A 72,089-nucleotide genomic window follows, 5' to 3' on the forward strand; every position below is an offset into this window, starting at 1 on the left:
AAGAAATTGAAAATGGATTTTGAATCAGGAAACCTGATTTGAATACTTGGAGCAGTAATGAAATCGAAGTTGCTGTGACATTCTGAGATACCGATGGCTTGGACACACTGTACTTTATTTTCTGCTGGAAAGTTGCTACCATGATTTTTCAGGGGTTGAGTTCTTAAGGCATAAACCCACAGATACAGGCAGAAACAAGAACTGTGTATGATTTAGAGCAGAATCTAGAAACATGTCTCAGAAAAGGGAGTTCAAATGCAGCAGAGAGGAACATTCAGCACATGTTGTCTAAGGCATGAACTCAGTGGGAGCTGAGGATGGGGGATTTAAGTTGCAGGTATGTTTCCACCATTCCCAAGCTGATAAATGTGCATTCCCTGTGCCCTAAATGTGCAAGTGCTGTGGTGTGTATCACAGCTGCCTGCCTTCGTGGAGTCTGCATTCAGAGCATGCCCCGCACAGGTGCTCATAAGGGACTACAGAACCCTAGGTACCTCTTCTCCCCTGGGCTTGACTCCTTGACATCACTGCACTCACACTGGCACAACCAGTTGCTGGAACAATGGACGTATTCCACATGACTCCATTGGAAGAGGACTCTAATTGGGTATGGTTCTCTGGACATCATCGTGTGCCTTTTCCCAATACTCATTTTGCTTTGTCTTCTTTCCCAGATACATAAATTCTGTCTGGGAGTATTGCCACACATGTAATCCTAATGAATGCTACCATCTACGCTCAGACCCCCAAAATGGTTTTGGGGAACCCCCAGTACATGCACGGTTAGCATCATTTCATTCACACTCCAGATCCCAGAGACCCCAGCAATGAGCAGTCCTCGTTCTGCTGCTCACGAAATCGTCAGACACCCTGACCCCTCAACCTGCCTCCGGGGCACCCGAATCTGCTCTGCTCAGGGAAGCCAGGGAGTTTATTGTGTGGGAAGGGAAGCAGAGTGCTCAGGCTCCGAATACTGGGCTTGTGGAAAGGGCCATAAGAAATGGACGAGGCAAAGTGAGAGTGACTGCGGATTGGCTTCCCGGAGCCCAGCTCTCCTCCTCGTGTGGCTCCGGATCCCTGCTGGCCCAGCCCTGGGGGAGTCCCTGGAGGGTCCTGAAGAGCCTCGGTGTGTCATGGATGGTGGCTTTCCCTTGCACCAAGAACAGCCACGTTGCCAAGTGGTAGACCCACATACCTTTGTCTCACCTCTGTTTAGTTTTCCCTGGAACTATAATTCTTGTCAAATCAGGAGTGCTCCAGGCAGATTTCTATCGCCCTACTCCTAAATGCCACCTTCTGTGGCCACACATAACATGCCTACTCAGGACCCTCCTGGCTGTGGTTACAAGGGAATGGGGGATGGGGGTAGGTAAGGGGAGAGGAAAGTGAAAGTGACTAGGGAACTGTTGGGAGAGCATTTGTAGACTAAACAATTCCACACTTTGTGTCCTCGTGAGGTTACTCAGCCACTTGAGGGTTTGAGTCTGACCCTAAGGCTTATGATAAGGCTTGCATCTTAGAGTATTACGCAGTCCACAAGCAAATTTAGTTCCATCCATTGAATCTTTTAAAGATAGTAGTTGATATGAACATCAAAATAAACCAATGTTGTTGGTACCATATTAAGTGAGAGGAAGACAATTTTCTTGGAATCACCTTTGTTTTTACTTAGATTTGGTGTTTATTGTCCTCATTGCTTACATATATACAGGAAGTCGTGCTGATTCCCCTTAGGCACTGCACAGTGAGCCCCGGCTCTGGTGCCTCACTGAATATGAATACGTGTTTCATTTGTAGGGCAGCCGCTGGGTGTCTTGCATGTGAATCTTTAGGGATGCCTCTTGAAATTGCCCAGTGCATGCCTCTTAATGAGACGCTGTGTGCTTCCTCTTCCAGGAGTACCAGTCTTGTAACACCAATGCCTGTCCCGAGCTGAAAAAGACCACACCCTGGACACCCTGTACGCCTGTCAACATCTCTGACAATGGTGGCCACTATGAGCAGCGTTTCCGGTACACATGCAAAGCCCGCCTGCCTGACCCTAATTTGCTGGAAATGGGAAGGCAGAGAATTGAGATGCGGTACTGCTCGAGCGACGGGACCAGCAGCTGCTCCACGGACGGTGAGTGGTGACTCCGTGGAGACTGAGCCATGTCTCAGGGAGGTACTTTCTGAAAACCTCAACAGACACCTAGAACTCAGTCCTGGATACACCGTGTTCTTTAGCTGTACAGATATTACTATGGTGGCATTAATTTATATGTTAGGTACGGCAAGAGACTGCATCTAACATAAACGTTTTCTAATATTTAAAAGTACAACTTTTTTTTAAAATTTAGTATGTGGAAGACAGAGAGAGAGAGATATCTTCCATCTGCTGGTTAACTCTGATCATGGCAACAACAGGGGCTGAGCCAGGTCAAAGCCAACCCTCCGGATCGCCCATGTGGTGGCAGGTGCCAACTTAGTGACCATCTTCATTGCTGTTCCACGCACATTAGCTCTGCCTGTCCCAGAAGGGGAGCAGCCAGGGTGCACACCAGTATAGCTCGGGACACTGCCATCTCAGGTGGTAATTTAACCCACTGCACTGTAGCACCAGCCCCGGCAACTGAAAGTTTCAAAACAGGCCATCTTATTTCTCATGACATCAAAGTGTGAAAGAGAAAATACATGATGTTGTTTCTCCATCACTAACTGCACTCCCTTTTGAGTTTGTCTTATATTCCTTCTAGTCTCAGATATGTGTAGAATGCTTTAGAAGTTAATCACATAAACTAGGGAAACTTGAATACCCATGTTTAGAAGAGATTTTATGTTTTCTCCAAAATCATGACATCCTCTATCTTGATGACTTTACGGCCTAATGCCCAACTCACATTTGGGCCTTGATGCCAAGAATACAAACTTGGACTTGTATGCCTCTGACCACACTGCATTGACCATTCTGCACTGATACCACAAAGTGCAAGTGGATCACAGAAAAGCACAATTATTAAGAGGCTGTGACGGAGAATGTCCCAGTGCATGGGCCGGTTGTCCTAAGGATACGCAGAGCTGGGGACGCCCCTCGTCCCTGGCTGCCTGTCTGCAGGCCCTGGGAGGCAGCTGACGGTGGCTCGGGGGTTAGATCCCTGCTGCCTGTGTGGGACACCTGGATTGTATTCTCTGAGCATGGTTTCCTCCTTGGCCAAACCCCAGTCCAGCCCCAGCCACTTCAAGCACTGGGAGTGTGCACAGCGGATGGGAACTAGCTGTAAACCTAAGATGTACTAAATGGGTAAGGACTTTAACCACATTCGCAAATCAAATGTTATTTACACTCTTATTGTGTGGTCATTCCAGCAAAAGAGGCTGTGGTTAGAAGAGCAACTGTCACTCAGCAGCAGGTTTTTGGCTTTTGGGCTGTAGAAAGGGCTCCGATCAGTGTGAGAGATGAGGGCATGGGGCAGCTGATGCCCTGAGCAAAACATAGCTGGCAGTCACACTGGCAGCTCCTAACACAAGCCCCCTCTGGCCGCTTCCCCCGCAGGGCTCTCGGGCGATTTCCTGCGAGCTTGGCGGTACTCTGCCCAAAAGGTCAACGGGGCGTGGTCAGCCTGGACGTCCTGGTCCCAGCGCAGCCGCGACTGCAGCAGGGGTATCCGGAACCGGAAGCGCGTCTGCAACAACCCTGAGCCCAAGTACGGGGGGCTGCCTTGCCTCGGTCCCGCCCTGGAGTACCAGGAGTGCAACATCTTGCCCTGTCCAGGTGAGAGGACTGTGCCATCTGGACCAGACCTGGGCCATCAGAGACCACCCCGGGCCTCCTGCTTCACCAAGGGCCCCTCAGCTCGCTGTGCCCGTGGGGCCTGTGTCCCTCAGAAATGCCCCAGGTGATGTCTTCATCCCTCAGGTTAACCCAATGTGCTCACGGAGCTCGCGCTCCCTCTCCAGCTGGCCAGATGCCTGCTCCCAATCTCCCGAACCAGCACTGCGACTCCAGTTGGGACAGGCGGGCAGGTGTTCATCTGTGTGCGGAGACCCGAGAGGCCAGGCCTCCCCTGGCACCGGGAGTTCCTTATGCTGTGATGCCTAAGTGCAGTCTAGTCATTTCCTCTTTTGTAAACAGAGGAATTACTCCCGGCGAGAAGCATGGGCTGAGGCAGCCTCCAGGAGGCGCCAGCACACATGCGCTTGTTTGGAGCCCGGTGCGACATCCCTGAATTAGGCAGCCCCTTCCAGGAAGCCCAGTGGACCAGCCCTCCCTCCCTGGGTCGCCTGTACAGCGAGGCTCTCCCTGGAGCCCACCGAGCCAGTTCCCTAGTTGCCCTGCACCTTCTGTGAAGAGGGTCTAGCTGGCAGGTGAGTCTCTTCCCACGGAGCCTGCCCAAGTGCTCCCTGTCTAGCTCTGCCTCCTGCGTCTACCTGGTGGGTATGCCTCCCAGTACTTTGCTTTCCCTCTCCCCAAGTTCCCAGTCAAGCAGAGAGTACCTCACATGAGCCCAGGGACTCATGGGGTGACCTCGCTCGCAGCAGGGTCCCACGTGGGCCGGGCACTCACCGGGAAGCCCTACTTGAATGGGTTCTGATGTGGCAGAGCACTGGTCTGTTACTCCACCTTCCTTTCATTGTTTCTCTGCCAGCATTTCTTGTTGCGTCACTGTGCACGGTTCACAGGGGTTAGGCCTCCTGCATGACTACTGAGTGACACACGCTGCAGCACAGTGTCACACCAACCCCTGGAGCCACGCCAGCCACACCAAGCAGCCTGTCGCCAGGCTGTGCCTTAAGTGACAGACAAAAGTTGGTTAAGCAGACAAAACATGGCAGGAAATAAGATACATTCCACACATCAGGCACAGCATTTGAAAGCACGGAATCTTAGGCATCTTTTCCAGCAGGTACGAATGCCTTTCTAATTTCCTTGGGCAAGATGGTTGCAGGAGGTGCTCAACAAGCATTTGCTGGGTGGTGCTGGAGTGATGGGTGGGTGGGTGGGTGGGTGGATAAGCATGTATGTAAGACTAAAACCACGCCATTTTCTGCTCCATGACCAGGACTCCTGACAGTGCCCCATTCTTACAGTTGCCCTCCTCCTGCACTTAGGGTCTGTCTGCCTGAATTCCTCCACCCTTGGGAGACGACTCCTGATTGCCCAGCTTTCCCAGTCACGCTGAGGCTGTGGCTGGGAAAGGTGACAGAACTGTTCTTTCCCACAGCCCTAGGAAGGATTCCTTCCCTGGGGGCTGAGGGGTGGGCGGGAGCCCGTGGGCGACATGAGTGGATTCTGACCTTGCCCTAAGCTGCAGCAAGGGCCGGTGCTGGGAACTCAGGATGCCTTGCCTCTCATCCCCCCTGGCTCCACTCCATCCCTGGTGGCTTCTGCAAGAAAGTGCAGATTCCTCCCAGATGCTTGGATGCTGCCTTGATTGGTGAGTGTGCAGGTCCCACACACACCCCTCTCAAGAGTGAGACTGTTGGTTGTTTTGATTTGAGCAGATTGGTATTCTGTGTGCATAACCTTAATGTCTGGAAATAGCCATGTTCTCATTTTCTTGATAAAAGCCAAGATTCCTTAGAGTTGGGGAGTTATTCAGAGTGGGCACACCCAGGGTGCAGTGGTGCAAGCGCTGGGCCTCTCTCTACAACTCCCGGGAAGGTCCCCGATGGATGACAGAGTGCAGCTTGGCGGCGGGGGGCACGCAGGACACAGGACACAAAAGGGCATCAGGAGCCAGCCGGCCCAGGGCTGCTGCTCCCACATGGAGGACTGCCCAGTGCTTGTGGAGTTACACTTCTTCAACCATGTCGTGCTGGTAGGTAGATGATTATAAATGGGCATTATGGGTTTTTTCCCAGGTTTCACTATGATTACTTAAGTCTGACAATAAGTCTAAACAGCGCAGATGTAAAAACAAAGGTGAATTGCATGGTTGGCTGAGGTGAGGCTCCAGTGTCAGGGCCGGGCTGAAATCATCACCTTGGTCCCTGATTCTCACTGGGGGCGGCACCTACTTTTCCTATGATCTTGTGGGTTGGACCCCAAGGTGAGAACCCTCCTGCAAGGGGGTTCTCTCACACATGGCCCTTTATTCAGACAAAAGCTGTCTGTCCTTGCTATCACAAGACACGCGATTCTGCATCGGGGAAGCTTGGTAAGATAGGAATTGGTGTGTCGGTTGGAACATGGATAGGCATGTGTACTCTGCAGTGTCGGGCACTGGGCTGTGCACGTCAGCCTGCGGTAGTGAGAACCCCAGAGGTTGCAGAATGAGTGTGCACTGTAGGCCCCGGTCTCCCAAGGGTTAACTCCACAGCTTAGCTTGTTTCTAAGAGGTAACAGTGGGAAATCTTGGCCTAATGCATTTAGCCCCTGGCTTGACTGCAAGTTCGCTCTTCCTTACTTGCCTTTTGTTAAGATGCCCTCAGGGGGGCTAAGGTGTTGCTTAAACACTGGGATAATACTGGGAGGGGCTAAGCAGACTATAAGATGCAGGTGGACCCCAAATAAAGTTGGCATTCTGTGTACAAGAGTGACCCACTGCGTGTTGTCTTGTGTTGTCTTATGTGTTGTCTGTCTGTAACCCTAGCCCCTCCGCTCGGCTCGGGGTACGCGGCGACGCGGGCGTTGCCAACAGTGCACGAGCTCCTGCAGTCGTCTGGGTGGTTTGTTGTTCTGGTTGTTGCTATGAAAAGAACACTTCATGTGAGTTAGCCCCCTTCACAAGTGTTCCAGTGCTTGGCGCTGTGGGTAGTGTTGCTAGTACATACTTCTCCTCTCAACCAGGTTAATGGGAATGTGACACCAGTAGAACAGCCTGTGCCAGTTCTACCCACACTCCTGGTGACCACCACGTTTCTCTGTGAATTTGATGACTTTAGATAGATAGCTCAGGCAAGTAGAAGTATGTGGATATTTGTCTGTGACTAGCTGGTTTCTTGTAGAGCTCTTTTCTGGGTTTATCTGTGGTGTTCCATAAGTTAATCTCCTCCTATAAGGTTGAATAATGTTCTGTTCCATGTACCTGCTAGATTTTTAAAATCCATTCACTTGTTGATGAACACAGGCATTTCTGTATGTTGGCTGTGTTCAGCAGCATAGTATGCAGTAATCCGGAGCATCCCGAGGCCGGTTCTTCTAGATACAGACCCAGCTGTGAGATCACAGGATAGCATAATAATTCTATTTTTAAATTTTAGTTTTGAAGAACTTCCCTAGCTGCTATTCTTTCATCCCTCCTCCACTCTTCTCTCTCTGGAAGCTGCACTGCTTTTGCATCCTCACCAGGGGTGCACACGGGGTCCAGTTTCCCGTACCCTTGCCAGCTCTCGCCCTTTGTCTGATGACAGCCGTGCCGTGGAGAGAGGGGACACTGTTTTGTCTTTCCCTGGGGACTGCTGATACTGAGAATCTTTGTTTTTAATTTGTTTATTTTTACTGGAAAGTCAGGTAGGCAGAGAAAAGAGACAGAGGAAGATCTTCTGTTACTGATTCACTCCCCAAGTGGCCACAATGGCTGGAGCTGAGCCAATCCGAAGCCAGCACCCAGGAACCTCCTCCAGGTCTCCCATGTGGGTGCAGGATCCCAAGGCTTTGGGCCGTCCCAGCAGGGAGCTGGATGGGAAGAGATGCTGATGGAATTAGAACCAGCACCCATATGGGATCCCGGCGCATGCAAGGCAAGGACACTAGCCACTAGGCTACCGCACTGGGCCCAGATACTGAGCATCTTTTCACATGCCTTCTTTGCACTCTCCTGTTGACTATCCATCTGAAAGTTCATTATGCCACTCACACAGAAGCCAGGGATGTGCAAAGCCTGGCGCTGATCCTGAGTGAGGCTCCAGCACCATCCACAGGCCATGCTGGATGCCCTGAGTCCCAGACTGCCTAGTTTACATGTGACACCTGCTATTCTAAGACACTGGAAGTTAACTTTGACCCAGTGCATGTACAAGGACCCCCCCATCACCAAATACCAAGTTTCCACTCAGATTACAACCGAAAGCAAACATTCCACTCACCTAGTATAGCTATGAGAGAATTTTTGAGAATTTTACCATTCCAGGCAAACACGGGCCAGTTCTGTTTTTAATTGCTGTTACTACAGCCATTTTCAGATATTTGATTGATCCTGATACTTTCTGCTGTAGCTTAGTAACTATTAGGGAAAATGTTGTTAATTTCTTTAAGTTTATATAAAATTGCAAAGTATAAGTCACAACATTTCTATTTAGGGTATAAGCTCCATTTTTAAACTGGATTAAAATACTATTATTTGCTTTTACTATTTGCAAAGTCAAATATTATCATAAAGATAATGATTTTGCTTCTAAAAATATTTATCTGTGCCTGTGTCTTTAAAAAAAAATAGTCCATAAAGATGTGTCCTCATGGGTGTTTCCAGTACCATTTAACTTACTCTGACCAAAGCAACTTTGTGTCCTGAATGATTTGGGCATTCCCTATGATACTTGCCTTTGTTTCTTTGGGGCAAAGAAAAAAATAAAATCTACATATAAGGTGAGTTGCTCATCAGCTTCCTTTAGTTGGCCATGGTTGTGGTTGCATTTGTCCCCTGATTAGGACTGAGTGCCTTCCTTCATGATGGCCTCTAGTTTTGCTCTTGAACTCAAAAGACAGGGGGGCTGGCCAGCCAGAAGAGGACCCTGGCTGGCATTAGGAAAATGCTGTAAACTCCTGCCAATATGAGGCTCTGTCTGGGCAGTGTCAGTGAGCGCAGTCCAAAGCCTTGTAGTGCCCAGCTCCCAAGGAGCCAGCTGCCTCCACCAGCTGGAGCCTGGGCTGTCGATGCCAGGAGCCCAGCCTGGAGGAGAAAGCAGGAGAATGTGAGCAAATGCAGTGGGTGCTGGGTCAGGAGTACTCACGGAAACACAGTGGTCCAGGAAACTGCCCAGTGTCCACGGCGCAAAGCTGTAGCCTTAATCTCAGCCCAAGCCTGACTGATGTCATCAGAGTCCTCATGTTAGTGGCTTGAGCACTGGGTGGCCTTTGTGTGTGCTTTGTCAGTACCTCAGTTTACCGAGCACTTTTCTCAGAGTTACCTGCTGTTTCTGGGATGTCCGAGTTTCTCTGAGTCCCAGGGAGGAGACCGTAATCCAGCGGGTGACTGCTGCTTGGCTTTGCACCTGCGTGGCTGACTAGACTGTGCAGGAGCACAGTTGAGGTCTTCACTCCGATACCTACACAGTAGGTCTCACAGTCCTCCTCTCGGACTGGGATTTTGTGCCATCCATGGACCTTGCACTCCGGAGAATTTTTTTTTTTATCTGAAAGAATGGAAGCAGATTTCTGAAAGTGCAGTGAAGCAGCTGCAAAATTGGATCTCTCACCAACGGGGAAACCTCAGTGTCATCCCCAAGGCCAGTGGCCCTGCGGAGATGGCACTGATGTGTCCATAGTGCGGACTCCACCTGCAGCCGCACCAGAGTGGTTATGTATGGCTCTCAGGAGTGCTGTCACTTTGTGTCTCTCCCCAGTGGATGGCATGTGGTCTTGCTGGTCTTCCTGGTCAAAGTGCTCAGCCACGTGTGGCGGTGGCCACTACATGAGGACCCGATCGTGCACAAACCCAGCCCCTGCCTACAGAGGGGACATCTGCCTGGGGCTGCACACAGAAGAGGCTCTCTGCAACACACAGCCCTGCCCAGGTGAGCTGCACCTTGCTGATGCTTGGCTTTGCAACAGAATTGCACCAGATTTGATCATGGGAAACTGCTGACGTCATCTCACAGCAAGTACTCAAGGTGGGGAAGAAGTCAGCCCACAGTTCCACAGCAGGCTAGTTTTCATTGTGTCTAGAATGCATGGCCTTTATCACATCACCACATTGCGTTGGAATATCCTATCTAATTAGGAAATATCCTAATTTGGCCTTGACTTTGCCAATTATCACTGATGACTCATAGGCAGCCCCACTTGCTGTGTTGAGGGGGCAGAGAAGTAACAAGGATTTGAAGCCTCCTGCCTGAGTCTGGGGAGCTGTGTAAGGGCAAGCACCCACAGCTCTCCCAGAGTCAACCAAATGTCCTCTGCCACTCCCCAGGCTGTGTTCCAAGAATGGTGTCTAAATGATGAAAATGGAAAGCCAGGCACACTTTTAGGATTCCTCCTTCAAATTCAGTGAGCTATGATCCCAAGAGAGTGCAAATTAAAAAAAGAAACAAACAACAACCCAGGGTTATAGCAGGGGAGCGTAAAATCCCACCAGCAAGCAAAGAGGCATGGCAAAGCACACAGTGGATGATTATTAGCCAAACATCTTTAAAACATACAAACCCATGGCTTATGAACATGAGCCCAGGTTTCATTGAAAGTCAGGGGAGCATGGAATATTTTTGCAGAGTACATGTCACTTCATGGGAGCCAGCTGGGGTGTAGACATGAAGCTCCGAGCTCTAGACTCAGGCCATGGAAGCATGACAGGAGACATCCCATCACAGAAGCAAGCGGATTTCATGCATGGAGGGACCTGGAACGAAAACAAACTTCCCTTTGCTACTAAACCCACACATACTTGTTTGTTTAAAGTTTCTTCTGATCCTTCTAGAAGGTTCTGTGTATATTGAAAAGGACCTTGAATCCAGTTTCTCAGAATAATTCCCCAAACTGGTACTTTAGATATTCCTATGGAAAAAGTACTCCCTTTACCCAGATGGAGGCAAAAGTTTAATATCCAGATTTCACCTGTCCCTACACAAGAGATGCTTCCTTTTAAAAGCGGGCAAAAAAAGCAAACTGCATAGCAACTTAGCTTTGCTCTACTGGTTAATACTTCATGAACATAATTGAGTCTTATTCCCCTCACTTTACACCTGTGTGTCTGGGTTAATTTCATAAAACCCCAGTAACCATGCATCTGAGGGTGAGGAGTCTGCGTTGTGTGCCCAACGATGCCTGCCTTGGCCTTCTCCTCAGGAGCAGCACACCTAGGGTAACTGTGCCTCCAGAGTCTGTAGAATTGTGACAATGGAATGTAGCTGTCAGCTCTCAGTGAGCAATGGGGCTTTCACATGAACACGCACTTGGTACGAGCTGTGGGACACTGTCAGGCGAGTGTCTGAGGACCACTCTGCCCCAGGGCACATTGCTCTGCAGGAACTGTGGTCTGCATGGATACCTGTCCTCCTTGACTGTTGGTATAGACACAGCTGCTCCACCACTCTGGAGAAGCACACTGGGGGTCTACATACACTTACAGCATTGAAATAATGTGGTTGTTAGAAAACGCACATTATATTGACCAAAGACATACCAATGCTTTTATTACTCCAGTGTGTGCAGTTCACTGGGCTGATTGGGTCATGTAGCCACATCTATGTACGTACAGAACCACTAAGCACGTACCATGAGGTGTCAAGCAGTGTCTAACTTGGCAGTGTGCCCAGATGGACTGGGCTCCTTGGTGATCCTGCCCCATCTCCCCCATCTGATCACTGCAGAGAGCTGGTCCGAGTGGTCAGACTGGACTGTGTGTGATCTATCCGGCATCCAGATCCGTGCCCGCCAGTGCATCCTCCTCTTCCCCGTGGGCAGCCAGTGTTCCGGAAATGCTACTGAGAGCCGGCCATGCGTGTTTGACTCGAATTTCATCCCAGGTAAGGCAGAGATGGGAAGCAGTGTGAACACATCCCCTCCAGCCTTCAGAGGGCACGCTGTGCAGAGGTCTGAGTTTTCCTCCTTTGAGGCTTCTTAGGTGGAGCAGAGATGGGTTTGTCAGCTCATCCGGGTTCATGGTGATGAGGGTGCAGATGTGTAGTTTCACGAGCTGCAACATTGTTAAGCACACTTTCTTCAGTTACTGGTTGATCCAAATACGGTGAGAAGAGTTAGCTTAGAAATGGCAATATCTTATTTGGCTGTTTTAATATTAGGTTACATGCTTTGGCAATGTTATTTGTGTGCTGTGTGTGCAAGGTCATGCATGTACATGCAATGACAAAAGCTCATTCTGTGTAGGCAGTTTTGATAGACTTAATATATGAAAAGCAAGTGTTCCTCTCACCCAGGAAGAGGTCAGTTGGCCCTTTGGCCTCAGGCTTTCCCGTGTGATGAGGGACAGCTGGGTCCTTGTGTGCAGTGCCCTGCAAAATAGCACTGTGCAAGTGGACAGCCCGCGTGGCCTGTGCCCTGTGTGCCTTAAGACTGTCAAGTGGGAGCTAAGACCAAGTGAGCTTGAAGAAATAATTGTGTTCAGTACTGTGAGCTATGTTTTCTTTTTCTCTGTTAATATTTTAGAGATTAACACCAAAACATTGGTGTTAGCCTAAAAGGGCCTTGTGGTCATGCGGAGTATAAAGCAGTAAGCAGTATTTGTAGCTGTTTATTGAATGAGCGCTCAAAGCAGGACAGAATCCTGACTCCAGACTCCTTGGATGGCATTCCAAACTAGGGGGGCAAACCACTTAGATACAGGCTGTCACTGGCTTCTCCCATGGGGCTGCAGGTGCATGTGGTGAGCGGAGGGCTCCTGTATGGAGTCTTTATTTGGTGATTCCCTTTGAGCTGCAGTAAACTGCACCCCCCACCTCCACAGCTACCCCAGGCAATGCCATGACACTGCCTTTGATGAAAATGTATCTGACACAGAAAGGCTATAGGCAAACACTGGAAGCCCCAGACAGGCAACTTTAACAGGAAGTTATCACCTGATCCCACTGCAGCCCCAGGGACCAAAGTGTTTGTTTTTCCTGTGATAATAAATTCCACTTGTTCCCAGGCAAGGTGGCTGGACTGAATGAATACATGGCACATGAATGTTCAAAACACAATCAGGATTTTGAAATGTTTACTCACAGAAAACCCAAAATCAGATGTTTTGTAAATGGAACATGAACTTCCTCCCATCAACTTTTACATGTTAATATTGGGTTTTTGTGTTTCCAGAAGTGTCTGTGGCAAGATCCAGCAGTGTAGAAGAAAAGAGATGTGGAGGTAAGTTCTTCCTTTTACATTATTTCTGGTGGAGATTCTGATATATTCCCGTCACTTTACATTCCTGCGTGTTTCTGCTGTTGTGTGGGGAAAACTCCTGGGCGTGATATCTGAACATGGTTCACCTAGGTTTTTGTTATGGGGATCAGGAATTCTAGCGGTGTCTGGAAACTAACATTGCTTCCTTGGGAACTGGACAGAAATGCAGATTTCAGGGTTCTATCTCCATCTGTTAAATTTGAACCTGCTTGAGTCAGACCCAGCAATCTATGGCTTAATAAACTCTCTGTGTGGCCTCAACGGGTTCTAAGATTTTGGAAGTGGCTGTAAGTAGATTCTGCCCTGAGCGATAGACACCACATCAACTTGGGTGTACTTACAATGCAAATATGTGGTAGCAAGGCTCCAATTTCCAGGGTAATTACATTTTACTAGAGCCAGTGATTACATTTGTATCAATCAAGGGATTTTTCGAACTTTAGGCAGTCTTGGATATCAGAAACCTTTGGTTCAAGTCCATGATAAATGTGAGCATGCCCAAAGGGAGAGGCACACCGTGCAGTGACCACACCGTGCGTCTGTCCACCTTTCATGAGTGAGCCAGGTTTCCGAGGCCATCATCATCCCATGTGACTGATGATGGGAGGAGAAGACATCTGAACATCTATCCAACCAACCTCAGCCCAACAGTCCTTGGTGTGTGCTTATGTCCATGTGGAATCTGGAGCTTCAGGTGTTTTAGGAATCACTAACCAGATAGCTTCATTGAGCCCTGTCTGATCCATTCTGTCTGTCTGGTGAGCTGTCTGTCCGTCTGTTCACAATCTATATCAGTTTGTTTGAAAGGCAGAGAGTGAAGGAGATCTTCCATCCTCGGGTTCACACTCCCCAGAAATCTGCACTGACCAGGACGGAATTCCACCCAGGTCTCTTATGTGGGTGCAGAGACTCAGGCACATGAGTAGGAAGCTGGATGGGAAGCAGAGGTAGGCCTCAGTATCCCAGACACTGCTATAGGGGATGCAAGCATGCCGAGCAGTGTGTCAAAGCTGCCATCCCAACACCTGCCAGCTGTGTAAGAGCATTAAATTACACAAGGCCCCAGTCCCCCGTGTGGTTAGAGAAGCAGTGTGTGGGGTTTGATGGAGTTGAGTGACTGACAGTTGCTCTGTGGGCTTTTACAGCAAGATCAACAGGCACTTGTTCATATCCAAGCAATCACAGCAATAATCACTCAATGCTTTTCAGTCACTGTAAAATGCTTTGGGTGAGAGCTGTCCTATTTGGTCCTTACCTACAAAGCTGCGAGGTGCAAGGCTTTTATGTGAAATCCTTGAGACAGAGAAGGGAGTTGCAGTTCAGTGTTTCTCAGATCACAGAGGGGTGCCAGGGCGCCTCTGCTGTGTATCGTAGAACACCCCTGCAGGTGCCGAGGCCGTTCTGCCAAGCTAATCTTAGTGAGCAAAGTGGAGATGTGGTTATGCTCTGCAGCTGGGTGTGTCCGTGCGGGTCACATTTTGCTACCTGATAATGTGAACTGACTACTCAGATTCTGCACTGGGGACAAGGAGACTCAGATGTGGTCACAGATCACAGGGAATGGAATTCCAGAAGTGGAATCCCATTTCCCATAGTAACGGTCCTGGAAGTCCAAGTTGCCAGCAGTCTGGACCAGGAATCACTGCTGAATGCTCTCACGGTACCCTGGGAGCAGTCAGTCGGAAATGGAGCAGTGTTTACTATGATTGACCCATCCAGCGGGAGGCCAGGAGAGAGCTGACTGCCCAGTCCTGCCTGCTGGCAGAGGCTGGCAGAGGCTGGCAGTGCACCCTCTCCTCAGGCCCTCCCTGGGTTACGCTGGGACAGCTCTTGCAAGGGCATGGAACACCCAGGAGATGAGGCTCTGGGTGTCTGAAGCCAGCTGTGCCCAACTCTGCAAAGGCAGAGGCAAATCAAACTCATTGCTCTGCAATGCACAGAACTCACCTGTGGGAATAATTAGGCAGTTGATACTGACACGCCAGCATCAGCAGGTAAGACAGCATACAGATCTGTGTTCAGAACCAAGAGGTGAGGACAGTTACCTAGCCAGGTGGGAGTGAGGAAGACAACGTACAGGCATGTTTTTCATTTTATTGAGAAATCAGACTTTGTACAATTGACATCAGTTATAACTTATTGACCAAAATGACAGTAGAAGAAAGCAATACTCGAAGAGCCACACTAAGCAGATTCTAATGAGAATTAACAGGCAGCGCTTTTCCCTATGGAGAAAAATGTGCTCCTGTTAAAATCTTTCGACTTAGCTATTTTTAGTTGCGGGAGACACAGCGACTCTATAACCGCCGTAAAAGTGTCAGCTGCCCAGCCTCCCTTAGGGTCCTGCAGGTATAATTCATGTGACTCGTGACACAGCATCTGCATATGGAAACCATCATCCACCTTGCGTGTGTGATGACAAAATACGAGCTGGAAGCATTCATCCGCGCTCGGCGCTGACCCTGGGGAGGCCTCAGAGCCACGGTGCAGGGTGAGAGCTGGTGTGAGGGCGGCGCTGGCTCGTCCCAGCCCTGCTCCAGCGTTAGGCAGATGGATCCCGGTGGCTGCTGAACGGTTTGTCCAAACGCTACAGGCTGGAGTGGCCTCATGACAAAATCAGGAAAGGGCAAAAATTTGTGAAGCATTTTCGTATTTTATAAAATATTTGAGGAGCCTGCATTATCCCATATGGGTGCTGGGTTTTGTCCTGCTTGCTCTACTCTGCCTCCAGCTCTCTACTTAGGGCCTGGGAAAGCAGCAGAGCATGGTGGAAGTCCTTGGCTGCCTGCACACAGGGGAGGATCCAGAAGATGCTCCTACTCCAAGAGAATAGGAGCTCTCTCTCTAACTCTGCCTTTCAAATATTCAATATGTGCACACACATCCTCACACCGGGCCCCTGAAGGGTCATCACAGAGTTCATGGGCAACATGGGGAAAAAACCTGCAGCAAAATTAGCTCACCTTTTAACTGTCAGGACAAGTCATCAGAAAGTAAGGGCTGTTCCTTGGAAAGGCACAGTAGTAACTGGTGGGGCCAGTCAAGTCTGCGAAAGAAGACAGGCTCCTTTGTCCCTCTGCACTTTGTAATATTTTAAAATGTGAGTATGAAAAATGCATGCACCGTAAAAGAACAGCAGGGGCGTGACAGGCAGTGAGCTCATAGTACCCTTATGGACAGAATGCACCTGTGCTGCATATCCAACGCACCCTTCTCGGGGACAGGAATCCATCATTCCAGAGAGGCAGCTCGGGATGCAGAGGAACAATGCTGTACAGACCTGTGAGGCAGGCAGACGCGCTGCTAGGGCAGGCGGGTTCCTCTGCCGACGGACGTCCTACAGGAACTGTCCTGTGCGCACGCAGGTGGTGCTCCTGACTGCAGAAAGAACCGCCATGAAGAGCTTCATTCTGCAACGGGAAGGAGCATGGATGTGCACATTTTGAATGTGTATTTGAAAGGCAGAGTTGGAGATCTCCATGCTCTTGTTCACCCCCAACAGGAAGAGCTTTTCATGCTGTCCTTCCCAAGTCCCTGAGTGCTTTTACTGTGGGTGGGAGCAGGCTCCTTGCAAGTGTGGCATCACTGTGATCCTTTCCCCCAGAGTTCAACATGTTCCACATGATTGCCGTGGGCCTCAGCAGCTCCATCCTCGGCTGCCTCCTCACCCTGCTCATCTACATCTACTGCCAGCGGTACCAGCAGCAATCCCACGATGCTACCGTCATCCACCCTGTCTCAGCTGCCCCGCTCAACACCAGCATCACCAACCACATCAACAAACTGGACAAGTATGACTCAGTGGAGGCCATCAAGGTAAGGCTGACGGGGACAGCTGCAGCCAAGTGTGCACACCAGGCAGGTGACCCTGAGCTGTGAGCCAAGCATGGCGGTGCTCACCCCAGGGCAGAACTGGGACAGTGAGAGGACACTGTTGGCATAATTGCCTTTGCAGCTTAGCTTTGCCTGTGAAAGACAGTATCTCCTACTGGGTAGGTAAGTTTAAGAATGGACCCCAAAACAGCAAGAAAGAAGATGCGGGGATATACTGGGTCATTGGTCACTGGCCAGCTTTGCATCCTCTGTCCCCAGTTCATTTGAAAATGGGTATAGGAGGTGTCCAAAGCTGTCCTTGACTGGGCAGTACGAATTGGAACCAGGGAGTAGCAAGTTCACTGTCCAAGTCACTGAGAAGTCTAGCATTGTGCTAACATTGTCCTCAGTTTTCGTGCAAAGTTGAGGGGCCTTCATTATGCAGGATATGAAGGTGCTCTAACAGGCATAGAGTGATCTGCTTTGTGTATTCCCCCAGTAGGTGAGTACTCAGGGCTTCCTCCTGATGTGCTTAATCAGTAGCCATTTCTTTTTGCATTTTAAGGAATCAAGGGTATTAGGTTGTTACAGACCTGCTTCCTGAGTCAGCCCCACTCTTCCAGCTTGGGAAGCTGCCAGATCTCCACACCTGCTACGCCTTTGTGTTCCTCTGTATGGAGACAATGATCATCAAAGAAGGGAACTTTTATACAATGTCCTGCACACTGACTGGGAAAATGCAAATTTATATTTGGCATTGTTATATACTTCATTGACGCGCAGTCTTAAAGATGGGTCCCTCATCTACTCGCAGGCTGTCAACAGGCGTCTAGATCTGCTCCATGTACAGCCTCACTTTCAGCCAACAGCAGTCGTTGTTATAATGTGCCTTCACAGGAGGCCAGGCTGTTGGTAGCTGCAAATGCCCGACCCACTCTTGGCTGCTGCACCTAGCCTCAGCCCCAGATGTATGAAGGAAATTTTCCTGAGCTGAGTTGTGTTAGTTCTGATGTTTTACTTTAAAAGAATGCACAGAAACTAATTAACAAAATGCTAAACATTCAATGTCCTTCCCAGGTATACGGAACATCCTCAGCCCTTCTAACTTCAGGGTGTCTGGAGGTCTGTGGCCTCTGCTCCCTGGCCCCCCAAACTCTTACCCAAAGAATGTCAACACCTCCCCCAGGCAGAGTAGGGGTGTGAGGCCCCTGCAGAAGACCCTCCTGAATCCAGAATGGGCTCTACTCGTTCCTCATGCAGTGGCCAGTGGGGGGGACCCCCACCCAGCTGGTTCCCACCCAGCGGCCAGCCTGTGGCCTAAGCAGCAGGGCATTTTGCAAGGCTTGCCTTTCTACTGACGCAGTGGTTGCTTTTTCACCCTCCACATGGTTTAGCTCAGGTAAGGAAAGGCGTGTGGTTCGGATGAGACTGATTTCTAAGCAATGCAGAAAGCCAGACACTGGAATCCGATGCACTGACTTCTGTCAGTGTTCCTGCTAAAGTAGAGAGGAATGGCCATCTGAGCATTCGGTTGCATATGATGGAAACCAAAGTGCCTATTAGAGCTTGAGATGGCTTTTCAGAATTTAAGTTTTCATTTGCACTTACTTGAAAGGCAGAGGAGTGAGGCAGCGTAGGAAGGAAGGAAGAGAGCAAGCTGCTATCTGCTGCTTCACGCTGCGGCCACCTGCTGTAATTGTGACGGCTGAAGCCAGGAACCAGGAACCGCCTCCCACCAGAGAGACAGGCATTCTAGGCCTGAGCCATTACCTGCCACTTCCCAGGGTGCATACCAGCAGGACACTGAGCTCAGGAGTGAAGCCAGGTGAATCCAAGCACTCAGATATACCCGCATCCCAAGCAGCTTTTTAAGCCCTGTGCCAAACACCTACACAAAGTTAAGGTTTCTAACCACCTGCTTTTCTCAAACTCCAGAACATTTAACAGACTGAAACATGTCCAAAGTGCCTGCCTCGCTCCAGCATTAGGCAATCCTCTGTGAACCAATCAACCGGGGGAAGCAAGAAAATACATTGAAATTATGGAGACTTAGAAAAAGTGCCTAAATAGAGCTCAGAGTGTCGTCCTACTCTTGTTGAAATACTGAGTATTCTCAACTTTTTAACCTTGCACAGGCATTCAACAAGAACAACTTGATCCTAGAGCAAAGGAACAAGTACTTCAACCCACACCTCACTGGGAAGACCTGCTCCAATGCCTACTTCACAGATCCCAATAATTAGGATGAATACCAACAGCACCTCACTGGGAAGACCTGCTCCAATGCCTACTTCACAGATCTCAATAATTAGGATGAATACCGACAGCACCTCACTGGGAAGACCTGCTCCAATGCCTACTTCACAGATCTCAATAATCAGGATGAATACCGATAGCACCTCACTGGGAAGACCTGCTCCAATGCCTACTTCACAGATCTCAATAATTAGGATGAGTACTAATAGCACCTCGATTTTCGGCTTCTTGTAAACCCCCAGGTCCTTAAGGCCGGTGCTCCATGACTGCCCAAATTGCTGAGGATTCAAGATCACGTTTGAATACGTTTCAAGTACGTTTCCTGCCACAAGTGCCCCGGTATCAAAAATACACATCCTTACCAGCAATGCAGTGCTCCATAGGACATCATCCAAGTCGGGGCTGCAACCCTGACCACATGGAGGAGCCATGGTATGAGACATTCTGTGTTTAGCCCATTTCTCCAAAAAGTCCATGGTTTTCTTGAGTTTTGTTTTTGGGAAATAGTTTTAAGAAATACAGATGTCCTATTAACCTTCATAATATTGTTATCTGAGAGCCTTTCTCTCCCTAAGGGCTCAGGGAGTGTGAGAGTGGCCCAGCAGTTTTCCACCATGGGTTGCCCACCTCCTCAGAGGGCCAGGATGTAGAAGAATCCCCATTTGGACTTGGAGTGATTCGGACTGGGAAATCCAGGGTTCCTACCTGCACCTGTGTAAAGGGGCTTGTGCTGAGCAGAGGGGTGGACGCTCTTTAGGGAGTCACAAAACTCACCTCACTTCACCTGTGGAAGCTGTGGCATTCCTTCCAGAAAGCTCCTCGCCTTGCTGTGGTCCATGGTGGCATCCTGAAGAGCCAGTCTGCCACGTAACCACTTGTGTGGACTCTGCAGTGTCCCATTCCCTGCGTAGAAAAACCTTGGACATTTACAACACCAGCCAGGGAAATTGGGAAAAGGACTGAGCCAGGACTGAAAATGACTTCAATTTTCTGAGCTGAAGAATTAAAGAACTGACATTTCATGAAAAGCAGTGTTGTAGGGATTTTGAACCCCGAATACTGCAGCAACCTCAAATTCTTGTCTCGCAGGAAAGAAGAATTTTCATGCGGACACAGTTTAGTTTTAAAGTAAGATTTATTAGAAATAGTTGAGAAAGTAGACTCCCATCCTAGTGATGGGAGGGGGCCTCGAGATCCTCTGCCATAGTAGCAGGGGGAAAGACAAGAGAGAAAAACCCTTACCTCCTGCCATAGTGGCAGGAGGAAAAGCTAAGAGAGAGAAAAAAACCCATATTAATGGTGGGGAAAGCATCTTTTAAAGGTTCCCCTCAAAGATGTTTCTTCATAAACAAAGGAAATTCCTGGTTTCCATGGTACCTGGCCTTGGGACAAAAGGCCAGAAAGGTGTCACTGGCCAACTTCCTTGGTCCCTTTCTAATGATAAAGAGGCCAGTCTGAAGCCCTCCCCCTTGGCAATGGCTGGAGACAGAATTGGGTGGAGGCTTCAGGTGGGGAATAGATATGTTAATGTCACCCTTGTCTCCTGGGGGAGCACTCCTGATAAGATATGCATTTGTCTTGGGAGAGACGTGTTCTGGTGAATCCAAGACATGGTGGGGAAAATACCCCTTTATATTTGGGAAGAAAAATGACTTGGGGACCCAGAAAACCCTAACTGCCTACCACCCAGTCTAACTCCTCTCACATTCCACCCCCCAGAAGAAGTGACCTTAACTGCTGTTAAGGGGGACAGGGACGTCGTTCGTTCTTAACTGCTTCCCGCTGACAGAGGACGTAGTTCAAGGGCAGCAGTTAGGTACTCCTCTGGGGGCCGGTCTAAGGGTCCCCAGTAGAATGCAGAAGTCATCGGAGGTGCCTGGTGGGTTGTCTGGGCTCCGAGTGTTCCTTTTTGTTGAAGTCTAGATGACAAAACAAAGACAATTATAATCTTTCCCAACCTAGTGTGTAATGGGATCAGTTGGAAACACTAATTTGAATGTTTGCATTTTAGAACTTAGATATGAGAAACATTTTTTTGAACATTGGACTTGAGCAGTTTAGTTTAAGGTTATGGATTAGATTTTTTCAGTTTGAAATAATTCCTTTTAAGCTCAAGTTTTGTAACTATTAAACTCAATGAACACAATAGAACCCATAAAACTGAGCTATATGAAATTGTTATCTAGGTCCATTAGAACACAGAGACAATGACAAGACTAACATGTGGCAATAGGACATGAACCCATGCAGGGCACGTAAACGTTAAGTCTCCATGGAGTCATAATTTCGTTTAGCAATGACAATTCTGAATTAAGATTTAAACTTACTTGGCTTTTGAAAATACTACAGTTGTTTTATATAGAAGTGGTGGATTTAAAAAAAACAAAAACAATTGTACTTTACCAGTTGCTGGAAACCCTAAGAGTATCAGAAGACATTGAGCCTAGAACATAAAGCATGACACTTAAAACATTTCATTACAAGACTTATCTGGATCATAGCATAGATGGTAAGAGATTAAGTTAGTTGTGAGTTATAATAACCCAGCAGTTGATGGCAATCTAGTAAGAATTCACAAGACTTCACACATTAGGGGGCAAAGGCAAGCAATGAATTAGTCCTATAGTTGCTACAAGCCATGTTGACAATTGGAGAACGCAAGAGTCTTAAATAGATGGACAGAGAAATCCAATAATTTAGTAAATGAGGAAGACATGAACCCTGCCTCAGAATAGTGAGGGTGTCCTATCCGGTGAAGTCTAGCAAAAACTGAAGAGGGAGATGGCAAACATGCCGGTCGGGAGCCTGGTCAGTGCTGCAGACTGAGCAGTTACAGGCTGACTTTTCCTTAGAAAAGCTTCTTTTCGGAGCTTCAGTTAAGAATCTGTCACCTATTCTGTTCTACATAGAATCTAATGGAATATACTGAAAGTTACTCCTCAAGCATGTTAAGAAGATGGGAGATCTCTGTGGCTCTTTATCTCAGAGATTTATTTAAATCAAAAGATCCAGTTTAGAAATTCCCATTTACGAACACTTTATGAGTCAATTGAAATAGACTACATAGCTTGTCACATAAACATGTACATGCATATCAGATAACATATAAGAACAAATAGCTTTTGTAACAGTTTTTTGAAAAAATCTTTTGTTTTAAAGTTACCAGTTATTTAGAATTATATCTTGTTCTTAGTAACACTAGTTAAAGACTCTTTTAGTTGGAACTTGTAGCTTACTGTTTAGCTTTAGCGCTATCTGCAATGGATGTAATAGTATCTGTTGGAACTAGAAGATGAAGCATTCATTGTTAGAATTAACAAATGTAAACATCTATTTACTGTACAGGGCACACTGTGGAACCACCTGTAAGACTCACACACACACTTGTACTGTTTAGGCCTCTAGGCCTTGTTCACCAGGATAACAGTTGTAAACAATAATGTAATAAGATTATTAGACTTTAGTGATGTTTTCTCATTTGTACCAGTAGTAGTCTGTTAATATTTCATAATTATGCTGGAGCTAGCTAGCAGATTTAGTCACCATTAAGATGAAAATAAGTTAAGAAAACATCGCTTTGACAAAGAGTCAGATTTCAATTCCATTGTACCAAAGATGAACATTTAGAATATGTTGCACACAATATGTTCAATCATACCATACATCCTTTAAGAACTTGTTGTCTTCCTGTAAGGCAAAATCTCACAAATGATGCTCTTTGCAAGTTAGAACATAAATAATCGACAATGCAGGAACACAAATAATCTCACAGCTTGGTACAGCTTCACAATTAAAAGACAAATTGACCAATAAACATAAGCACCAGTATATGCATTAGCAGCTTTTGAAACTTTAGCAAGCACTGTTCTAGGTGTAAACATTGTAGGCCAGATCTGATCAGAGCTGGGATGGCACTATAAACCAGTAGAGAGTTAAAACTTTAAGAAGAAAAAGCAACAAAAGTAGCGGAAAACATTGTAAAACACTGAGAGCTCATCACTGAAGTTAGTTCTAATAACACAGAAAAAAACTTGATTTAGCACATGAACACAGCATTAACAGTGAGATACATCATGAAACAAAAGGCGCATTGAATGAAATACTCCTAGTCTGGGACAGAGGGAACTGCAAAGGGAAAGAATCTGAGGCTAGAAAGAGTTAATGGATTCTAAGTTCTCTCCTGGGGTGCGGGAGTCTGGGGTCTGGCCCTTTGTTAATTAGTAAAATACTTATTTCTTTCTGATATCAGTGACCAAGGAGAGACAAAATGAACTTCTACCTCCTATTAGATATCTTACAATAAAGGGTGCAGTCAGGAGACTTGACTAAGACTGAACTGGGAGGAGCCAAGGTAAAAACCACATCTGTGCTCCACGTGGTGATGGAGCCAGCACAGCAGCATAGTTATGCAAAAAGGTCCATCCAGACTAACTCCACTCTAAAGCTCAAAGCTGGCAGCCAGGCTGTGGCATCCCTGTATTTGCGGAGGCACCCCAAGGGATATCTCTGTTCAGCCCCCCATTCCTGTGACATGCTAGCTCTGGGACTCCTGCCAGTACAAGTTGCACCTAGACATACTCGTAAGACGTCTCTTAAGACTCCTATAGCTCGCCCGTGGTGTCCAGGTGTGCGCTGCTGAAGACCACAGAAGAAGGGAGGAAGGTGGGAGTGAAGTCAGTACACTTGACTCACGTCGCTCGACCTTCCACGCCTTGTGGGATGTGTCTCAGTTAGAACAGCATGTGCCAGGAGTGAACAATCCGCTCCTGTTTCCTGCGCCATGCTAGACCTAGGCCTCTGCCTGGTGTATTCTGATGCCCTGGAGAACATATAAGTCAGAAACAGCATGTGCCAACCCCTGCGCCACGCTGCATCTGGGACTTCTGCCGGACAAATATGCTCTCCCTTTGAAATTTGTTTTAACCTCAAGTTGACAAGCCTGACCTCAAACTTCGGCCTGATTCTATAAGTCTGTGTCCTTAACTAAGGCTAGAGAAGAGTGTGTTGACTCTAGCTTTCTGCTCACATTAGCGACTACACTTGTTAAGAACGATCCTGGAGGAACTGTCCTGCTGCCTGCCTCGCGAATGGATTAAAGGTGTGACGCATTCTTCCCTCAAGTCTATCTCCATTGCTCATCTTACTGATAGAGGGGCCTAGAAAGAAGCCCTGCATGGCTTTTCCCTTTTCCCTATCACAGCCCAATTGACCTTTAGCACATACTGACCAGTAAAGCAAACCCAAAACCTGAATACATAAGAAATGAGGGGACTTAGTGAGGAAAAGCTCTTGAGGAGATCCTAACAGAAAAGGAAGCGGCGGACTTGTCAGTGCCTGGGGCAGTTTGGGAATTGAGGCACGGAGCGCAGGGCTCATGGCCTCGCTGTGGGTTGCGCCCATTCTTACTGACAACTGTGTCCCCGCGGAAGGAAGGAAAGAGTGCAGATTTCAGCCGACACCCTGACGGGCTGTCGGAGTCCGGGGTACAGTCCAGAGGCCTTTCGAAAAACATCAGGGAGTGGCCCTGACCAGAATTTCTGAGGCACCCTAAGACTTTCCCACAGTCTCGCGCGACGGGCTTAGTCCGCGGAAAGGAAACTGAGTTTGAACAAAACCGACATTCCTGGAGCTGAGGAGAGAAGAGAAAGGTAGAATCCCAGCTTCCTTAGACTGAGCGCCCAGGTGCCTTTCCCATCAGGAAGCGCTTCACGGTCCTCTGCTCGCTAGAGGTCTAGGGTCAGGCAGACGGGCTTTTGGGGAACGCCAGGGAGTGCCCTGGCCAGATCTCCTATTCGTCCAAGCCTTCTCCCACATCACCAAGGGCCAACCCGCCAGGGTGGCATTTCATGGCACCGTGCCCACTGGGCTTCTTGGGGACTGAGGTCAGCCGACGGGCTTTCAGGGGATGCCAGGGAGTGCCCTGGCCAGACCCCGTAGTCGTCCAGGCCTACCCTCCCTGCGGCGCCTATCCACGGAAGCGAGAGGAGCCGTTTCCCAGCGCCTAGCCCACCGGGCATTTGTGGGGACCAGGGTTAGCCGATGAGCTTTCGGGGAACACCAGGGAGTGCCCTGGCCAGGACCCCTACTTGTCCAGGCTTTCCCTGTCCTTCCTGTGGCGCAGATGCACGGGAAGCGGGCAGCGAGAAAAGATCAGAAAAGTGTCCCAGCTCCAGGGGATCAATTTAGCCAAACTCAGCAAGCCTCGCCCCTGAGTCTTAAGACCGGCGGCCGCGCTAGACGCATTTAACTGGCCGACAGGGACCCGGTGTTTCTTTTTCCAAGAGTTACTAATTGTGGAGAACTAGTGTCTCCGAAACACAGGATAGAAAGTCCGCTTTGCTCACCGTCCGACGAGATGGATGTTTGTAGGCTGGCTGGAGAAATTTCGCTGGTAGGATCCGAGTCACAAGGCGCCAAAACTGTTGTAGGGATTTTGAACCCCGAATACTGCAGCAACCTCAAATTCTTGTCTCGCAGGAAAGAAGAATTTTCATGCGGACACAGTTTAGTTTTAAAGTAAGATTTATTAGAAATAGTTGAGAAAGTAGACTCCCATCCTAGTGATGGGAGGGGGCCTCGAGATCCTCTGCCATAGTAGCAGGGGGAAAGACAAGAGAGAAAAACCCTTACCTCCTGCCATAGTGGCAGGAGGAAAAGCTAAGAGAGAGAAAAAAACCCATATTAATGGTGGGGAAAGCATCTTTTAAAGGTTCCCCTCAAAGATGTTTCTTCATAAACAAAGGAAATTCCTGGTTTCCATGGTACCTGGCCTTGGGACAAAAGGCCAGAAAGGTGTCACTGGCCAACTTCCTTGGTCCCTTTCTAATGATAAAGAGGCCAGTCTGAAGCCCTCCCCCTTGGCAATGGCTGGAGACAGAATTGGGTGGAGGCTTCAGGTGGGGAATAGATATGTTAATGTCACCCTTGTCTCCTGGGGGAGCACTCCTGATAAGATATGCATTTGTCTTGGGAGAGACGTGTTCTGGTGAATCCAAGACATGGTGGGGAAAATACCCCTTTATATTTGGGAAGAAAAATGACTTGGGGACCCAGAAAACCCTAACTGCCTACCACCCAGTCTAACTCCTCTCACAGCAGCATTTTTGTTTATCTTCTGGATGTAATTAACATGCGGCGTTCAGCCCCTACCAGGAGCACTAAGTGGACCCCAGGCTGGTTCTCCCACACTGAAGCCGCCCCCGTGCCAGCTCCCACTCACTGCCACCAGGCCCCTGAAACAGCTGGCCCAGCTCTGGTGCCTTGTCCTCTATTGCAGCGCTGCCTTCCTGCCCACCTGTCTCTCCCAAGCCCACTTCGTCCTGCAAGGAGACCACACAAGTCCACGATTGACCTGGGGCGTCAGGAACACTGAAGCAGGCTTCTCAGATTCCTTATCGGCGTTTCTGGGTGTCACAAGGCCATCCCCAGAGGATCATCAGAAAAAAAGGACAGACAACTAGCACAACACTTGTGGCATTTGGTCGAATGAATATTGAGGTTGCAACTGTTTCCATGATGCTTTTGGGCATGGTCACAGAGGCCTGGACAAACACTGAAACTTTACTTCCTGACAACACACCTACCAACAAGTGCAGTGGGCACCCGGGAGCACAGAATTCTGTCAGGACATTTTACCCTATCCAATTTCATCAAACAGTTTGAAGAAGTGCTGGAAAAAATCCTGTCCTAATGATTATAGTTTATCCAAATTTGTGGAAAGGACTGTTTTAACATTCAACATGTAGTGGCAGGTGGGCTCTGGGAGACCTGAATACCACTTGGGGTCTTCACCTCCTGGAGTTCATACTCACAGTGGAAGCCCTCCTCCCGGTCCACGGACTCCCGGGCCACACTCGGGCTGGTGCGCCAGAAGCGGTCCTCCTTGTTCCTAGGATGGACTTGCTTTGCATGCTTCAACCCACTGCTTTCCTAAACAAACAAACAAAAAATCCTCTGTGTAGCACATCTGAGATTTTTTAAGTTCCTTTCCTCCAAGAGTAAGGTCATTTTATTTCTTCTGGGAAAGGAGACTGATGGGTAAAGAATGGGTCACTGACTTGGTGGACAGCTCTGCCAAAGGACATCCAAGCCAGTGTGTCATCAACCGTAATGCCACTCGTGGGGACAGTCTCCAGCCCTAGCACAGAATGTTCTCTTAGTGATAATGGAAACCTTTGAGCTCATCTTCAAAACCTTCGCTCCTGTCTGTACCTTCAAAGGAAAATTGTTTTACTTAACAGAACAGCAATTTGTTTAGAGTCATGTCCGTTATGCTCTGCATGTTTTACTTAGCTGTGGGAATAAGTTCCGATCTCCGCCGTGAAGCTGTCACCCCGAGCATGTACTTTTGACTCTCCCTGGCACATGAACCCGCATGTGGTGGGACCACCTGGTCACGTGGCATCCTGGGGTGAGCGCCGGTGCAGCCCTTGCCCCCTGACGCAGTAAGGCAGGGTTCCTGCTGTAACCCTGTGGGTCCCTTCACCATCTCTGAATTTCCTCCTCTTGTATTTCTTGCCTCCTTTCCTTTCTGCACAAGCAATGCGAGTAGACACCAGATTTCTAAGCCACACATTTCTGCATTGGAGACAACACAACCTTACTTACAAGTCACCTGCTAGAATTCTCTCTTCCTCTTTGTCTTAGGAAGCCTTCTTCCTTTAAAGTTAAATTAGTTGGGAATGGCTCCCAGTGTTTCAGTGTGTGTTCTTTCTCTCCTACAGGAAGGAGAGGAGAATTCCTGTGTGTGGACACTGTGTGACCTTGCCAAATAGCTCTAGGGATTTAATGATACGGGGGGAGGGGAGGACAGGCAGCCTCACAGGCCAGACCCAAGGGAGAAGGAAAGGTGGGGAATAGGCGGGTTGGTGGCTTGGAAAGGGAGGCGGGTCGTGCGCCTCGTGCCCCTCCATGAGCCTAAGCCTTGGGCTCCTCGAGCCCAGCAGCCCACGGTGCAGGTGTTAAGCTAACAGCGTTCCTGTTTCCTTAGTTGTCTGCATCCGCACCCACCCCCTTAACTTCCCCCCCCAAAAAGCATTCCTGGGAATCCAAACCTATTGAAGTATTTATACCAGAGTTTTTGATAGAATTAACTGTCATAAACTCAATTGTTTACAGCTTTCAGTAATGTGAACTGTGTGACCAAGATACCTCCCGAGCGGGGCATGTTAAAGTATGATTGAAGATCAAAGTACAGTTTATATGCTACACTGGGCTAATCATTTCACCTAGACACAGTTTGGATTTACAGGAATCTGCATGCTTCCTCCCTTGGCCTTCACTTTCCCAGCACTGCCAGGCTGCTTTCTCATCACCTCTGCTCCAGGGACAACAGCCTGCAACTATCAGTAGGGTTAAAGGCTGGTTTCTTGGGGGAAAGGGGCGTCAATTTGAAGTAGCTCTATTGAGTCGTTTCAAAAGGGGGCCCAAGGGCTTCTCTCCAGAGCCACAGGTTCACACGTTTGATGCCACAAAGGCATCTGAATCAGAGAAACCATCTTCTAAATCCAAGCACCAGGCCTGAGTCTCACCGCCTCAACCTTGGGTTACCGCAACACACCAAAGTTCAACCATCATCTGAAACCTACTCACTGTTAATCTCCCCCTTTCTTTCTTGCTCACATAGTGTGTTAGATACATCCATCCTAACTTTTCTCATCCACTCATCTAACTTCTCCAGTGCTGTATTATGCACCAGGCAATGCATGCTGGCAGGACGTGTTCATTACTCAGTCACCTGTGACTGTAATCGAGTAGCGCAGGCCATTCTGAGCCACCCTGCTTTTGGGGGCACTGGTGTCAAATGTGACCCTCACTTGGACCTGAGGAAGGCACACAGGGGTGGCTGGCACCACTGAGAACTTCACGTCTGCTTTTCCCCTCAATTCCCTGGTTTAATGACACATACACTCCACACATGCGGAGCCAAGGAATTCGGGTGATCTCTTTTGATAACCTAATAGAACCAAGGAAAGCAGTTTAATTTCTGTTAATTTTCTCTTTTGGAAGTTGAAAAGGAACAGGAGTATGTTGGACTGATAATTTTTAAAAACATTTCTTTATGGACTTAGATGAAAGATGTATCATATTTAAGCAGATGAATTAAAATTCTAGTTAGTCATAATCTTGCATTTGGAGAATTTTGGTCGATTTCACAAAGGCCGCAGAAGGAGAACCTGTTTTATGTGAAAATATGGTTCATACCACACATGACTTAGGCCATGTTCAAAACCAGATGAAGAGCCTGGCAACAAATAGCCCTCGCAGAAGCTGCCTCATTTACTTAGTCTTTTTTAAAGGGTCAGATTCTGCCGTGGAAACCTGACTGCTGTTGTGGGCTGAGGAGTTGATTTACATTCCTTAAGCTGAGCACTCAGGAATCGGGCCTACGGCAGTAGCACCTAGCCTTTGCAGATGCATTGGCGTCCTATTGTCCTGTTGATGGGCTTGGGGGAAAGAGGAGATAATATGGTAATAAAGAGGCTTAGGGGAGACGGCTCCCAACACTTCTAACACCATCATGGTCTCCGTGTGTCGGTGCTTTTCGCTCGGACATTCGCCGTGCCTACTATGCCGGCTCAGCCAGCCGCGACAGACTGCTGTGCTCAGAACCAACCCAATTTCTGCTCAAGCAAACCTATTTTCCTGTGTTGGCACCAAGGACATCTTGAGACCTGGAAGGAGAAAAACAGTAGAAATCACCCCATGGTGATTTTCTGAAACACAGGTCAGGAAAGAAAATGTATTCAACCTTTTCATATTTAGTCAGAAGTCTGAGGCTGGAAGTTCAATGCCAGATGGTCTAAATGTTAGATGAATTATAGGAGTAAAACAGTTCATTTGTCAGAGAAGCCTTCAGGAACTTCAAAAATTTCATGGAAAAACAGAATGGAAAGAGAATGCACATTTTCTATGAGCTTTTAAAAATACTTCTAATGAGTGGTGAATAAAATCTGTCTGGATTTTGGAGAAAGAAAACTAGCTTTTTGTCTTGTTGCTAAAAAGAACATTTCTTAACTTCTGCATCTGAATACAGATGGTTTCGTTTCTCATCGAAGTCACGGGTGCCTTGTTTAAGATGATGCGTCATCATTTCGCCCAGGTATTATTGGTTCCAATTAAAGATGTTAGAAACACTTTAAAGAAAATCATCCTTTTCTTGCCTGTTTAAGCTCAGGAATCACCCAGCAGCACATCACTTTGCCACATGACATTTGCTCTCCCTGGGGAAGTGGCTACAGAGGAGTCGCACGGATGTGTTCAGAGCTGAAGTTAGCTCAGTCCCAGCCTTCCACAACCAACCAGCCAACCAACTGCACAGTCCTGTCATGAGAACTGGTGTGTGCAGAGGTTAGAGAACTCTGTTTCTCTTAAGTCCATTGGCCGAAAAACAAAATCCAGGCTGGTGGTGGGGATGGTGAGTGTGGAAGGAGAACCACCCGGAGCATCACCTTATTTCTATTGTATTTAATTTGGGGAAGTCCGTATCAAACACCAAATAGTTCCACAAGATCACCAAAGCTGTTACTCTTAATTTGGGCTAAAAACTTGGCAGCATGTTCTCTGGTAAAGCTACCCACCTTTCCCTGAGAACACTACTCCCCACTGCAATCAAGCTTGGACAGCACAGTGCGAACCCTCCGCTCATGCACCCAGCATCCCATGAAATGACACCATCTGCCAAGAACGTGCACAAACTTGGTCCAGTGTAGGACATGTTCAATACCATGTAGCAAAATTCATGTTGTGCCACTTGATACCATTTTTTAAAGATATGAAATGTTAAATGCCTCATTCTGTGTTAATTTGCTTTTGCCTGTTTTGTGATACAAAATAAACTTATTTGGGATTATTCTTTTTTTAACTTACTGAACTATCTCCAATGCCAATTGGCAATCCTAGTTTAAGTTAAAATTACCGAATGTCAAAATAGCTTTTAAAACATACCATGAGGAAATGGTTTTAGGAGAAATTTCCTTTCCCTTTCATTTGAATGAGGAAGTGGGATGTTAGCTGCTCTTTGGGATCCTCATATTTTGCTGATATTCCCCCAAGGGGCCATGACTTTTTTCTCAACTGTCAGGATTTCCTTTTAAATCATCTGCGTGGACATTTGCTCCACAAACTTGCCATGATCATTTCAAATGCTAAGATCTGTCCAAGTCTGTCTCAGGACACTGAACAGATGCCGTGCTGTCAGACCAGTTCAAGACACTAATGGTGGCAACAAGGGCAGGAAGTTGGGGTTTTTTGCTGTGTTGGATTAATTATGCAAGTTCAGAGAAGCCATGGGCAGGAGAGTTACCAACTCGTTGGTAGAAACCAATTCGCACCTGCTTCTCTACTCTGGGGAAAAGAGATTTATAAGATAAATTAGGCATTCCTATTACAGAGGTGAAAAATGCCACATTCAGTCACTGCTCTTGATGCACTGCTAATCTCTTCTCAACTCTCTTCATCTTTTTGAAACAATTCATGAAGAATGAACCTGTTTACTGCTGAGCGTCCCACAGTCTTCCTTTCATAGCAACCCCTTCCCAGCATCTCTTATCTTCCAACATTCTTTGCGGACAAAAGAGAATTTTGCTTATGTACAGTATAAATTGTATTATATTTTTTGTACTTATGTTTTCTGTAAATAGTTTGCCTCCTTCAGCTGTATGTGAGCATTGAAATAAATCCTACCATTTAGGAAACATGTTACTGGCCTTTTCCTTTGCATGGTATAGTCTCCCAAGTCAGGCCTGGGGTAAATTACTTAGAGTGAGTTCCAGCTGACTGAGACAGTGGACAGCTTTCTAGCAATGCACAGAAGACTCCTGTGTGCTTTTTAGCTCCTCAGGCCATTTGACTGGTGGCCAACACAAGATCAGTGTGCCCCAAGATACTGTGGAAAAGAATGTTTAGGAATCTACAGGTAATCGGAGAGTGTGGCAAGGCAAGCCAGTCCAACTCCCCATATTCAAAAGGCTGGCATCAGGCCTTGTTGATGAATGACATTCTGAATTTCTTGGCTGTACTACACTCTCTTCAGCACTGATAAGAGATGGGCTGTGATGCTGGAGGGCATCATGGCCTGTGATTGGCTGTTCCCTCAGCATCTACAGCTTCTAAGGAGATGGGGCTTTTTAAGGAAGAAATATGATATTGCAGAAGACATAATACATAGTTCCCAAAGTAACTTAACCGGACTGAAGATCAACTAATGGCCCCAATTTGTGTCAGTTAAAGAACTGGGTCCAAGGAAATGTTCTGCTCTGCCTTCAGCCTCGTTTCTCCACATTGAGTTTCTTGTACCTGTTTTCCATCCATTCCCAATTATGCTGCTTCCTGAGACCCAGTCTTGGTGAGACCTTCGCAGAATAAAACTAGCCCTGTTAGATGGTGTCCTTTCTTGGCAGTTATGATTTAATAACACAAACATTGCCACACGTCCTATCTATTCTAAGCTGGGATAATTGAAATTGAGACCTGCTATGTTAAGTCAGTTAATCTCCAAAACAGGGAAAATGTTCATCTTGCTTGATGAAAAGACAGTTTCCAACAGCAGTTATTATGCAAGCAGAGTAAGCCCATCACAATTAAGCATTGCCAGTCACCAACAAAACTTTTATAATAGCACATAAATTTGGGGCTGTCATTCTCTGCCTTCCAGAAGCTGTATTGTCAGTTGCACATAAAACCATAACTCTCTGGAAGAGTTCATTAAATCAGGCATTTTACAAAGATGGAAGAATTCTATGTGCATCAAGACAAGTGTTGTGCTGTGCTTGAATATCTGATATACTCAGGAACAAGAAGTTGCTTTTGAACATAGAATGACCTGACTGTGCCTACAGATGCAGAAAACTCAACTACAGAGCTTCAAGATGACTGTAGAGAAGTCCAGTGTTAACCTCCTTCCCCACCAAGGTATTTCAAAGCAACTATGAATGCAGGCAGGTGCTGCAGTAGTTAGAAGGAAGTAGGACTCCAAGGGACCTTGGACAGCAGGCACAGAAGCCTACAGCAAGAACATGCCAGGCCTGGCAGCACCTGAGGCCTGTGTCAGGGGAATGGGTGGGCAGGAACGCATAGGCAGAGCCCACAGACGTCTTCCCTAAGCAATCCTCCCTCGAGAGCTACCCAGCCGCCCCAGACCAGCAGCTCAGTGAGGAGCCTCCCCTGGAATAGCAGAGACTTCTGGATTCCAGAGAGGGAGACACAGTTCTTAACCCACTCCTTAGAGCAGTGTGGTGAGAAGACCCCATCTTGGCATACAAGAACCACGCAAGAACTCTGTGTTGCCTTTTCAGGACTCCAGAGACACTCCTGCATTCTGGCAGGGCAAATGAACTCTATCCATCCTCTGGGCAGGGCAGCTGTCCAGCTGCCCACTGTGGGCAGTGTTAGATTAGGCAGGCAGGACAGCTGGAATAGCCACCAAGGCCCTCCCATGGCCACCTGAAAAAAAAAAATCACAGGTTACAGGTGGCCTCCCATACACTTCCCAGTCTGACTGGAGGCTACCAGCTCCCTGCACACTGTGGTTGGCCCCAACAGGATGGTTGGAGAGCACTTTCAGAAGTGCTGTTCTGGCCTGTGCACTCCTCTAGACTGGTGAAGTGTGTTGGGACCATGAGCTCACTCTCATTCATGAGACAGTTCTCCTTTTCCCAGGGAAAAGTCAGGCCTGCAATATCACCTTCCCTACCTGGCTGCAGCCAAACACCCCAACAGGCCCATCACTGGGGTCACTGCAGACTGCTGTGGGAATCACAGCTGTCAATCTCCCTGGCTCTGTGCACACTCCTGGGAACCTGGGCACTCTTTAGGGTGCTCAGTTCACAACGGGTGCTCAGTTCACAACTCCCTGCCTGCAACTACCCACATGGTGCTTTGTGCTGAGCCTCTGAGCTCCAGGAGTCACTCCACACTGGCCCTGGCCAGCACATGGCTCTGTCCCCACCCATGAGAGTTACTAGAGTCTGAAAACTGTCATTCACCAGATGCTCGGAGGTAGCTGCACTCAACTCAGACAAGTAGCACCCAGGAAGTTTCTCCAGCTTGTCTCCTTGGAAACAGAGCCAAAGTCAAGCTCACACGTGCATACACACTCTTGGGCCACATCTGAGGGACCTGTGCAACTCTAAATCCATGCAGCTTCTGCAACTTGCACGGATTCAGATCCCCCGTGCCTGACTGCACAAGATTAGCAAGGCTGGCTCTCGGTCCTAAGCACCTGGTCCTGCCAGGTCATCACTCAACAGCTGCCTAACAAGAGTGACAGTGATCGCATGGAGCCTCAGGAGCAACCCGGATCCCCAGCACAGGTACCATCAGCGTAGGAAGACTGGACAACATCTAATAGGGAGAATGGATAAAGCACTGCACTAAACCAACACCTAGGGACACATCTAAAGTAATAAAGCCTACAATCAACAAAACAATCTTCCAGAAATGAGAGAAATAAAACATTCCCCAGTTGTGCAAAAATCACTGTAGGAACACAAGGAATATGAACAAGGCAAGCGATATGACTCCCCAAAAAGGAACATAATAGTATATTAACATTGGACTTTGAAGAAGGAAATACTGATGAGATGCCTCAAAAAGATTTCAAAAGAATGACTATAAAGCTGCTTAAAAATACAGAGAGGCAGTATGCATGAAGCTTGAAATCAGAAAATGACATGGATGAGTAATTCAGCAAAGAGGCTGTGGTATTGAAAAAGAACCACACAGAAATATAAACACTTAAGTATCCAATAAATCAAATGAACATCCACTGGAGGGTCTTTGTAACAGACACAGAGGGGGCAGAACAAAGAATTTCAGTCCAGAACTCGGGTATTTCCAAATATCTCAAGTAAGGAGGAAGAGAAAGAAAGGGAGGAGAAATAGAGCACAGTGTTTAGGCTCCATGGGAAACCATCAGTGACCAAACCTATGCATCTTAGGAATTCCTGAAGCAATGGAAAACAGCAGGCCGTGGAAAACCTATTCAGTGAAGCAATACCATAAAATATCCCCTGATTTTGAGAAATATGTGAATGTCCAAATATAAGAAGCACGTGAAACCCAAATGAGGTGTGATAAGAAAAGACTCTCACCATGAAATATTATAGTCAGACTCTTAAAAGAAAAACATGAAGAGAACATTCTGAACCTGGCAGAAGAGAAGTGCCAAGTCATTTTAAAAGACTAACATGAGGGACCAATGCCATGACACAGTGAACTCAGCTTCCACCTACAATACCAGTATCCCATGTTGGCACTGGTTCATGTCCTGCTGCCTCACTGCCATTTCGGCTCCCTACTTACAGCCTGGAAAAGCAGCCGAGGACGGCCCAAGTTCTTAGGCCCTGGCACCCACGTGGGAGACCTGTCTGATGCTCCTGGTTGCTGGCTTTGGTTCAGCTCATCTCCAGTTGGTGCAGCCAACTGGAGATGGCTCTCTTTCACTCCCTCTCTCCCCACTTCTCTCTGTAACAACCTTACAAATAAAAATTTAATTTTTTTTAAAAAAAGATACAAAATTAACCACAGATTTCTCAATAGAAACAATAGGCCAAGAAAGATTCGGAAGATCTAATACAGGTTCTAAAAGAAAAAAAAAAACCTGCAACCCAGAAAATTCCTCATTCATAAATGAAGGTGAAAGACACTCCAAGAAAAATGTTGTCAGACTTAGAAATCCCCTAGCAAATTATGAATTTTAAAACAAGCAATAGGAATATTTATGGAAAAATGGGGGGACGGAGTCATTACTTACCAACCATAATCTTGTGCATAAGTGAACTAAATTTTCCATTCAAAATATACAGGCTGACTGAGTGGGTAAAAAAATCAGATCCAACTATATGCATCCTTCAAGCGACACACTGCACTATTAAAAGTACACACAGACTAAAAATGCTCTGATGGAAAAATATTCCTTGGATATCAAGCCAGTAGAGCAAAATGAAAGGCTATGTAAGTGAGAGAAATTAACAATTTGAGCTTTGATTACTGTTTATAAGTCTCTTTATTTTTTTTTTATTGGAAAGGCAGATATACAGAGTGAAGGGGAGACAGGCAGATACTGGTTCATTCCCCAAGGAGCAGCAATGACCAGAACTGAGCAGATCTGAAGCCAGGAGCCAGGAGTCTCTTCCGGAGCTCCCACATGGGTGCAGGGTCCCAAAGCTTTGAGCCAGTGCTTTCCCAGGCCACAAGCAGAGATCCCATTTGGATCCCAGTACATGCAAGGCAAGGAGCTTAGGCTATTGCACCAGGGCCTATTGCTCATAACTCTTTCATATTTTTGAGGTACAATGGTTTTTTACTTACTACTTGTTAAATTCTTTATTTAGTGGAGGGATAAGCTTGTGACTATAAAGTAAGTTGAAAATATATCATTGTGAAAGTGAAAGGAAAAATAAAAAAGGAAGGAGGGTAGGAATGAGAGAGGAAGAGGGAAGAGATGAAGGGCGAAAAATATCACTCACTTAAAACTATTTATGAAACACATGAAATCAGTTCCCTTCATGTAAAATTTCTTTAAAAATTTAAAAATGAAACAGATTAAATAGCAACTGATTAAACATATTTTAGCCTGAAGAATAATATTGATAGGGTTCTCCATTCCTATTACTAAAAATTTATTATTATTATTATTATTTTTTTTTTTTGGAAAGCCAGAGTCAGAGATAGAAAAGGAGACAGAGTACTCCCACCTGCGGGGTCACTCCCCAAATGGCTGCAATGGCCAGAGCTGAGCTGATTCAAAGCCAGTAGCTTCTTCCAGTTCTCCCAAGTGGGGGAAAGGACCAATCTTTGGGTCATCCTCTGCTGCTTTTCCAGGCCACAAGCAGGGAGCTGGATCAGAAGTGGAGAGGCTGAGACTAGAACCGGCAGCTATATGGACTGCATGGAACTGGATCAGAAGTGGAGAGGCTGGGACTAGAACCGGCACTTTATGGAGTGCCAATACCTCAGGGGTAGGATCAGTCCGCTGTGGCATCACATTGGCTCCTGGGTGCTGCTTTTAAAATTAATTCTATAGTTTTCATTTCATCTACTGTCCTCTGTCATGCAGTTTGAATAAACTCCACCTCCCCCTCAAAAGAAAGTGTAAAAAAAGACAAAGGCATTATGTACGAGTAAGCAATGAGTTCAACAAGAAGACGTGAGTGTTGTACATATACATGCACCAAACGCTAGGGTGCCTAATTTTATAAAACACTTATCCATTTACAGACATAAACTCCAGTAGAATAATATTGTGGGGCTTTAATACACCTCTTTCATCAAGAGAAAAAATGAAAAAAAAAAAAAAAAGAAAAAATGAACCAAACCAAAACTCAGCAAAGAAACAAGAAAGCTGATCTATCCTGTAGACCAACAGACATGATGGACATCTACAGAACATCCCATCCCAGTCACACATGGTATTCTAATATATGATGTTCTAATCAGTGCATGGAAAATTCTCTGGGATTTACTTTATACTGGGCCACAGAACAAGATGTAACAAATTCAAAAAATTAAAAGTCAGATCATTACTTCTCTTTTCTGACCAAATGGAATGAAAAGAATTATCTAGAACACAGAAAATTGCATGGAGGCTGAGCATCATACTCCTGAATGAAGAGTGAGTCACAGAAGAAATCGAAAGGAAAATCCAAACATTCCTTAAAACAATTACAATAAAAATAGCAAAATAGGTTTAAAAGATAAGTTCATAGCAGTGAGTACCTACATAAAAAGTTTGAATGGTATCAAATGACCTAACAATGCATTTTAAGGAACTGGAGAAAAAAAAGGAAAAAAAAAAAAGCCCAAATAAGTAGAAGAAATAAAAATAGAGAATAAGCAAAACTGAAAAAATTTTAAACTATAAAAAATCAATGAAATAAAGGTTTTTTGAAAAAGTGAAATTTATAAACTTAAGATGAAAAGGAAACTCAAATTAATAAAATCAGATGTGGGAAAAATCTTCATTACAACTGATACCACATATATATATATATCAAGCCTCATTAGGTATAATTACTGATATTCCATCACAAATGGAAAATCTAGAAGAAGTGAAAAGGTTTCTGGAAACATTTAACTTGCCAAAAGTGAGGCATAAAAACACAGAAAACCTGGCTAGGCCAATAACCAAGGCTGAGATTCAATCAGGAAAGAGCAGCTCAGGACCACATGGCTTAATGCTGAATACTAACAAACGTTTAAGGAGGGACTGATGTCAAGTCTTAACTAAGAGTGAAGGATCCCTTCCAACATTATTAAATGATGCAAACCTTGTCTTAGTTACATGATCAGACAAAAATAAAACCAAAAGACAACTATGCAATATCCCTGATGAAGTAGCTACAAAAACCTCAAGAAATTACATGCTAGATGAATGGACTAAGACATCAAAATATTATGCAAATCGGGATTTAACCCAGAGATGCAAGGATAACTTAACAGATGCAAATCAATAAATGTGACACAACATGTCAACAAAATGAAGGATAAAAACCATACGGTTATCAATAGATGTGGAGAATGCATTTGGTTAACTACAACATTCTTTCATGATAAAAACAGTACAAATTTGAATATAAAAGAATGTACCTCAATACAACATTACAAGTTCACAACCAGCATCATACTGAATGGGGAAAGGCTGGAATCATGAGTTGATGCCTAGATTCACAGTTATTGTTTGATAAAGTCCTGGAGGTTTTGGACAGAGATATTTGGCAAGAAAAATAAACCGGCAAGACAGAGATGACATAAACCTCTAAACAGGGTAACAAAAAACCAAAAAACTTCTTCATTGAAAATCTATAGTGAAAGAACTCCACAGTGTCAACTATGAAATATTCATGTAAGAAATAGAAGGTGGCATAAAAACTCGAGACATCTTCCATGTTCATAAGTTCAAAGAATTAATATCATCAAAATGTCCATCCTACACAAAGCAATTTACACCTTCAAGGCAGTCTCAATCAAAATTCTGAAGACATTCTTCACAAGAGTATACAATCTCGAAATTCCTGAAGAAATTCTAAAGATTCAAAATAGCTTATGCAAATTTAAATAAAAAGCATAAAGTCCGAGACAGCACAATTCCAGGTTTTACAACATTCTACAGGGTTGTTATAATCAAACAACTGAAGACTATGGAACAGAATAGAAACCACGGAAATCAATTCACACATCTGCAACCACCTAATCTTTAACAAATGAATTAAAATGCATCTCTGGGAAAAGGAAAGTCTTCATGAAATGGTTGAAGAAATGGATTTCCATTTTCAGAAGTTTGATACAGAAGTATCCAAATGAATATGAAGATGCACTTACATTAGCCACAGAAAGACATCAGAAACAAACAAACAAGGTAGAAACATGTGCCCGTTGGACTGAGTGTAAAAAATCTGCGAAATGGACAGGACAGAATGCAGGATCTGCAGCAACCAGCTGGACACTGTCAGTCCCTGCTGTGACTGGTGGCCAGCGGAGACATGCCATCTTCCCAGGGTAAGGGGAGCAAATGTTATGGTGGGCTGCCCTTCTAGTGGTTTTAAATGAAGTAGAATTCCACAATAACCCATGACTTTTGAGTCTGGCTGGCAGAGCACAGGGCATCCATCTACTTAGCTCTGTGAAGGGAGCTTCCCTCTACTCCACGCACCAGGAGCCAGAATCAGCTTACTGAGGTGGAGCTCTGGCTGACCGCTGAGGAATCAGAGTGGTGGTGGTGGCTCATTCCAGGAACAGGCTGAGTTACAGGCCAGGGATTAGAACTCCTGAGCCTGTTACTGGGGTGGGGATGGGGTGGGGGTGTAAGTCATGGCACTGAGGATGGCACGGCATGTAGCTGGGTTTCAGGTCATCAGTCCTGATACAACTGACAGCACAGAAACTAAAATCTCATCAAGAATGATTACAAACAGCTACAGGACATCAAAATAGGCTATCTGGAAGACATGGATAGATTTTTGGATACACTTAGTCAAAACTGAAGCACAAATACTTGGAAAACCTGAACAGACCAACTACAAAGCCTTAGATTTAATTAGTAGTGAAGCGCCTCACAACAAAAAAAAAGCCAGATGGGCTTACTGCTGAATTCTACAAACGGTTTAAAGATTAATTAGTTCCAGTACTTCTTAAATTAAATTATTCACAACCATTTAAGGGAATTCTCCCAAACACATTCCATGAAGCCAGCATTACCTTGAGTCTAAAACCAAAGATTAAAAAAGGAGAGAGAAACAGAGAGAGATAAAATAGTAGACCAATATCCCTGATTAAGATAGTTGTAAAAATTCCCAATGAAATACTAGAAAATCAAAACCAACAGCACTTCAAAAAGATAATTTACTTAGACCAACTGGGATTTATCCCCGTGACACATGGATGGCACAGAATATACAAATAACTGTGCCCATCACATCAACAAGATGAAGGCTAGCAGCCAGTGTTGTGGCATAGCAAGTTAGGCCACCACGTAACACTACCATCCCATCTGAGCCCTGGTCAGAGTGCCACTGCTCCACCTCTAAGCCAACTCCCCGCTAATGGCCCAGTAGTGGAAGACGGCCCAAAGGTTTGCACTCCTGCCAAGCCTCTGGCCACAGCCAGGCCAAGCAGTGACTGTCACAGCCATTTGGGAGTGAGGCAACTGAGGAGGAATGTTCTTTATCTTTTCTTCTCTCAATTCTTTCAAAAAATCTTTAAATATAGGATAAAAACAAGATGATTATCTTGATAGATACAAAGAAAGCATTTGATAAAATGTAGCATCCTTTCATGATAAAAACTTGAGAACTGAATATAGGAATGTATTGCAGCAAATCAAGGTAATATATGGACAACCACAGCCAGCATCACATTGGATGGGGGAAAACTGGAAGCATTTCTACATAGATCCAAAATCAGACTCTCAGCACTGCTATTCATACAGTCCTGGACATTTTACCAAGAGCCACTGTACAAGAAGAAATCAAAGGAATCCAGATTGGAAAGGAAGAAGCTGAATTTCCCTGTTTGAAGAGGATCAGGTCCTTTATATGGGAAACCATAAGATTCTGCTAAGAAATTACTGGAACATGAGAGACTTCACAAAGTTTTGGTTAATAAAATCTACACAACCAAAATCCAATAGCGTTCATGTACACCAATAATGCTAGGCCGAGAAAAAACTTGTAAGATCAGCAACACCCACAACAGCTACCAAAAATGTAAATGCTATGGGACAAATGCAAAAATGTGCAAGTCTCTACAATGAAAACTGCCAAACATTAATCAAAGAAATAGAGGAAGACCAAAAAAGGGAACTCATCCATGTTTTTGGATTGGAAGAATAAATTTCTTCAAAATGATGACATTACCTAAAGGAGATTATAGATACAATGCAATCCTAATAAAAAATATCAGTGACAGCCTTCTCACCTCTAGAAACATGATCTTAAAATAGGTAAATGCAAGAGACTGTAGAAGGCCAAGCATTAATAAAAAGCAGGTGGCCAAATATCATATTTCAAGATACATCACAGAGCTATTATAATCAAAACAGCCTGGTGAGAACATGGAATAGACCTATGGACCAAGGGAACAGAATAGAGACTCCAGAAAAATAAACCCATGCATTGACAACTAATCTTTAGAATGAACAGCATCACTCTCTGGAGAATGGACAGTCTTCAAAAACGGTGTTGGGAAAATTGGATTTTTATTTTTAGGAGTATGGAACAAGACTCCTGTCCTACACAAAAACAAAACAAGAATAAAAACTGGAGACCTGGAACCATCAGATTACTAGAGGGAACCATTGAGGAAACCCTGCCATACACTGGCAAAGGATACGGCTTCTCCCGACTGGACCCCACATGTGCAGGCAATAAAAGGAAAAAAATAGACAAGTGGGATTATGTCAAGCTCAGAAACTCCTGCATAGAGAAGGAAATACTCAACAAATCCAAGAGGCAACTAACAGAACAAGAGAAAATATTTACAAACTCAACAATGAAGCAATCCAGTTAAGAAGTGGACACCGGACATGAACCAGCATTTTTCAAAGGATAAAATACAAATGTCAATGGACACATGAAAAAATGCTCAATATCACAGGTCATCAGAGAGATGCAAATAAAAGCCACAGTGAGGCAATCAGCTCATTCCAGATAGAACAGCTATTATCTGAAAATCAAAATATAACAAATGCAGAGGTTGCAGAAAAGAAGGTACCCAATACACTGGTGGTGGGAATGCCAGTTGGTACAACCATTTGGTACAATGGTGGGAAAATCGTATGGAGATGCCTCAGAAAACTAAAGATAGGCCTACCAACTATCCTACTCCTGGGAAAACACCCAAAGGAAATGCAATCAGCACATGGTCGTTATCAGCACTTCAATGTTACAACAGCTCAGTCCACAATAGCACAGGCATGGGATCAACCAGGTACCCACCCCCTAATGGGCGGATAGAGAAAATGATAGACTGCAACTGAGCCCCCCCCCCCCCCCAAAAGCAATGAAATTGAAATCTCCAATAAAATGAAAAAAAGCAATGAAATTCTGACATCTCCAATAATGGATGCTACTAGTGAGCATTTTGCTAAGTGAAATAAACCAGTCTCAAGAAGACAAATCACAAGTTTTCTATGATTTGCAAAAGTTAGCAGATACAAAAATCATTAGGGGTTATATAATTTTGTACATATTTAATATATTATTGTTTCATTGAATCATAGCAAATAAAAGGCAGTACACCCCTCTTTTCCCTTGTGACATTAGTATCTTTAAGGAATAAAATTAAAACAAAAAGATTCCACTACAGTGCTTCCTCACTTCCTTCCCTGAGCTTCAATCGCACCCCAGTCAACAGCAACATCCAGGATGTACACTTTCATGATGGGTAAACAGCAGGTTCCTAATAAATGGTGGTGGTGATTGTCATCCTTATCACTCAGGGTGTCAGTCCATTTATATCCATCTTCTATTCACAAGAGCGGTGTGGGCAAATTTTCTCTCTGAAAAGATATTCCGAAGTTGTAGGGGAGCCAATTTTGCAAAATAAAGCAGACTGCCTTGAATGGAGTCTGTGCTCCCTACAAATGATACTACATCAGTAGGAGGTCCAGGATTGAATACATGACCACAGCCACCAGCAGGGGAGGCAGTGATGTGCAGCTGTCAGCACCCAAGGTCGAAACTTCCTATCACCGAAATGTGTCACACATCCATGACTAAGAAGATGAAGACAAACATGGCCAATGAACAATGCTTCTCTCAAGATAGAAGAGAAAATCCCTTCCAGAACAGTGGTTGTATTCCCTACTTAATTCAGTCTTCCAAGGTCTGGTTTTTGCTTTATTTCAACAGCAACCTGCTGAGGTCAGGGATCTAGCAGCATCTTTGTGGAATAATTATTCTATGACCTCTGGGGAAATGCAGGTCTAAGAATGGAAATCATTTCTTCATGGACCATTTCAGAATCTTGTACTCATTCTCTGTCACGTATTCCTGAGAGGAATCAGGAATCCTAGCATGTAAACATTGACCATGGATAAGAAACAATGAAATCAAATATCAGAGGGACCAACATTGTGGTGCAGAGGGTTAAGCCTCACCTGCAATGCTGGCACACTTTGTGAGCGCTGGTTCACGTTCTGGCTGCTCCACATTTGAACCAACACCTTGCTGACAGAATTGGGAAAGCAACAGAAGATGGCTGAAGTACTGGGACTTCTGCCACCCATGTCAGGGATCTGGAAGAAGCTCCTGGCTCTAGAATTCTGTCCAGCCCAGCCCTGGCTGTTACAGCCATCTGGAGAGTGAGCCAGCACATGCAAGACTGATCTCTCCATTCCCTCTCCTTCTCTCTTCTCTATTCTCTCTGTAACTCTGCCTTTCAAACAAACACTTTTCTAAAAGGATTTGTTTATTTTTATTGGAAAGGGGGATATACAGAGAGGAGGAGCAGAGAGAGAGGAAGATCTTCCGTCTGATGGTTTACTCCCAAAGTGGCCACAACGGCTGGAGCTGAGCCAATCCGAAGCCAGGAGCCTCTTCCAGGTCTCCCATGTGGGTGCAGGGTCCCAAAGCCTCGGGCTGTCCTTGACTGCTTTCCCAGGCCACAGGAAGGGAGCTGGACGGAAGAAGGGCACAGGGATTAGAACCGGTGCCCGTATGGGATCATGGCACATTCAAGGCAAGGACTTTAACCACTATGCTATCGCGCCAGGCCCTAACCACACTTAAAAAGCACTTTTTCTAGTAACTGGCAAATATGTCTCATTAAGTACAACCTAAACACTAATAACTGTGATGTGTTCACTAAAATTTTATAAGCATGTTTATGCTTAAAGAGCGACTACTGATGATAAAAGAAAGGTCAGCTTTCAATTTTATAAAAAAAAAAAGAAAATTGAACAGCAAATTTTAATGAGCGGATGAGCAATAATGCTAAACCTAAAGCCAGATGAGGCATGATGCTTTGTATAGAATGTGTAGATGAGTTGGCTTTGTATAGAATGTGAAGATCTTCAGGAAGAAACAGAAGATGCAGAGGCTGGTTTTATGTGCCTGATGATGGTGGTCGTCCCCGTGTGGGACATCCTGAGCCAGGCGTAAAGAATATACATGCCAGAAAACTAAGCATTTGGTGAAATAAATGATTATTTCATAGCATTCTCTGTGGGCAGACCTGAGCTTTTTCTGACTAGTGGAACTCAGGCACTAATTTAGGTAAGTTCAGGAGAAACGGGCCTGGGTGGCTACACAAGGAGAGGTGGAAATGTCACCAAAGGGACACTGGAGAAAGTTGGTGACAGACAAAGCAGGTGGAACACAAATTATCACATATAATTGGAACTATGTGATTATCTTAACTAGCAGTTGATATTGCTCAGCAGCGAGAGTCACTGTTGCACTCTCGGGAGGAGGTTTGTTTTTGCTTTGTGTTTGTTGCTATAAATGCAATGGAAAACTATCCTCTACAATCTTATGTGTCATTCATTTTTCTTTTTTAATATACTAATAAAGGGAAAGATTTCATGTATTTCTTAGATAAAATTATCAGAAATAGCCATCCTTCTTTCCCTTCTTACCTCAATTCATTTTTCTTTAATTTTGCAATGACACTTCAATTTACTTTATAACTACAGACTTAGTAAACCACTAGCCTGAATGCTCACAATGTAAATAATTTAAAGACCACTCTTCCACAAGGGTATGGACAAGTGCTACAAATACTAATCAAATCTTAAGATGTCAGTTTCATTCTTACAGATATTTTGTATGCTGTATTAACTACTTTGTATCACAGAAAATTCAGTCCTTTGCACCCAGCCATTTACAACAAATGTTAATGTGTCTCAAGGGAAGCCTACGTTCAAATAGAATCATAAAGACTTGAACACCACACTTCCATCAATGGACAGATCAACCAGGCAGCAAATCTGTCGACAGACAGGGTTAATAGTTACACTTCAAACAAATCTGACGTCTACAGAACATATCAACCTGCAGATGCACAACAGACATTTTCATCAGGGTGTGGAGCATTCTCTAGGACAGACCAAACGCTATGCCACAAGACACATCTCAATAAATTTAAAAAATGAAATCATCCCATATATCTTTCCTGTTTACAACAGGATTTACCTCCCGCATCTGCTCTTGGCTGCTGGACACAGCTCAGACTCCATCTTTTCACCACGTGGACCCTTTGTACTTGAGCTACTAATACTACAATGACAATACTTCAGATTCCTAAAGTCCTCTTCCATGACCAACCACAGAATGCGGCTTTTGTGGTTATATCAGGCCCAGGAGCATAATCTCCCAACCTTAACCAACTCAGCTATTTTAACTCACTGAACCACAGGACTAAAGCAATCTAATCAGAGTTAGCCCCCATTTCATTGGAGTTGGAGCCCAGGAGATCTTTCAAGCCACTTTGGAATTTTGCCCAGCATATGCCTTGTTGAACTTTGTATCAATTTGGGGATTACTTCCTTTGATTTCTGGCCAATCAAGACTCTTGATTATTAAGTAGCATTCTTTACATGTACCCCCTAACTCCCTTGCTTGGAGGAAGTCTGTCTCTGTGTAAAATAGATTAAATAGCGCCAGTTCAGGGACTAAAATGATATTTAATAAATATCTATTTTAAAAAAACAACAGCTGTGTATGATTATTATATATTATACAGATGCTTAATTTCAATGGTTCAAAATTCAAGGGATAAAATAAAACTACTTTTAAAAAATGCATGATTGGTTGTTTGAAAATAAGATTCATTAGCCTTTGGCCCATCCAACAACAAATAAGAACAACCAAACTAATGAAAACAGATGAAAAATGAGGTGGTACAATTGGTACTACTGAAAAAGTCATGAGGAATTATGACAGACACCTTTGTGTTAACAAATTGGCAAACCTAGAAGGAAAAAATGTCTACATACAATCTACCAACACTGAATCATGAAGCCGTCAAAAACTCCAAATCAATAATCAAGATGCAAACTGAACCAGGAATAAAGATCCTCTCACTAAAGAAAAGTCCAGGAATGTAGATCTTCACTGCTGAATTCTATCAAACATTTAAAGAAGAATTAGCCCAATTCTTCAACTATTCGAAACAACTGAAAGAGAGAATCCTCCAAATTTATTCCATGAAGCACCACCTTAATGTCAAAACCAGAAAAATAAAAAGAGGATGATGGACTAACATCCCTGGTGAACATTGATGCAAAGAGATTTCAAAAGAAACTAACTACACAAATCCAACAACACATCAAAAAGATCATCCACCCAGACCAAGTGGGACTTTCTTCAGGGATGGATCAACATAGGCAAATCAGTAAACACGATGTATTATGTTAAAAAATTGACAAAGACTATGTGAGTATCTCAATAAATGAAGAGAAAGCATTTGATAAAGTACTGTATCCTTTCATGATAAAAAAAAAATTTAAGGAAACGTGTACAGAGAGAACATACATCTTTCTCTATCCTTTCTGTAAATCTGATATACCTTTCCCAAAAAATAAAATTTTAAAACCCATGTTAACCAAGGTTAATGTATCTTGTTAGTAACACTACATCATGTGTGGATTTTTAGCATGCTGGTGAGATTAAGGACACTATCCATTGCCATTCCCCTGTGAGCTGAGAGGTGAGGAAGATCAGCAAGAAGATGATCATTCACCCTCACCTCCTGTTTTGGGCCCAGCCTCGTAGAACATCCTTGGACCCTTGTACTTCCTGGGAGCACATGGATAATTTGCCTCAGGGGAACATACAAACTCCCACATCCTGAGAGAGAGCAGGAGAAGCTGGCCGTGCATCGAGGAGACCGCAAACTATAGAGGTGACTACTTGCAAAAGCTCATAGAAAATAAAAATTATTCATATTTGCTGCAAAAAGGAATTTGGCGCAAAAGTAAAATTCAGTGCATAGGAAGACCCGTCACGAAGTCCATGAGGAGTGCATTCACTACATAAGAAATATTTGCATAGGTTCAAAACTATTGCACCAAAGTGAGTTTTTTCTTCTCTTTAAAGATTTATTTATTTTATTACAAAGTCAGATATACAGAGAGTAGGAGAGGGAGAGAGGAAGATCCTCCATCCGATGACCCACTCCCCAAGTGAGCCGCAATGGGCCGGTGCTGTGTTGATCCGAAGCCAGGAACCTGGAACGTCCCCCAGGTCTCCCACGCGGGTGCAGGGTCCCAACGCATTGGGCCGTCCTCGACTGCCTTCCCAGGCCACAAGCAGGGAGCTGGATGGGAAGTGGAGCCACCAGGACCAGAACTGGCGCCCACATGGGACCCCAGGGCGTTCAAGGCGAGGACTCTAGCCGCTAGGCCATGCTGCCGGGCCCCCAAAGTGAGTTTATAATTCCTTCCCATGAACATATTCAAGTTACTTAATCATTTTCCTAAACCCGAACTAAATGTATCCCTCCTTCATGTTCTTCCAACTCCTGCCAGAAATGATCACAGTTGTTCCAATATCATCTACCTTCAAGCAGATACACTAGAGAGGAACTCAGAATAACGACAGGAGTGTTAGCTGTGTTTGAATCGTTTACTTGATTATATTGTAGCAAATCAGATGTGGTAAATAACACAGGGTACAAACATGTAACCTGTGAGCAACATGGATGTCTTGAGCCTTGATTGCTGTTTACAGTCTGTCTCTCATCTTGAGAAGTAGTTTTCTTTTTATTCCCAACTTGCCATGTGTTGAAATCTTTAGCTAGTGAAGTGGTAAGCCTGGAATTTTGCCATTGCAAAAATTAATTAAAAAACAACAACAACAACAACAAAACGGAAGGAGGAAGGTGGGAGGGGAGTATCACTATGTTCCTAAACCTGTGAACTACATGAAATGCATTCACTTTCTATTAAAACATCACAACAAAGCCACCTGGCAGTGAGCATGTGAGGACCCTGCCCCTCAGAGTCAGCCTTTACTTGGCTGGACAATGGGACGGCGAAGTTGCCTAACACAAGTGTGCATGTTTCCTCTTGAGAAGCCTGGCAGTCTGAATGGAGCTTTGGAGCTGTTCAGTCTTGAACAAGTGGTGTTGAGCAAGGAATGTCTTTCCACTTTTTAGGAAACTGATAAAGAAATCATTTCTTCGATCAATCATAATTTCATTACACAGATATTATATTCCTTTGGTTAATTCCATTCATAACTATTTTCCTTTTTTCTTTTTGGTGGCTACCTGAATAAGATTTTTTTAAAAAATTTCTCCATCATCATACAAAAAAAGCTACTGATTTTTATGTTTATTTTATAACCTAAAAGTTTGTTGAATTGGTTTATCCACTCTAATACGTTTTTAGATCACACTCTCAAAAGAACAGGCAACAAGAACAAAACTAGACAGGTGGTATTGTACCCAAGCCTGAGCTTTTGCACACAGGAAGCAATTGAGTGTGGGAGGCAAGGAAGTGGAATAACGGGCCAGGGGGAACTCTGGTACACACCGTGTCAGGGATATAAATCCATTCAACCACTGCAAAACCCGTGTCAAGATTTCTTTTAAAACTATAGGTTTATCATATGATCAAGAAACCACACTACAATATCAAAAGACATGACCATGCTGTATCAACGAGATATCTGCTGTATTCACAGCGGCACTGTTCACAATAGCCAAACCATGGAATTAACCAAGATGTCTGCCAGGACAAGAAGGGCTAAAGAGTCTCTGACACACACACAAATATTATTCAACTGTAAAAAGGGAGTTCTATCATTTGCATCAAAATGGTTACAACCTTAAGAAACCATGTCAACTAAAATAAACCAGACACAGGAAGACAAATACCATATGTTTTCCTTTATATGTAGGAGCTAACATTTATTATACATATAAAAACATTATACATATAAAAACAAAATAAAATGTAACTATTTCTGTAGATACTTTTCTTAAAGTTTACATTTTTGTCAAATGGATAAAATGACATATTACTATAGTTTCAATGATCTGTGATGACTTTAAAAAATACTGTATGTGTGTGAAATTACAACTCTTGCCTCCCTTAACTATTTAGTCCTACCTGCTTCCCTGCTGATCTAACATCCTTTTCTGTTTTGACCTCTTATGAAGCATGTAGTCTTAGACTATACTGTAAATTAAAAATGTAACCTCAAAAATAAAAATTATTTTTTCAAAAAAGTATACCATGAGAAAAAAAAACCCTCAAAAATAAAAACTCTAAAAAAAGAGAAGGGTTTTATTAAAGGTTTCTTGAGGTGACTATGAAGTTGTCATTGTAACCGCCCCGTGTTTTTCGAAGTGAGATGTGCTTCCCAGTGCAGCGACTATCTGAGCAGACACATCTCTGTAACGGAAACACAGCGGTTCAGGTCAGAACATCCTGAGGACTGCTGAGGAGCTCAGGAAGGCATCAACAGCCGCACTGATTCCCAACAAAGGCACCACTGTATAAAAGGAAATGTTCGATAACTCATTAACAGAGCCAAGTTTCCTAGCCTCACCTGAACTTGGAAACACTCCCTCAAACACAGGATGATTTTAGATCTCCAAGGGAGAGACCGCTTGGTTATCCAGATAATATTCCACTACTGGCATGTATTATTCAGAGTAGAATACTAGGTGATTTGTTCAAGAATAAGGAGAGGCCAGTGTTATGCTGCAGCATGTTAAGTTCCCTCCGTGATGCTGGCATCCCATGGCATCACTGGCTGCTCCACTTCTAATCCAGCACCCTGCTAATGTGCCTTGGAAAGCACAGGAGAAGGGCCCACATACTTGAGTCCCTGACATCAAAATGGGAGACCAGGATGGAATTTCGGGCTCCTAAAATGGGCATGGTGCAGCCCAGGCTGCTTTGGTCATTTGAGGGAGTAAACCACTGGATGTAGTTGGCCAAGTTTCCCAAGACAACTCTGGGGACCAGCAAGGAAGAAAAACCTCCAGAACATCCTATGTGGCTGAGTGGGAGTGATAGGGGCACCTGTGAAGTAGGAACAATTGGTCACTTGCCATCCCAAAAGGACAGCGCTAGAGCAAGTCCAAAAAAGGCAGATACAGCCAGCCAGCAGCCGCACATCACAGGCACAGGGAAAGCGTGGGCACTGGCAGGAACTGGGGCTGCTTCTGAGCACAAGCTGGATGGGAAAGGGCGTTTCTGTTATGAGGGATCCACCTCGGGAGGTCTGCCTGCCTGCCTCTAAAAACAGATGTATTTCACTCCTGAATGGTATCACTTTATTTTGGTGTTAAGTGCTTTTGAAAACTCTAAAGAAAAGCCCCTGTGAAGAGCCCACAGGAGGTAGAGTTGAAGGCAGAGCTACCACTGCATGATGTGAGTGATACCCGGCCTGCACCTGCTTCAGGAGATAGCTCTGAGACCTGGAGGCAGGAAGCACAACCCAGCCAGAAGCACACCACTTTGCAAGGACAGAGTGAGAGCAGAGCTGATGGCATGTGGGTTGGAGAGAATGGAAGACCCTAGGTGCAGGCAGGAGGTTTGGTTGGAATGGGTCCTCTGTCATCAGCCCCCTCGCTCCGCCTGGACACAGGAGGGTGTGCTAAGTGCTTAGAGGGGAGCCAGGTGCTTTATTTATCTGAACATCCATCACCCCTAACTTCCCAATTTAGTCAGGTTGTCTTCTGGAAACTGTTCAGAAAACAAGTTCAAAGAGTATAATAAAAACTAAAATTGAGCCCAGGTAACAAGGAAACAAGGAAAAGCCACAAGGAAAAGCCCAGGATTAGATGGCTTCACTTCTGAGTTCCACTAAAAGGGAGAGAATCCTCTCAAACTCCTCCAAAGGGGTCAGTTATTATGTTAATTCTAAAGCCAGACTAGGGTACAACAAAGAGAATTATAGACAAATATCCATGATGAATAGATGCAAAACCATCCAAATAGTAACTAGTTGACTCCAAGTGGGATTTGCTCCTGATATGCATACATAAATGTGTTATGCTACATTAACAAGTTGAATAAAAACCATATGATTATCTCAAACACACAGAATGCATATGATAAAAGATAACATCCATTCATGATAAAAAAAAAAACCTTAAGCATGTTGGGTATACAAAGCACATCCTCAACATGAAGTAACTATGGAAAAATCATGACCAGCATCATATTGAATGGGGAAAAGATGGAAACATTTCCACTAACACACAGAACTAGATAAGGAGGCTCACTCTCACCACTGCTATTCCATAAAGCCCTGGAAGTTTTAGCAGACCATTAGGCAAGAAAAATAAATCAAAGGATACACATTGGAAAGGAGGAGGTCAAGCTACCCATGTTTGCAGATGACATGATTATGTCCGGAACCAAAAGACTTCACTAAAACTTTGGAAACTCATGAGTTTATTAAGGTTGCAGACTATAAAGGCAACACATAAAAATCAATAGCCTGTGAACACACAAACAAATCCATGGCTGAGAAAGAACCTGTAAGATCAGTGCTATTTTGAATAGCTACAGGAAAAATTAAGTACTTTGGAATAAACTGAACAAAGCAGATAAGGGATCTCTACAATATAAATGTTCAAAACATGAAATAACACCAAAACAAGGAAAAATCCACCATCTTCATGGTTTGATAGAATATTATCAAAATACCCCCATTACCAAAAGCAATTTACACAATCTATGCAAAATTCAATTCAAAATACTTACAACATTTTCTTAGATCTAGAAAAAAGGTGATGCTGAAATCCACATGTAAACCTGAGAGTTTGAATTGATAACACAATCTTAAAGCTGGAGGTATCACAATAGCAAACTTCAAGACGTAGTACAGGACAGTTGTGATCAAAACAGCTTGGTACTGACACTAAGAAATCAAGTTCAACACAGAATAGGAATCACAGAATGTGAACTTGCACTTGTGCAGCAACTAATTTTTGACAAGTGAACTAAAATTAATTCAGGGAGAAAGAAAGGGTCTTCAAGTAATGCTGGGAAAATAGATCTATGTGTACAGAAGTACAGAACAAGACCACTTCCTTAAACCTTATATAAAAATCAATCTAAATACCACCAAATTAGAGGAAAACATTGGGGACACTGCAAGACATAGATATAGGCAAAGATTTCTTAGAAAAGACCCCAGAAGCACAGTCAATTAAAGCAAAAATAAACAAATGGAATTACATCAAGCTAAGACACTTTCGCACTGCAAATGAAGCCGTCAAAGTTAAAGGTCCACCAATGGGATGAGAGAATAACATAACACCAAACATGGGCGACACGACTGATGTAACATTACTATTCAGGATCTATAAAATGGTTAATAAACATATGAAAATATGCTCAGGTTCACTAGCCATCAGTCAAATGCAGACGAAAACCACAATGAGGTTCCACCTCACATAGTAAGAATCACCATCATACAGAAATGAGAAAATAGAATCCTGTGAGGATGTGGAGCAAAAGTAGTTTAATCAACTGTTAGTGGGAATGCAAGCTACCGTAACTATTACGGAAGATAACTTGAAGATTCCTCAGAGACCTAAAAATAGACTCAGTCATCCAAAGAGAAATCAGAATGCGAGAGCTTTGTCTACCCCCAGGTCCAATAGTTAGGATCCTGAATCAACCCAAACACCACCAACTGACACCTGGAGAAAGAAAATATGCAACGTACACACTACGAATATTACTCGGCCATCTAAAAGAAATCTTGTCTTTTGCAACTAAATGGGTGTGATTGCAAACCATTATTGTTAACGAATTAAGCCAGTCACAGTAGACAAATGTGTTTTACCTGATCTGCAGCAGCTAATACACAGAGTTTAAAAATGTAATATTTATGAGTGAGATTAACATCCTGGGACTTGATTAACGTTTGCAGCCTTTGTTTATGCTCCCAAGGACCAAACAGGTCCTATTTTCAATGTGTTGATGCCTCACCTATTGAAGTGTTAAGCTTGTGATTACAAAGTGAAATGTACACACACCATTGTAAAAGTTGGGTGGGGTGAGGGAGAGGGAGATAAGGAAGGAATGGGGTACTGGGTGTAGGCAGGACAGAGCGTAAGGGAAGGTTGCTACTCTGCTTCTAAATCTAAGTCTGTATCATTAAATACATGACATTTGTCCGCTTATGTAAATTAAAAAGACTCTTGGACTAGAAATCAACAGGTCCAGCTCTATTCTTGATCAACTATTGTGATACCAGAGTACAAGAAAGCATAATACTTCAGAAGAACAATTTAGCTTTTTCTTAAGAATTGGATATGCACTTAAATTATGACTTGGTGATTTGAACTAGCCCAGGGCTAGCTGCTACGTCTATTTGGAGAGTAAACCAACAGATGGAAGCACTCTGTCTCATTTCCCCTCCCTCCCTGTCACTCTACAAATCAATCTTAACAAAATGTTTTGCATAATCTATTCCTTCAGGGTCTGGAGAAATCGGGGGAGCATCTTACTGCCTTTCTCACCCTTTGTTATCACCAGGGAATTGCATTTTAAGGATTCTTGAGTCAAATCTCTTCCTAGTGACAATGCCTGGAACACTTCTGGCTGGGAGTGGGCACAGTTTCCTTGCATTTGGGTCTCTGATTTTAGAAAAGTTGAAGCCCCAGGTGGTCCAATCATTCTGTCAGAGACGTCATGTCAGAGCATGGCACCAACGCTGACCAGTGTAGACGGCTCCCTTGCTTATCCACATTGACAGCACTGGCTACTGCCTGGGATGGATCAGCCCTACAAGTAGAACACAGCTGGGGCAGGTCCCTGAAGGATGAGCCATGAAGAATGGGGACATGAAAAAGAAACGCGCCGGCTATGTCTAAAGGCAGGCCAGCTTGATACAGAGAAGAGTCCAAAGAGCCCCAGACTGAGAAATGTGTGCAGGAGGATAGACAGCACGGGGCAGAGTGGCTTCAGCCAGAGAACTGTCTGCTGGTCACTTTCAAGGGCAATAGTGCAGCACTTCATAAAATTGTTTTGCTTTCCCAGTTGCAAGAGGTGACAGCACTGCTTCCCACGCCTTTGGCAGCCCCCACATCTGCAAAGAACATGCATGGTTATTAAGGAGTACAAATGCACATTTTTAGTCCCAAACCAGCATAGTGGCTGCCAGGAAGGAAGAAAATCATGTGCTTAAAAGCTGGAATGAACTTAACCAAAATGATTTTGGTTTAAAAACACATATGCGGGCTCGGCAGCGTGGCCTAGTGGCTAAGGTCTTTGCCTTGATCCCATATGGCTGCTGGTTCTAATCCCGGCAGCTCCACTTCCTCTCTATCTCTCCTCCTCTCAGTATATCTGACTTTGTAATAAAAAAAATAAAATAAATCTTTAAAAAAAACACATATGCAAAGTGCTTCCAAAGATTACTTGTCTAAAGAGGACATTTCTATTTGGACACTATTTTTGCTAAACACCTTAGAAATGAAGCTATGACAATATAGAAGACAGAAAGTGTTTGACTAGGAATGGTGTGTTTATGATGCAGGCAATGGCGGGGGGAAAGTTCTGAACCTCAAAGTGTAGCACAGCCTCTGCATGTGATGGAGCCAGAAGGCTGATGGAAATGTGAGAATAAAAATAATCCAAATACAGGCAGGTTGAAGGGAGGAGGCTTAAGTCCAGTAAGACAGGGCTGAAGAGGAAAGAACCAGGGGCGCTTCAGGTGCTTTGTGAGGACCATGGCTTGTGTCCTAGTTCTCTCTTCTGGAAAGGAGGACATCAAGCTATCCCTGTGTGCACATGACATGAGCCTTCACACAGGGGATCCAAAAGACTCCACAGAAAGACTCTTGTAACTTCAGAGAACTTGGCAAAGTTGAATTCTCAAAAATCAACACATTAAAATGGAGTTTTTATACACAAAAGGGTTATGTTTTGATGAATAAACTGGATTCAAGAAGAATACAGACAAGCGAAGATTCGAAGTAAAGCAGGGTTAACAGGTGGGAGTGTTTAATCCCACACTGTATTCAAGAGTCAAGAGGAAAGAATCTCCCAGGGGCATGTCCAAGGCCACAAATCAGACAGGGTGTCAGGTCCTTCCTGAACCTCCTCTGGGTATCCAGGTACATCCTCACTGCTGAAGTGATTTAAGACACACTTTGCCTAAATAAATCTAATTTTTTTCAAGTTGATTATCTTGTGTGCATTTACAAATTGGCAGAAATGTCTCATCAGGCACAAATAGATCACCCCAGACACCCAAAGGGGTCACAGGATGCAGGTCGAAGGCTGGCATTTGGGACTGGTAAGGTAGATCATTAAAGGCTCAACTATACTCTCCCTAGCCCCTGCTTTTTCCCTTCTGCATTTCAGATGAGAGAGGGAGAGTTTAGGGTGGCAGGCAACAAGGAGGAAAGGTGGGTCCTATAGTAGGGCAGTGTTTCTTCCCACCACTCCATGGCTGTGGTCACCCCAAAAGCTGCAGCAGGGGAGTTTCCATGAGGGACAGCTCAAGCTGACTAGGATCCCCCAAAACATGCATTAAATGCCAGGGTGAGTAGTCCCAAGCATCTTGTTATTGGACTTCAGTTCCAAGAGCTGCACCTGCCGTTGCAATGCCAGGCAGAGAGAGAAGGGAGGGTTCAGCGAGGAATGTCCACAGCCATGACCAACGTTAGGAACACTGACAAGAGCTCAGGCATCTTGGCTCAGGGCAGTTTCTTCCAGAGTCTGGGACAACAACCTAAACATTTGCATCAACACTTGGATATGTGCAAGGTTCCAGCATAGGTTCCAGCCTGCTGGGAGGAGCTTTAGACAGCCAGGTCACAGTCAGGTCACAGTGAGGTTTTTCAGTTGGGACAAAGACAGCTAAGGCAGCTGGGCAGACAAGGGGAACTGAGCCCCACCAAGCAGATGTAGAGGCTGGAGGAATTCAGCACCTCTCATTCAGCTGGCTCCTGTGGGTTCAGATGGCCTTCACCTGGGCACAAGGCAGTTACAGGCAACACTCCCATAGAAAGATGGGCAGAGGAGGCTCCCTCGTGAGCCAGCTGAGTCCCTGCTACTCTGTGGCCAGACCAGGTCATGGTGGTGGTTCGCAAGTAAACCCTGCACAGAAACTCTCTCCTTCCTCTGGTCCTCCCTTCATCCCTCCTTCCATCTGTCTTCCCTCAACTCCTGTCACACCGTCTTTCAAAGAAAAATCAATCAATAAATCTTACAAAGAAGCATGCAATCCCTGTTGGAGAATTGGGGAAGATTCTAAGGTCATTGCAACAAAGGGGTTATAATGAATAAATCTGCAGGTATATCTTGGAATATTTCCTACAAATGAAGCTATTATATCAAAATTATGAACACAATTGAGGCTTTCGATTTGACTGCTTAAGTGCCTTTTGAGAAGTGGATCCCCCCATGTTACTTCCACCATGTTTCTGTGAACCTCAGTCGTACTAGGGGAATTGGCTTTTTTATTTTTGACTCTGATAAAATTATTCAGGGATTGTCAGGGACATGGACAAGGTCACAGACACTGACTGAGGAGCTGATGGCCAGCTCTGGGGGCCAGCACGCCCCCAGCTGTGAGAGCATCTGACCTGCTCACGGGACTTACCGGGCTTGCTAAGCTTACTAAGTTTGCATGAAACCAAAATCTAGGACAGGCAAACTCCACTAAGAGCAAACCAAAATATTTGCAAAAAAAATTTTTTTGTCTGTAGGGAACAAGTACAGATTTCTTTTTCTTGTCATTATTCCCTAAAAAGTGCAAGGCAGCAATGCTTTGACATGGTTTGAGCACTGTAGCAGGTGTTTTTACTCAGTAAGGATGATTTAAGGCATACACAAGGACCATGCAGAACATGCCTGCCCTGTGTCCTGTTGTAGACCCTGGAATTGTGAATCCGATTCAGGGGTTCCCCAAACCCCCACCACCAGCCATAAATCTGGAAGCCCTCAGGGGGTGCCCTGTGTGTCCCCTAAACAAGCCAGGTCCCAAACACCATTGAGCCCCGAACTCGGCTCCACAGAAGGGGCAACAGGCCACCCCGGTTTTCTCAGGGCACACCGTCACAAGCACTGGAGCGCCACAGGCCACACACGCCCTCAGTCGTAGACGAAAGAGCATTTCAAGGGAGGAACGCCACTCATTAGACCTTGGCTAATTAACAACCCGGCTCTAACAGTAGCAAACACAGGTGAAACGTAACGACCACTTGAACCATGTTTATAATTTTGTGTTTTTCTTAACAAAGGAAATTCAAAAATTCAAAAATGTCTTCACAGTGGGTCTAATTTGGCAAAAGTTTGTATCAGAGGCCAGGTGGGGTAGGCAGGGTGACCCCAAAACCTGCAAAGATGTCCACAAGTAATCCCCCTCGAACCTGCAGTAGTGGGAAATGAAGAAACCACCACAAAATCCAAGAAACAAAGGGAGCGGCCGCTTACCTGCAGACCCAGAACAGAGGACCCCGCCAAGCGGCCAGAGGAGAGGCTTCCTGCAGGGAGTTCCGAGCTGCACCGACCAGCTATGGCCAAGCAGCCCCTCTGTGGGGAGTCTGCAGGGTCCAGCCAGTGCAGCCCGTGGGGTCAGCGGGGCGGGACGGCAGGAAGTGCCGGGCTCCCGGGAGTGGTTGGATGAGGCCGCCCTCTGGACCTGCTTCAGCTGGGTGGAGGCAGAGTCGACTCGGCCAATGGGGCCCAGGGGCCGGCTTCTGGTGCTCTGGAGTTAAACCCAGGTTCACAGGCAACACCGCATTGCTACTCCTTAAAATGGGACTGACTCCCCTTTGCTCACCTGCAAGAGCGTGCCATGAGATCCCATGTTAAGGCGCAAAGTCGCTGAGGGGCCCAGGCGCCACTGGCTTCCCTCTTGCTAGGCTGCCAGACCTTCCTGTTCGGTTTTCTCCTCTCCGCAAGGAGAATTACAGACCCCTTGAGGTGAAGGTAGGGGAGTCTTGCTTCCCGGCCTGGGGCTGTGTCTACACTCAGCACTGGGTGTGCTGAGACGGGAAGCTTTGTCCAAGTGTTTGGTAAACTAAACACAGCTGGGGCTCGGCGTGCTCTCAGGACGAACCCACCCTGGCTAATTGACTCTGCCTCACTGCCAGCTGCACCCACCCTGGCTAATTGACTCTGCGTCCCTGCCAGCTGCGGCACATCTCGTTCCTGTTCCAGCTCAAAGGTGAGGAAGTGTCCAGGAACATTCCAGAAGCAGTGTGGCCAGTGAGCAAGGGTGGGCAGGCCAGCCAGGGAGGAGGTTGGAACCCCAGCCACTCAGCCTCAGGTCTCCTCCAGGGAGGTGAGCCGAGGCTTGGGCTGCACCGGGGCTTTGAATGAGGCCTAGGTTACTCCACATGCATGGCTCCTGCGGTTTCTGTTGCAGATCAGCATGTGGATGATGGTCGCCATGGGATTTGTTACGCTGCGCCTGTCAGAAAGAAACATGTTGATTTTAAAAATTGCTAAATATTTCAGTACGAGACCCCATCTGAGCTCCTCTCTCCCAGCCTCAGCTGGAGCCCACCTCAGCTGTGGCAGTATGGAATGAACCTGCAAGTAGGGGCCCTGCCTATCCTACCGTCTTACCGAATCAATCCATCTCACTCCCTTCCCCCTCAAATAGAATGGCCTGTAATTAATTCGACATTCTGACTTGACCGATAGAGTATATACTACTTTAACCAGCAAAGACTTTTCTGTGTGCCCAGCAACTAGCCAGATGCTGGGGAGACAGAGGCCAGGCAGGTAACTTCCTGATGCCATCACACTGAGCAGGCAGCCCAGAAAGCAGCAGTGCATTGTGGCTTTGCGTACGGGGCAGGCAGAGCAGCTGCCCTCTAAAGACAATGTACCTGTTGAGACTGGTGCCTTGGCGTGTCCACCTGTAGTACCCACGTCACCTATAGGTGCTGGTTCGAGTACCAGCAGCTCCCTGCTTACAGCCTGGAAGGGCAATGGGGGATGATTCAAGTGCCTCGGCTCCTTCACCCTAGACTGGCTCAGCTCTGGCCATTGCAGCCATTTGGGGGGAGTTCACCAGCATATGGAAGATCTCTACCTACTTGTCTCTCTTTGTTTCTCTGCAACTCTGCCTTTCAAATACATAAGCGTTCTTTTCTTTTCTTTTCTTTTTTTTTTTAAGACATTCAGGGAACTGCTGACCTTGCCACTTCTCGAAGATGCACGTCCCAGAGAGCAGAGCAGCAGGGCAGGTGCTGGACGCTTCTCCCTTGGCTCCTCCAGCCCTGTCCTCAGTCCCTCGTCCCTGCGCTGTGTCTTCTCGGCTGGCTTTGGTGCTCTTTTCATAAAGCTACCAGCCTTTCTCAGGTTGCTGGTGGCCTACCAAGTGCTCTTAGCTCACCTTCCCGTTCTGAGACTCGGTGGGCTGAATCCTTGCACACGCCATTCTAAAGGCCCCATTTAAGGGTACTATCTAATTCCGCCAGGGCACGTCTGGTCTCTAAAAACACACAGCTTACCTTTCACGGTACATTGCTGACTTTTCTATTGAGGTGTCTGCTCTGATTACATCAATTCTAAAGGTTAGAAGAACACGCTCCATTCTTCACTCAGTGTGAGTCATGATCTAGGGCTCCAAGAAGGCAAACCTGAAATTAACAGGTATATGGGCATCTCTTACAAATTCAAATTCTGTGATCCTTACTCTTCCCTTATCTTCAGGAATGACTAATCTTCGATTTGTGGCTAAGCAAGCAGTTATAATACACATTTGAAGCAAAGACTATATGTAAGTACATCCTCTCAGGAGGAATGGAAATTAAAAACAGCTCATTAACAGGGACAATGTTCACTACCATATTAAAGAAACATTTTTCATTATTAAGTGTAATTACTTCCTCTTAAATTCTGCCAATACGAAACAACCAACTCAACAGTTCTTATACCATGTGCTCAGTTATTATAAATCTTTTAAACATCAGGGAAAGTGGCCGTTATTAAAGCTGAAGCTAAATTTGAGTAACATTTAAAGAAATGCATTTATTACTTTTATGTATGAGAGCGTATGACTGTATTTCCACATGTACTCACATTCTTCCACAACTACGGGAAAAGCTACACTTCACACACTTTCTAGTGTGACATCATACCACCTGATTCTTCCACATGTGATACAAAAATGTGTGAATTTGCAAGCAAGTAGGTTAAGGTCAAAGAATATTTAAACCAAATTACTAGGAGCTGATCCCTTGACCCCATCCTCCTTTTCCTTTAACAGAAGGTTAAGTAGCATGGTGGTTTTCCTTGTTTATTTTCATCAATTAATTAATGTTTTTATTTTTTTTTTTTGTCTTTTTTTTTTTGTATATTTTGGATGAGGACTTTTTTGTTTTTTCTTTTTTTTTTTAAATTTTTTTATTGTATTTTTGTTGACAATATTTACATAGTTAATTACGGTAAAAAAAACCAAAAAGGTTCAGGGGGTATAGGGAAGTGGGTAATAGTATTATGTCCATATTATTTCCATCATGTATCTGAGGTAAAGGGGGGTATTGATGGAGAAGCCCCACCCACTTTCCCACCCACCCCAAGTCCCGGATGTGGGGTATGCTCTGAGATTCTTGTTCAAATGGTTTTAATAGTTCTCCAGTTATGAATCACTGCCAGTTTCACTCGGTGAGGTCGTCCACTGATTGACACAGTCCATCATAGAGTCTTCATTTGCCCAGTATTTCGCTGCCAACATATAGCTAAGATGGTTGATTGACTTGCTCTGTCCTCTATCTTTTCTTGGCTAGGGTTCTGAGTCCAGCAGTTCGATTCGGGAGATCTCCAAAGAAACTTTGAGGTATTCCCAGACCAGATTCTTGTATGTTCTAGCAAGCACAGGGCCCGGCACAGTCCATCACCCCGATCAGCTAGTGGTTTCAATTGCTGGGTTGGTTCTGTTTTCAGTCCTGATTTCCACTGGAACCAATGGGTGTTGCAGTCCAGCCTGGTTCTGCCCAGCACACACTCGGCCCCCGCATCAACCAGTGAGAGCTGCAGCCTAGTCAGGGCGACCTGCAATAACCCCCACCAGGCCCGCCCCCTACCCTGGTTTGCCAGTATGTATAGCAGACTAGTCCAGTCTGTCCCACACCCTATTTGGCTCTTGTACTTGTCAGTGGGCATTAAAGCTTAGTTCCATCTAACCAACTCAACCATCCAGCCCTCACGAATGTTGTTGAGTGCCTCTCTGTCTAGCCACCCCAGCCCCCGTCTAAGTTTTCATGCCCTCCCGCGGGAGTAGTGACCCAAGAGGGGGGAACCCACTATTTCCCTCCCAGGTCTCTCTCAGTCCTGGTTTATGCACTCTTCGGGTGGTTCTGTGATTTGACTTGACAGAATTAGTCCCCAGTGCCAGCTTCTGTCAGTTGATGCTGTGGTTAAGCCCAAACATCCCTCACCCACTCTAATTTATGCTTGCACCCACAGGAATAATCAGCCCAGCCTGGTTTTTCCCTGATCTAGTCCACATGCAGCACACAGGTGTTGCCGCCTTGCTTAGTCTGGTCTGTCCTCTTCCCAGCCCAAGCTCTCCAGTGGGAGTAGCTGTCTGGTGAGGGGACCAGCCCCTTAATCCCCCTGCCGGCTCTGCCTCTCCCTTCCTGGATCTCGCCCGTGCTGGTTGCGTGCTGCAGTCAAATCCAGTACAGGCAACCTCACCCTAGCGTTCCATAGTGTGCACTGGTTTTGTCGCAACCAGGCCCAGCTCGACCCACACTCTGTTCTGGTGTTCGGATTTACCAGTGTATGACATGAACCGACTCAGACCAGTCTGCCCCTGACCTATGCCAGATGTATGCCAGTGGGAAACTTTCCATGGCCTATTCTGGGCTGTTTCCTATCATGCTTCTTGCGCTTACCTGCAGGGACTGTGTCCTGCCAGAGGAGTTGCCCAGGCTCCTCCATCAGAACCTCTCCCAATGCCAAATTTTGCGCATCCCAGGGGGTCCTTGAGCCAGCCCTATTCAGTTCACCTCATGTCCTAGCAGGAACAGTGGCTTTTCCTGGCTGGCTTTCACCCCATTCTGGTTCTTGTTGTTGGATGTTTCAGCCCAGCCATGGCTCGTCCATACCCACGTACAGCTCACACATGGCTCAATAAGGGGTTGAGACCCAGCCTAGTCAGTCCCACATCCACCCTGGTTCTTCAGGACACCAGATGATGTTGGGGTCTGGCCTGGCCTGGTGCATCCAATCCCAGTCCACACTAGTGCCTCGGGAGATTGCAACTGTTTCCTAGATAGAATGCAACCCGATTCCAGCACACGTGCCCCTTGGTGGGAACCTTAACCCAGTTAAGGTGTCCCCTTACCTCCCCAACTGGGCCTGTTCCTAGCCGTAGATCATGTGCCTGCCAGTGGTTGCTCTGACTCAGCTTGTCTCAATCCCTCACTTGTCCTGGCCTCTGCCTTAGACTGTGTGGCTTAGTGTCCTTGACTCAAATAGCCCAATAGGTGCCAGAGCATGGCTCCGCATGACCTGTGCTCCATGCTGGTTTCTAGTTTTGCTTGTAGGCTAAGGTTTGCTCAGTCCTGCCCAGTACATTCTGTTCAGTTACCAATTTCTTCAAAGGAAGAGTTACTGCCATTGGGAATGTTAAGGATTGACTGAGATCCCAGAAGCACAGTGGGATCAACCTGGAGCTACCTAAGCAGCGATTCAGACAACCAATACTCCAGAGCTCCCTGGCTGGGCGGCCAGCAGGCAGAGCCTGGCACCACATGGTGCACTGGCAGCCCTGGGGGAGGCCGAGGACTCGTTCACTGCCTTGCGGCAGTGTCTTTGGCGTGAGCCCCCAGCATTGGGTCCGACCCGGCAGGGGCACCCCCCACAGCCACGACACTGTGAGGAGCGGCACTTGCCCCTGAATCCCAAGGCCCGCACCCCTCCCAAACTCATCTAGCCAGAGGATATTAGCAGCTGGGTGGAGCTAGGAATTTTAACCCAGTTCCCAAGTTCCCTCATGGCGCACTTACCCTGAGGAAAGAGCTCTCTTGGGTCCTGGGGGAGGCCGAGGACTCGTTCACTGCCTTGCGGCAGTGTCTTTGGCGTGAGCCCCCAGCCTTGGGTCTGACCTGGCAGAGGCACCCCCCACAGCCGCCACAGTGTGAGGAGCGTCACTTGCCCCCATCTCCAAGGCCCGCACCTCTCCCAAACTCATCCAGCCACAGGATCTCATTTGCTTGAAGACCAAAAGAATTCTTTTAAAGGGCATAGCTTTCTGGGACCTGGAGAGAATTTTGAGTTACCTGTCAGCACTCATTGTGTAAAACTTGCCAGTTTTATGTAGAACTCTCTTGATAAGTGACCAGAACATGGACTATGGCTTCCAAATCTACCTATTTTCCTGGAGTAATTGTTTTTGTGTGTGTTCTGGTGTTCAAGATTTTTAAAAGTCCTTTCCTATCTAAAGAGTTCAAGGACTTGTTGAACCCAGTGGGCAAAACTAAAACTTTATGTCTGTGACATTTATAGACTTGTCACATTGAGTGAGCTGTGAAGAGTGACACCTTTGATGATTAATAACATAGATGGCCTTTCTTTCCTGGGCTGAGATTAGGAGCTGGGTACAGGTAATTTTGTGTCTCTTCACAGGGATGAGTGGCCGATAATGAGTAATTCTCCCTGCTTCCTTTTGCAGGCAGAAAAATGGGGGAAAGAGTTACAGGAGAGAAGAGCCAGACAATCCCTCGAAAAGATGCAGACTGCAAACCTGCTCGGTCAACTTGATTTTTCTTGGTGGTTTTCAAATAAGTTCTCAGCTTGTACTCTGGGAGGCAGTTCTGGGCAGTGAGGTCACAGTGTAGGAGGCGCACTGAAGGAGTACACAGACATTTCAGATTCCTGCCTGGCCCTGCTGCTACCTCGCTGAGTGCATTCAACACAATACACCTCATTTTCTCTGTCTACTCCAGAGAGACGGGGATCTCCAGCAGAAGAAATGTGTCGTGCTGAGTCATCCCCTTTTGTCTACAAACTTTCCTCTTTAAAGAAAGTGTCAGAAAAAATAATAGTAGTAGTTGTTGACTGGTTCTTATCCTATGCTCACCACCATTCTAATCAGTTAATACATTAGCTCATGTCGTCCTCACGGTGACACCAGAAGCTGGGTGATGTTTCCTGTGCCCACCTTAGAGACGTCAAGCTGAGGCACAGGGAAGGGTCACGGACAGAGGTGGTTAGCTGAGATTTCCCTGGGCACATCTGCAGAGCCTGTGTGGAGGCTCTGAGGTTCCGGTTTCTGTAGCACGAAGACTGTGAAGAAGAGACTGCCTCAGCTAATCCACCAGCGTAGCATGGCCATGATCCTCACGACAGCTCTGAACTTGACATTAGTCCCACAAGTACCAGGGTCCACGTGGGAGACGCAGAGAGTGCAACCTGTGAACTCACTCTTTCCTCTCTGACACACACAAATCTCAGAGAGGACAGAGAGGTATTTGTACGTACTTCAAAAGGCTCAAGAAAAAATAAAATTAAAAGCTTAGTTTTGGTGTAAAAACTTTAAATCTGTGCATATTTCATAACATGTATTTCCATAAACCTCCTGAAGATCCCTTCCGCAATTTCAAAACTTTTCACACCTAAGTAAGCTAGTCTTTAAAACCAATTTTCCTTTCTCAGTACTCTCACTTGCATGACCACAAAGTCTTACAGATCATTCTTTGTTTCTCTACTACTCACTGCCCTCTCCTTTGAAACTAAAGATATAGGTTTGTATTCCCTACTCATCACAGACTGTAGGAGTTTCCAGCTGCGGCTATAATAAGGGATCTCAGTGCCTTTAAAAACTCATCAAATTCTATCATGGATGTGTAAGCAAAGTCTAAAATAGACCACACTGGACTAAATTCAGGGTCTTATTAGGACTGGCTCCTTGTGGAGGCTGCTGGAGAGAAGCCCTTTCCATTCCTTTTCCACCTTCTAAGGGTCACCAGCACTCCCTGTCTCATGGTTTCTGCTTCCGTCTTCAAAGTCAGCAACACTGGGTCTCTCTGACTGATTTCTCTGAGCAAGCCAGAAAATACACCTGCTTTCAAGGACTTGGTGGGTGAGATTGGGTTCATCCAGAAAACTGGGATGAGACCTTCCTTCCAAATTTATTGGCTAACCACGGCTACCAAATTCCTGGCTTGCTTGGCCATATAGCATTTCTAGGGTCCAGGGATTGGTGTACATACATTTTTGTGAGCTGATAGTCTATTTATAACACAGATTCATAGTAAAACTGGAACAATTCTTACCATGGTGAAATTTAGTGTTTTTAACTTGTTTAAGACCTATTCATTTACTTGGGAGTTGGGAGGAGTGGGGAAGGGAGGAACAGAAAAGGAGCGAGGGGAGAGAGGAAGGCAGGGAAGGAAAGAGAGAGGGGAGTGGAAAGAAGCAAAGGAGATGGAGGGAGGGAGGGAAAGACATTGGGAGACCAGGAGCCCATCTCACTGATTGTTTGCGACAGCTGAGACTGGGCCAGGCAAAGCAAGGAGCTAAGCATTCACCTTGATCTCTCCCATGGATGATTGCAACTCAGCTACTTGAATGAGATTGTTGTTAATAGCTCCTGTATGCAGTAAATGAGCTTACATACATGGTTCCCTGGGTAATTCAATCTGAAAGGACTTAGAAAGTAGAATATTGTGCAATGAATATGAATTTGCAATTAAGTAAGGTGAATAAGTTTTGGAGATCTAGTGTACAACTGCAAGTTCTCTACTTGGTTCTTTAACTTTGTGAATAAGATAGATCTCAATTTTCTTCACACAATTTTCTAAAATTGTGGAAAACCTCCTGGGAGACCCAACAAATTCTTTCAGAATCAACAGAAGTCACAAGAGTAGATATGGGAATGAGAACAGGTGCATTTTAAAAGAAACGAGAGTGTAACTGATGTAATATTAACACATCCCACTAGGCCTTAGTGCAGACTACGTGTCCACAGTGCAACAACTCAGACGACAGACTATGGACCCAGGGCCCAGGAGTCAAAGTTCACAATTAGTTCCTAAATCTTGGATCTCTTACCTCTTCTCCATTTGTTTTGGGAGTCCACTCCAACCCATCTTTTTAGGGCTCCCTCCAACACAACGATAAGGCCCATCTTGGCATCCTTTACTAGAACAGATAACCATGGTTTATAATTCTCTCCTTATTTCCTTATTTACACAATGTCCATATCTGCACCTAGTTCTGCAAATCTGTCGGTTCCGTAGTATGAAGGTCTCTGGGATGCAGGACGCTTAGCATATTTTTAGCATGAGTGGGTATAATCAGTCAATGAGGAGACCAAAGTGCAGAACAGAACACACAGAGAGGAGAGCTTTAGAAGAATGTTCTAGCCTCCAACCATCCTATCAATTTTGAGAAAGATAAAGCACATATTTGTCAGAGAAAGAACAATTTTATCCCTTTCAAATTTTTGTTTTGCTTTTGTTTATAGAGCTGGCATAAAATTTCTCATTTATAAAATCAAGAGAATTTGAAAAGTAATGGGAGATTGTATAAAATATGCTTGAGCTATAATGCCATTGATTATAATCTGAAATGCTACCCAATAGTGCAAATGAAGTGGTTATATGTAGCCATGACTCTCCCCTGACTGGGCTGCAGTTGCACCAGTTTCATTTGGATGTATGTAGCAGTGGCCTGGCCCAGATGGGGAGGCTTTCACTCTCACTGTTTTTGACACTTTGGGCCATCTATCTTGTGTGACAGGTACAAGCTGCTTCCACACCAGGCAGTGTTTTAGTATTTCTGTCAGGATTTCACCAGATTCCACAACAGTAGTTTCATAAATTTCATTTCTGCATTCTGTGAGGGTTTGGGATTAGGAAGACAATATCTTTGCCTTGAAAAGCAAAGAGAATGCAGAGAGGAATCATACAAGAATGACCACATTAAAAAAAGAATAAAGGATGACCACACAGTCTCACAAAAACAATGCACCTGCTAGATGTGAAAATGCCCAGATTACAAACCTAGGTGGCTGGGAATGCTCATAGAAAAACATGTGAATTTCTAAAACTTCCTTACATAGATGGGACTTCCTTTGAATTCAGTTCTTTTTCTTTTCTTAAAGAACCAAGTTCTTTGATATTGTGCAAACATATGCAGGAATAGGGGCATGTGTTCAAGCAAAAGAATAGTTCACTCTTCAGATAATTTGAATTTCAGTCAATCAGTTGGTCAATAAATAATTATAAATAGTGAGCAGGTCAGCATATCCTGTCTTAATCTGAAGTTGTGGTGCTACAAGGCTGTTTAATGTGTCTGTGTTATCAAATTGCCCTCACAGAAAGACTCAAAGCAAATAACATTCAAATTGCATTAATGTCTGAATTCTGTTTAATAATTAGTCTGTGGGAGAAAACCATATAGGTAGACTTTGCTGCAATTTTACTTGTATTATAGATTATAACTTATGAGGAAAGCTATATTGTAAGACTTCCAGATAACATAATTTTCTGCAAAACTTTTTACTAATGGGAAAATATTTCTATCATAACAAATGCTATTTTATAACATTTTAAATTGGCATCATTACTAAGACTTCATAGCACAAAACAAAACAGAAATATAATTAAGTATAGAAGATTTTCTTAGAATTAAATATTTATCAATTTGAGTGCATTAATTTTTTGGTTAAGCATTCTATATGAAATAGCATTAACTTTTAGTCTATTCATCAAAGCACAGTGTAAGCAGAGTAATGATTTTATCATACTTCTACTATAAAATTATGCTATGTTAATGAAAACAGGAAATTTACCTCAGTTTTCCTTTGTCCATATAAGAGGCACTTTCACTCTGATTCTACGCTAGATTTCAGCCCAGTTTATTTACGTGTTTCTCAGTGTTTTCACATTTTGAAAAAGTCATTAACTGCTTTGGATAGTGCAAACATAAACAACTTAAAGGTCACATTTCATACTTATTCACTATTACAAAGGACAAATTGAAGGATTCAAGCAGAAATCGATATGCTACAATTATCTTATATATCTATCCAGTGGTGGGGAAATTTTTTTATGACAAGGTTCATTTGGATGCTTATAAAATCATTCATGGGCCATATAAAATTTCCAACCTACAAATTAGACTGCTATAGATTTATTAAGTTTCAAGTCCCAGTTGCTATTGCCTTCACAGGATCACATGAAATGATTTTGGAGCTCTTATAGGCCAATAACCAGAAGATCCCTTCTAGAACACAATCTAAAATATAAAACAGAGTTCATGATCGTATGGACTAATATGAAGTATTAAATTATTTTAGACATACTATAAAATTAGCATTTATGAATAGTTAACATGCAGCTTTCTTGATTTGTATATGTAAGCATGGGCATTTGCATATGTGTGAGAGAGAGAATCCCAAGGTAAGATGACAACAGGTGGTAGGTGCAGACATCTTGTGTCTTAAATATGAGCATGTTTTGACATAAGACAGAAAACCACCACTGTAAATATAACCCAGCTAAAACTTTAGCCTAATTTCTGTTTAGTTCTGTTCCATTTTCCTTTTAATTACAACACTTGAAATACCTTTTAAAGTCAATGCCTTCCTCCAAAACAGGCTATGGTTAAATGCGATGGTATGACTGAGCAGTCGTTTCAGAGAGGTTGCTTCTAGTTCTCTGCACCAGTCTCATCGTACCTGGATTGTTGCTGATGATATGTTGGAGCTTCTAATTGATCGAGGTGATGCTCTGTTGGCTCTGCCCTCGGACCTGAGAGGGCCTCCCTAAGAGGTCGTTGAATTTGGTCAATGGGATGCTGGACTCTATGTATGGTGTATGCTTGCAATGAGGGAATCCCAGAACAACTTGAGCTGTGGCTATGCAACAGGATGGAAGAATCCACCGGGGGGGGGGGGGAGGGTTTGGGGTGAAGAGGGGAGAATCCCAGTACCTATGAATTATGTCATGTAATACATTGTAATTAATGGAGAAAAATAATAAAATTAAAAAAAAATATTACAGAAAAAAAAAAATCCAAAGCTGAAAGGGATTTGGTGTGAGAACTGCACAGTTCCTCCTGGGCAGTAGGCTTCACAAAAGCCCTCCCCACAAACACATTACAGTTGTCTAATGGGAGGAAGATCTTCCCTTCTGAAGCCCCTTCTTAAAAGTTAGATTATTCATTAACATTTCCAAGTATGGACATGATACCTAAATTGAAGAAAAACTGTCCATATAAAATTTCATAGAGATTTTATAGCACGATGGTAGGTAAGTACTATATGTTTATCTTCAACGCTTGCTCCAAGTACAGTGTCCATGAGAAATCTATTCAGCACTAGGATTGCTAGATATTAAACTGTGCAATTTTCATTGCTATACTTTTTCTTTGAAGCCATACACATGACAACAGAAGAGTAAAATACATAAAATAAGACAAATTAAAACAAAACTCCCATTGAACACCTTGGTACGTAAGGACTTGAGAAGCCGGTACTCCCATGAGATCACCTTGGAAGGGTCTGCAACTCTTCAGAGATGTGAGTCACACTGCAAGTGCTTCCCCAGGATGGGTAAGACAGACACAGATGCAAGCATCACAGTCTAACAGAGCTGAGCCTTCTGTAGGTACTAGTGCTAGAGTGGGGAAAGCTTACCTACAAAGGACAAATTCCTGGAGGCTCCTCACAGACCAATGGCAGTGGTGTTTGGCGGGGGGGGGGGGGGGGGGCAGCACTTTGAGACATAATGGGATAAACCATTGGCTCCAGTGCAGGAAGCCTATAGGTACTCTGGTTCAGGCCCTGGCTGCTCAACTCTTACCAAGCTCCCTGTGCAAACAACAAGACGGCCCCAGTCCTTGCACACCTATTCCAGTGTGGGAGACTGGGAAGAAGCTGCTGGATCCTGGCTTCAGCCTGGCCCAGCCCTGGCCACTGAAGATGCCTGGGGAATGACTAAGCAAATAGAATATATCTGTTCTTCTCTCTCTTCTCTTCTCTTTGTTTCTCTCCCAACTCTGCCTTTCAAATAAATATGTTTTTTTTTTAATGCCAAGGAGACTCAGTTTCAGGGAGACCTCATGATTTTGAGTTTTATTTCCTGTATCTCTATCCTGTTTCATATTAAAAATTCTAGAAAAGTCCTCTTGGTCTGCTTCTGGTGGCTTTGTTGAAATAGGACAAATGACAGACGTGCTAGGGCACACAGAAGGGAGGGATTGGGAATATTCTGTCATCAAAAAATATTGCAACTAAGTATAAATATTTGAAACCAGGTTTGGATTAGTTGTAAATGTATTCTCTATGCTCTAGAACATTCACTCAAAGAAAGCAAAGAAAATAAATAAATTAGGTTGGCTGATACATCAAGGGAAGAAAACTGTCCGGTAAAGTGCTCAACTAAAAACATTCAGGTAGCAAAAGCATAAAAGACAAAAACAGACGAAGAAACTGAACTAAACCAAGAAAGGTAACAAATGGAATGGCTGGTATTATTCTAAATAAATCAATAATCAGTTTAAATAGCAATGATCTAAATATACCAGGGAAATTCAGTATATCACAGGAAGTAGTCTAATGACGAGGAGAAGAAAACCAGGAGATGCGGGCCCGGCGGCGTGGCCTAGCGGCTTAAGTCCTCGCCTTGGAGGCCCCGGGATCCCATGTGGGCACCGGTTCTAATCCCGGCAGCTCCACTTCCCATCCAGCTCCCTGCTTGTGGCCTGGGAAGGCAGTTGAGGACGGCCCAAGGATTTGGGACCCTGCACCCGCGTGGGAGACCCGGAGGAGGTTCCGGCTTCCCGGCTTCAGATCGGCGCGCATCGGCCCGTTGCGGCTCACTTGGGGAGTGGATCATCGGACGGAGGATCTTCCTCTCTGTCTCTCCTCCTCTGTGTATATCTGGCTGTAATAAAATGAATAAATCTTTAAAAAAAAAAAAAGAAAAGAAAACCAGGAGATGGTCAGAGTACACAAAGCAATACCCAGTTAGAGGCTGACGATGATAAATGTACTTCAGAAGTGAGGACACTTACTGCGTCCCAACTGTCACACCTCTGATCCAGCTCTTTCTCATGGCCTTGGAAGCAGCAGAGGATGGCCTGAGGCCTTGGGCTCCTGCACCCACGTGGGAGGCTGGCAAGAAACTTTTGGCTCCCTGGTTTGGATCAACTCAGCTTTGGCAATTTTGGCTATCTGGGTAGCGAACCAGCGTATGAAAGACTTCTCTCTTTGTCTTTCTTCGTAAAAAGCTGCCTGTTTTTAAAAAAGTGGGGGATGATTCAGTAAAGGGATCAATTTTCAAAGACAGAATGGTCCATTTAGTCTGTGCTTAACAACAGAGAGTCAAAATAGAAAAAGTAAAAACTGATGGAATTGCAAGTAAAGAGATGTATCCACTTTTACCATCGGTGGCTTAAATACCAGTCTGTGAAAAATGGAAAGATCTGGCAGGCAGAAAATTAACAAGGACATGGCTAAACTCAATGGTAGCTCCAATCAACAGGATATAATTTTGTTGTGTTTAACTACTTCATCCAGCTATTCTCAAGCTCATTTGAAACAGTCATCAGAATACATTGTATACTTGTACATAAAATATCTAAATACATTTAAGAAAATAAAAATAATGCCATGTCTGCCTGCAGAATACAAAACATTTTACC

The 72,089-nt window shown here is 45.0% G+C and overlaps 1 protein-coding gene across 1 annotated transcript; it reads left to right on the forward strand.

The window, feature by feature from the left end:
- Positions 1 to 562: 562 nt before the first annotated feature.
- Positions 563 to 19,040, forward strand: LOC131481111 (semaphorin-5A-like). The gene is made up of 8 exons (XM_058668404.1): positions 563 to 607; positions 1,897 to 2,122; positions 3,533 to 3,751; positions 9,484 to 9,654; positions 11,446 to 11,601; positions 12,890 to 12,937; positions 16,581 to 16,792; positions 18,925 to 19,040. Exons 1-8 carry the CDS (start codon positions 563 to 565, stop codon positions 19,030 to 19,032), a joined length of 1,185 nt encoding a protein of 394 aa, XP_058524387.1. The 3' UTR covers positions 19,033 to 19,040.
- Positions 19,041 to 72,089: the final 53,049 nt, after the last annotated feature.

This window comes from Ochotona princeps, chromosome 9 (assembly GCF_030435755.1).
Source record: "Ochotona princeps isolate mOchPri1 chromosome 9, mOchPri1.hap1, whole genome shotgun sequence".
Classification (NCBI taxonomy): Eukaryota; Metazoa; Chordata; class Mammalia; order Lagomorpha; family Ochotonidae; genus Ochotona; species Ochotona princeps.

Excerpts from the sequence above, each read along its gene's own strand:
- LOC131481111 (XM_058668404.1), top strand. The coding sequence starts at position 563 with ATGGACGTATTCCACATGACTCCATTGGAAGAGGACTCTAATTGG. Across the intron at positions 608-1,896 it reads TGGAAGAGGACTCTAATTGG|GAGTACCAGTCTTGTAACAC; the intron begins GTATGGTTCTCT and ends TTCCTCTTCCAG. Across the intron at positions 12,938-16,580 it reads AGAAGAAAAGAGATGTGGAG|AGTTCAACATGTTCCACATG; the intron begins GTAAGTTCTTCC and ends CCTTTCCCCCAG.